General features: G+C 54.0%; 1 protein-coding gene across 1 annotated transcript; it reads right to left on the bottom strand.

The window, feature by feature from the left end:
- Nucleotides 1-42,331: 42,331 nt before the first annotated feature.
- On the bottom strand, nucleotides 42,332-51,792 carry COPS8 (COP9 signalosome subunit 8). The gene is made up of 8 exons (XM_075529555.1): nucleotides 51,633-51,792; nucleotides 49,481-49,551; nucleotides 48,192-48,240; nucleotides 46,946-47,078; nucleotides 45,873-45,980; nucleotides 44,420-44,482; nucleotides 43,419-43,466; nucleotides 42,332-43,065 (listed from the first exon to the last, which is right to left on the bottom strand). The coding sequence occupies exons 1-8, from the start codon at nucleotides 51,708-51,710 to the stop codon at nucleotides 42,986-42,988; spliced, it is 630 nt and encodes a 209-aa protein (XP_075385670.1). The 5' UTR covers nucleotides 51,711-51,792; the 3' UTR covers nucleotides 42,332-42,985.
- Nucleotides 51,793-70,776: the final 18,984 nt, after the last annotated feature.

Below are 70,776 nucleotides of genomic sequence, written 5' to 3' on the forward strand. Positions count from 1 at the left end.
TGAGCTCTTGTGCGTCATCCTTTCTTCCACGTGCTTTATCGACTGTATTCAAGGGCAAGTTTCAGTGTCTCCTCTGGCATCCACGCTGGTCCTTTCTTTCCTCTTTCGAGTGATCTTTTGCTTTTTTCATGTATGATGTCCTTGGTATCAGTCCTCAGATCTTCTGGTCTTTGTTCATTAGTGTTCAGTGTGTAAGATTTACTCTTGAGATGGTCTCTAAATCCATGAGGGATCTACTCCAGATCTTACGTTGGCAGTTAGGAACTTCTTTTAATTCTCCTCAGATTCAACCATGGCTTACAAAGGAGTACCTCATGAGCTTTCCCAAAGTTGGCCTCTGGCCTTGTTTTGGCTGATGCTGTTGAGATTGTCCATTGTCTCTTCCCACAATTATAATCAATTGACTACTATATATTCCATCTGGTGGCGTCCATGTGAATGATCTCCACTTCTGTTGTTGAAAGAGATGTTTGCGACGAAGAAGTCATTGGTCTTGCAAAATTCTACCGTTTTATCTCCAGCTGCATTTCTATCACCAGGGCCATCAACTGTTCTTTCTTTCTCTACGGTCTCAACTTTTGCATCCAATCACAGATAATTATCCTTGTATTTTGATCGCATATTTGATGAATTCCAGGCTGACGAAGTCGGTAGAATGCTTCAATTGCTTCATCACTAACTTTAATGGCTGGTGTGAAACTTGAATAATAGTTGCATTGACTGGACTTTCACAAGTTTTCTTATGTTTCAGCCCCTTGTTGCAGCTACTCTGTCAATCCATCTTCTTGCGGGTCTTCCCCTTTCTCACTCTCCAACTTTCCCAGGCATGTGGCTCAAGCACGTTGTGGGTGTGTAGCTAGTATCCTGTCACAGGCAGCATCGCACTTCAAGATAGATCTTCAAAGGTTCTTTTTGATGATAAAGTCAAAGCCAATTCTCTTGAATGTTCCATTCCTGGCATAGTGCCTTGTAAGATGTTTGACTGCATCTGCTCCAGCCAATACCAGTCCATTTCAGTTCCATGGGAAAAAATGACATTTTCTTCCCCAGAAAGATCGACAGCCTCAGAACCCCAAAGAGGCAGGTCCGCTCTGTTTTATAGGGTCTCCACGAGCTGGAATCAACTTGCTGGAAGTGTGCTTTTTAGACTTTAATGTCTAGAATATCGATCTTTATATGTTCCGTTTCATTCTTATTACTTCCAGTTTTCTATATACTTTGAACATTCTCTGTTCTGAGTCCACAATATTTCACTTGTCTTCCCGAGCTGCCCTTTGAGGTTTTTTGTTCACCTCTTTGGCTTCATCCTTTATTCCATCTACATTAGCTACTCTGTGATAAAGAGCACGTTTCAGAATCTTTACTGACATCTACTTTGATCTTTTCTCTCTTTCCTGTCTTTGTAAGGACCTTGGACCTTCCTCCCCCCACAGTTGATCGAGTCTCCTGTCGTTAGTAATCAGAGCGTCCAATGTGTTCTTGAGGTGGTCTCAGAGTTCAGGTGGGATAGGCTCAAGGTCACACGGTGACTCTTGTGGACGTGTTTCCATTTTCTTCCACTTCAAGCTGAACTTCCCTATGCGTGGTAACTTACCTGTGAGCGAATTTACTAGTGGGCCGCTCCTCAGTCAGCTCCCGGTCTGCTTTTCGCTGCTAATATTGAGCTTCTCCATCGACTCTTCCGGCAGATTTGCTCCACTTGATTTGTGTGCATTCCACCTGGAGGATTCCACATGGAGCACCACCTTTAGTGCTGTGGACACAAGGAGAGGCCAGTCCCTGGAGGAGGACATCCTGCTTGAGGAAGTAGGACAGTGGAAAAGAGGAAGGCCTTCGCCAAGATGGACGGACCTAGTAGCTGCAGCAATGGGCTCAGACCCAAGAAGCATCGTGAGACATAGGACCAGGTGGTGGCTGGCTCTGGTGTACACAGAATGCCTGTGAGTCACAACAGACTTGACAGCACCCATCAACAGCAACGCTCTGCTTATCACCAGATGTTTGCAGATGGTTCTTCTCTGTTGAGGCGTGCCCTGTCAGCAGATGAGGGGCCACAAAGCTTCACTCCACCCAAGTCATTGTGATTGACTCTCCTTTGAGAAGGCAGCTCTTCCTCAATCATATTTTCGTGTCTTCTGACCCGAGGGACGCATCTGCTGGCACTGTGTCAGGCAGTGGTCTGCAGCTATTCATAAGTGCTGCTATTCTCAGGGACTACTCCCTCAGGAGTCAACAGCCCGTTCCTTCTTCATAGTCTCTGAGTCTGGATGCTCCACTGGAAACTGTTCATCACACACAACCCTGGAAACATGTGAAAACCCAGTGCATCTCTTCCAGTACCAAAGCAACACCCAGGCTAGTGCCAGATGGCAAAGTGCAGGTGAAGGCTGGTTCCAGAAGGTAACCGATGTCAATCCTATGGCTCTCAACCCGATATTATCTGGCACCGCGCTGGAAGATGAGGCCCCTGGACTGGGAGCCTCTCAATATATACAATGGCCACCACAACGGACTTGGGCATGCCGGTGGTGATGAAGATGGTGCCGGGCTGGTGACATTCTTGTTCTGTGGTACACGGGGCCGCCATGTTTCCAGCTGGCTGGACAACCAAGCCAAGGACAACCACAGCGGGCTTATGGTAGTGAATCAACCAACCGCCCTTGGATGATAAGGAGATTCAGTTCATCAAAACCACTTCCAGAGAGAGGTAACCTTGGCTCACTGTAGTCATCATCTATTAGTAAACTCACATTCACCTGCAGATGTTTGCCCATATTGGATTATATGTAAGTTCATTTCATGACAAGGATTTTTTCTTCAAGCCAAACTTCAAACTTCTATTCAGATACTAGAAAATTGCTAAATAAGGCCATCCAATCTCTGAGTGTTTTTCATTTTTCAAAGAAGGGGATATAGTGTTCTCATTAACTCACAGATCTGTGGGAGGAAAGAGACAAGAAAATCCTCCCGTCTATGGTGTGCAGCCGGATATTAAAGGCATCTCATCCTGCTATTGCTGCGCTTCCGCAGAGGCCCCAGAGCCAAGCACAGCACGGCAGCTGCCAAGCACCTTACAGCCTGAGCCACATGCTAAACCACCTCCAAAGGGCAAGCAAGACAATCCAAAGCCACTTCCGCCCATGCTGGCCCACTCTCCATTCTCAGGCGATGCATAAGAAAGTCCGAGATCTGCTGGACACATGCGCAGGGTGATAAGGAGAGCAGCTGGCAGGCACCAGCCGCCATTCTGATGACAAAGGTGGGTCTGACCCAGGCCATGGCTCTTTGCAATTGCCTCATAGACGTGGGCGATTTGGAAAAGACAGAGGAGTTGATGTGTTTGAAGGATGGTGTTGGTGAAGACTACTGGACGGACTGAGGAGGCCTTCCAAGAGAATGCATGGCTCGGTCTTCGAAGAAGCATAGCCGGAGTATTCCCTAGAAGTGAAGATGGCCAGACTTCAGCTTGCCTGCTTTGGGCCTGTCAGCAGGAAAGACAGACGGCTCGTGAGGACACCGTGCTGGTAAAGTAGAGGGTGATCCAAAGCAAGGGTACCGTCAATAGCTGCAACAATGGACCCAAACGTACCCACAGTCGTGAAGCAATTTGTGGTGGGTGGATTTTATGGCTTCCTGGTGGTACCTGAGTGGAGGTCGGAGTGGAGCCTGGTGATGCCTCCTTGGGGCTGTGACCTTTTTGTAAGAGTGACCCTGGGAATCTTTCTTTCTCACTTGCCCTTCACCTTCCTCCTTGATTGGATTCTGTGTCTCCTTCCAGCGGCAGCCCTATGTGGGTCACTGTCTCTGGGAGCTGTCAGCACTCTGCCACGTTCCTCCCAACCTCGGGCCCCCATGACTCTGCAGCCACCAGCGGGGACCTCCTGCTCCTGGACTCACCAAAGGGGCAACAGACGGAGACACTGGCCGTTCCTGCGCCATTCTCCCAGGGCTTCCTTGGCCTGAGCCCAATATTGCAGCCACTGTGTCCGTCCATCTCATTAAGGGCTTTCCTCTTTTTCACTGCCCCTCTGCTTTACTGAGCATGATGTCCTCCTCCAGGGACTGGCCTCTCCTGACAACTTGTCAAAGTATGTAACACGAATCCCTGCCATCTTTCCCTCTAAGGAGCTCTCTGGCCATCCGTCTTCCTTCTGGCTGTCCATGGTCCTTTCAAAATTCTTCTCATCATCACACTTTTTGATGTACCCTCTGTGTGTGTGTGTGTGTGTGTGTGTATGTGTAGAAAATATGATTGCCTGTATAGTCAATACTTTCTCCCCACCCCCCAGAAGGACAATGAACCCCCCTCCCTCTTCACCTGACCTCAAACGCTGGATCCTCAGAACTTGCCACTGGAGTGTGAAGAACGCTGAGACTGGGTGTCACCACATCCGCACCCTGCTGGCTGACCCGAGTCTGCACTGGTGTACTCTGTGGACAAACGGGCGGGACGTGTCCTATGACGGGAGCCTCTAGCCACCCTCCCCCTCTTCTCCTGCTCCAGTCCTGGAAGAGACACATTTCATCCAGGGGCTGCAAAAAAATGAAACTAAAATAAAATTAACCTCTCCGCATCTGTGCCTTGTGGGCTTCCAAGCCCAAGGCTTGTCTGAGAGAAAGAAAAAAAACAAAAACCAAACCATTGTCATTGCGTTGATTTTGACGTTTATGGACCATATAAGACAGGGTAGAACTTTCCTTGTGGGTTTCTGAGACTCTAATTATTTACAGGAGTAGAGAGTCCCACCTTTCCCTGGAGAAGCGGTTGGTGGTTTCAAACTGCTGACCTTGCTGTAGCAGCCCACCGCATAACCACGATGCTGTCAGGGCTCCCCTGAGAGAAAGCAAGGGCGTGAACGAAAGTCCCAGCAGACACCATATTCAAAGGCTTCCTGCCATCCCCGGCACGGTTGGTCACGTGGCTGGAAATCCCAGGTAAGGGCAGTGAACAAGCAACACAATGAAACAGCGGCCAGACAACTGGGAAAGAGGCAAGCCAACTCCTCCTTGGTAGATGAGGCGACTGTTCACAAACGAAATGAAAGGCTCTTCCAAAGAATGCTTAGCAACAGAATTCGGCACAACGTTGGTTACAAGATAGATAGACCAATCTAAACTAAACAGAGCAGCTTCCCTCCATGCTAGGAAGAGGAAATCGGAGAATATAACATTAAATACCGATCTCGCTCAGGACGGCGCACAATCATGAAGCAGCCGGGAAGAGGTAAAAACAGACACTGTTTGGAAAGAAAACAAGGTGGCTTGGCTCGAGGGCCTGGGACCCAGCTTGAACAACTGGAGGGAGAACAAGGGACAGACAGACAGAGAGGGCAATTATATCCTAGAGGAGAAGACACGCTCCACCTAAATTACGTGGAAATTTAATGCTCGGCCAATGAAAGTCCTAATAGGGTTTTTAATGATGTAACGGGCTGATTGAAAAGTGCAACAAGTGGCCCCGATTAGCCAAGTCATTTAACCCTTTTATGACCCCATAAGACATATAGGCTGCCTACCTGTATTTTTCACCTCTAGGCTCTAGTGGGAAGCTGCTATCCCACTGTAAGTGCATGCTGCCATCTGGTGGGGATCTGTGTCTCTGTAAATCTGAAGACAACAGGCCTCCTCCTCCTTTCTGCCCTAGCACCAGCCCCAAGGTTAGGCTGCCATCTTGTCCGTAAAGCCCCCCTATCTTGTTATACGTATGACTTCCTGTCACACGTATGCCTACTGTGCAACCCCTTCCTGTTACACATGTGGTTACCTAGGGGAACGGAACCCCTGGGGTGTATATAAGCCTTGATTGGAAATAAATTTGCTCTCTCTGCACAGATATGGCTCCTGAAGTCATGATGGTCCCAGAGGTGAGCGCTTGCATGCTTTATCTTGTCTGGTGTCTGTTTAATTTTATCTCACAATTAAACAACTGCCCCTTGGACCCATTTGATTGTGGAGGCTGAGACCCCACAGGAGGCGGTACCTGTGCACTTCACATTGATGTGGTCATCCTCCTCCAGGTCAGATGGATGGCCTCCCAGGTAGCATGGGGACCTACTTCTACAGGGATCCCAGGGACCTCGTTCAAGGAAGTATCTGCAATGAGGAGTCCGGATTCTGGGACAGTCCAGTGAGCAGACATCTGGAGGGCAGATGAATCTCTGAGAACACCTCCCCCACCCCCACCGCACCCCGCCCAGCCGTGTGCCTAAGCCAAGGGCTATCACTGACCAGCTGCCTTCGATATCACACAATGTCCAGTCCGGGCTGCATTTTTTAATCACCTCCTGTCCTATTGAGTAAGAACCTCCAGGGATTCCCCGCCCACCGTTTCCTCTCCAAAGCTATCCCACTGCCCCGTGAGAAGACAGCTTCCCCTTTGCATGCTTTCCCGCCTGGGTCAGCTCTCCCCCAGGGCACGTGATGCCTTTCCGCCAGTGCTGAGCCTTTGGGGAGGGACTGGAGCCAAGAAGAGCTTCCAGGCTGAAACGATGGAACCCGGAGGCTGGGTCTTGGGGTGGAAGTTAGAGCTTGCATTTCTTGCTTCCCTCTAAGGACTGCTCATGTGATGTTGGCTGGGTCCTCGCACTTCTCTGGTCCAAGTTTCTGCACGAAACTATTGAGGTCATTTCTCAATTTTAAAAAGAGGAGCCGCGTGGCATGCCTTTCTTCCTTTTCCTTCCTTCAGTTCAGATGGATAACCCAGGGGGAGGGGGAAACTGGTCAGGCAAGTCTTTGTGAGACTTTGTGCAGAACCTTCCTGGACAACTCCACATTCCTTCCTTTCTATTTGCTCATTTGTAACATTGTCTCGGCACTGTATCCACGTAGCATTCAATTCCAGGAGTTTAATCCAATCAGTGTTAGAACATTGCCATCTGCTCTGTACTTGTTATTATTGTAATTGTTATTTTCTAAATTGTGGCACAAATATACAATGAAACGTTCTCCAGTTTGACACCGTCTGCATGTCTAATTCAGTGCCATTGATTAAACGCTTGATGCTGTGCGCCATTGTCGATAGCCTCCTCCAAATTATTCCACCACCAGTCACGTAAACTCAAGACCCCGCTAAGTAAAACCTCTTCCTCCTTCACCAAGTATTCCTTCTGTTCCACACCACTTTCTGCTCCCAACAGATGACTCTGTGTGGCAGTTACATCATCTCCTGTCAACTTGAGCAAAGGGGTGGAGTCTGGCCTGTCAATCAGGTTGCAGCTTGATGATCTCATTTGGAGGACTGACAGACATAAATGGCTCACTGGACGCCAGACCCACTCTCTCTGCCTTCCTTTTCCTGCTGTGGAGACACTCAGAGAGCTGGAGGAGACACATGGAAACCTGCGCCAGTGTTGAGATGCTTCCGTTGCCACTGGATCCACAAGACCTTCCACCACTTGCCTGTGATCTTCCTGCATTCGGCATCATTGCATGTGCTGCATGAGTCTGACGAGGACTTCATGGACTAGTATCAGACATATGGGCTAATATCGGACTTATGGACTTATCTGGACTGGGTGGGATGTTTTCTCAATATTTAACTGCTCTTTTATATAAAGCTCATTCTTAGACACATCTGAGTGCCTACAAATATATTTCTCTAGTCATCCCAGACTAACACACTCTGGTTCATCCCGATTCAGGCTCCAGCCTCTCCACCCTGCCCCAGCTTTTGTTTCCTGCTTTTGTGAATGCTGCATTCACTGCTGGCGTGAGCTGGTGGCTCAGGGTTGTCTTGATTGGCATCTCTCACCTGGCTGAGGATCCCCAGGGTTCCTTCCTCATTTCTTCCATTGGCATCAGCTGCTCCATGTTCAAGAGCAAGTTTTAGAGTCTCTCCTGGCCTCCCACTTGGCCTTTTCCTTCTTGTCTGTTTAATGACTCTTTCTTTACATTCTCCCATGGCTCCTCTGGCCAGCGGTCCCTAGTGTTTGATGGGGCAGAGTGACGTGTCGTCTTCTTCAGATGGCTGAGGAACTCAGGTGGGATATACTCAAGGGTGTATTTTGGTCCCTCTACTCGCTGCCCGAGTCTGTGCTGACTCATGATGGCATTATGATAGGGTTTCTGAGCCGACCCACCTCACTCAGAGAAGCTGCCCACCTGTGATTGGCCGCCCAGCACCTAACCCCTGGCACCACCAAGGCTGCTTTGGGCTCTCACGGACTTGTTTTCATTTTCTTGAGCCTCAACTTGAATTTGCATCTGAGCCATCGATGGGGCTGTTCCACTGTCAGCCCCTGGCCTGGCTCTAACTCAGTGGTTCTCCACCTTCCTCATGCCGAGGCCCTTTCAGACAGCTCCTCATGTTGTGGTGACTCCCCCAGCCATAACATTGTTTTCGTTGCTACTTCATCAATGTCATTTTGCTACTGTGATGACTCGGGCGACCCCTGTGAAAGCATTTTTTAAATATTCAGGAGCATTTCCCTTTTACGCATATCTAAAGACTGCGTCACAGACAAACTTCAGCAGCCTGCGCGCTCTGCCACCACCACGTGATCAGCATTTTCCTGCTCTCTCATGCAGTCTTCAGAAACTTGAGTTTTCACACTGACGAGGACACATCAGCTGCCCTTGACGACGGGAAATGGAATTACGGACTGTTTTCGTGACCGAAAATGCTAACACAATCGGCACTCAGGTCGGGCTCGTGTCTTCATTGTCACTTCTTGGAGCACCAAACACTGTACCGTCAAGTCGATCCTGACTGCCAGCAACCTCGTAAGATGGGCCAGAACTGCCCCGGTGGGTTTCTGAGGTGATCGCTCTTGATGGGACTGGTCAGCTTCGTCTTTCTCCCCCCTTGAAGCTGGTGGTTTTCAACCGCTGACCTCACATTAGCAGCCCAACGAGTAGCCACAACTTCACTGGGTCAAAGGCTTGTTTATTCTCGTGGGGCAGGGGCTGTCACAGGGCCTGGGAGGTGGGTGGAGCTAAGGAACCATCCCATCAGCTGGTGGAGAAGAACACCTGAGCAGACCAGAATTGGTTAATGTTTGCCAATGTTATCTTCTGGGCCTAAGGACTCACCACGTAACAGCCTCTTGTCCATCAGGCTCCCCTGGATTCCCTACTGACCTGGACCCTGTGGTGCCACTGGCCAGAACCTCTGATTCATGCCTTGATGTGCCTCCCTCTGGTCCTTGCCAATGCTTGACCCAAAGTTTACTTAACATCCTGAGCCAGCCAATCCTGGAGCTCTTGATTCCACAGACAGGCTTCAGGGACACCGAGGCTGAAGTTCCAGACGATCCCAGTCCAGCGATCGTCACAATGAAGTAAGCCACGAGAAAAATCACATCAACACTAGTGTGTCAGGTGAGCAACCATATTACGGAAAAGTCCAAGCATATCTAAAACGCTCCAAATGTGGCAGAGACAGGAAATCAGCATCAGCACGCACCGTTGGGCAAAGGGCGTCTGTGGGTACCATGAAGGGAGGTGACGAAAAGCGAGGATGGAGAGGTAAGGGGAGAGAACTGAATCGCCTCCCAAGCAATGAAGACGCATTCCTACAGAACTTGACTTTTCAGAACAGGGACACTGAGCATCGTGTTCATGGAAGGACTGACTTTCCAGCCTGCACAGCCGAGACTTCTTCTGACGTTATTAGCACCCTCTGAATTCAGAGGACCAAATGAGATAGATGAGATTTTGAAAGTATTGTTATTTTATTTTTTCTTTTTTGCAAACACGGATCACAATTCATAACTGATAATCAAATAATGAGTCATCCTAAGATTCATCCAGTCTAATTTAAAGAATTATATTGTAGTAAAATTCTGCTGGTGGGCTGGAAACAGGCTCCACACAGGGTGGCCACAAACCTTCAATTTGTCGATCTCTCTCTCTCTCTCTCTCTCTCTTGCACCACTGTGAATCCCAAAGAAATGACCTTGCTTCGCCCTTCCTTCTAGCCTATCGTAAGGAACTCTGTCCCAGGCAAGTGGCTTGGAGGGCCTTGTAACCATGACCTGCAAGCTTTCCTTCCAGCCTGGGACAGAGACCCCACATCAAACTCTCCCTGACCTCCAGGGACCCCAGTGGTCAAGGCACTCGTATGCTGACCAGATCTGGCTCCAACAGCTCCCACACTGAAGAAGCTGAGAATGACGTTCATTCAGGTCCCTGTGGAGCCATCTCTGCACCCCTCCCCCACCCCCGCCAACACAGTCCTTGGCACTGTGAGATGAACAGCTGAGCACCATCCTCCATCCCATCCTGTGGGGCCCCTTTGCCTTACTGGGCAGAGGATTGAAGCCACCTGGGCCTAGACAATGAGGCTTTGTTCAAGTTTGCTTTTTCTGAAGACACTAAGGACTAGAAAGAAGGGCCCATGAGGACTTCTTGGCCAGCACCAAGCACCTGGAGCGAATGCTCCCCTGGGCACAGGGACATCGGGACCAGTTGTTGGGTGCCATCGAGTCCATTCTGACTCTCTCCACGACGGAACAAAGCACCGCCGCGTCCTGCAGCATCCTCACAAGGACACCTGTGCTTGAGCCCATGCTTGCAGCCCATCTCCCCGAAGGCCTTCCTCTTTGTACTTAACCAAACACGATGTCCTTCTCCCGGACTGCCCTCTCTGACAGCATGTCCGGAAGCACAGAAGCCAGAGTCTCGCCATCTGTGCCTCTGAGGAGCACCCTGGTACTACTTCCCCGAGACGGTTGCTCACCCTCCGGCAGCCGGGGTACTTTCACTGTCCTTCTCATCGATTCTTCTCCAGCTCAAAGGCATCGACTTGTCTCCCGTCTCCTTATTCAGTGCCCCACTCCCACACGCACATGAGGAAGTGGAAAATACCAGGGCTTGTGTCAAGTCCACCTTAGTCCTCAGAGTAACCTCCTGGCTTTTCAATACTCTAAAGAGGCCTTTCGGCAGCAGATTGACCCAAGGTGATGCACCTTTTGATCTCTTGAATGCGACCGATTGGCCTCGGTAAATGTGGTGTGGCCTACTTTGAGGAGTGGCCACGAGGGTCGTAGAAGCTTGTGAACTGCCAACGACGATACAACTGTTGGGCTTTCCTGGTCCAGAACAAAGAACAGCAACGGAAATCAGAGACGGAGGAAATCATTCATCCCCAAGAACTAAAGGACCGCATGACTCTAGCCCCCCTTCCCTGGAGACCAGAGGAGCTGGATGGCGCCCACTTCTCCCACCCCTCGCTCTGATCAGGGCCACAACAGGAAGTCCTGGACAGGGGGAGGAGAAGGGTAGAATGCAAGTCAACACAAAAACACAGAGCAGACTTGCCGGTCTACGAGAGGCTAGTGGGGCCTCTAAGCCTATGGCACTGAGACCCCCATCTGAACAGACCCCCGGGGACCAACGTTCAGTCACGTGACAGCGAGGCCTGTAAAACGGATAGCAACACCAGGGAGACCTATACACCTTCATGCGGCCAGCCATACCGGCAGCATTTGCCGCCCCCGAAGGGCAACATTGGGCCCCCGAACAGAGCTCAGAGGGCAGGAAGGGGCAGGGAGTAAGAACGGACGGAAACAGGGAGCCCAGGGAGGAAGGGGGAGCAAGATCTGAGAGTGTGTGTGAATTGTATGAATTGTGTGTCAATTGTTGGACAGAGAGCGGTGTGCTTGGGGAACTGTCACCCAAAGTACAATTAAGAAAGAAAGAAAGAAAGAAAGAAAGAAAGAAAGAAAGAAAGAAAGAAAGAAAGAAAGAAAGAAAGAAAGAAAGAGGGAGGGAGGATGGGAGGAAGGAGAGACAGGAAAGAGGAGGGGAGGCAGGAAGGAAGCATGGAAAGAGACAGGAAGGAGAGGGAGAAGGTAGGAGAGAAAGGAAAGAGAGAAAGAGAGGCGTGCTGGGAAAACGCCTGCCCTGTCTGTCGGGCTTCTCCCTCTGAGCGGACCAGCCCTCCGCTCGGATCCAGAGCCCAGGAGCCTCATCCATCATCGTTCTCGCAGAAATGTCTTCATCGCTTTCCCCCTGCCTCCTGTGCCCAGTTTCCACTGACTGGTGTGTCTTGTGACTGGGCCCCTGTGGTGTCCGGAGCGGTGGCTCTGTGGGTGGTGCCACAGAAAAATCATGTGTCATTTCCTGTGGGAGCGCCTCAGCAGCTCGTCCACCCCTGGCCCGTGAACGGAAGGGAAGGCTGCTCAGGCCTCCAGGGAGGCCGCCTGGGCTGGGAGAGGGGCTGTGAGCAGCACAGCCAGATGGGCCAGATGCCGGAGCACGCGGTCTCCGTCTGAGCTCGGCTGCAGCGCTGGTGTGGAGATTGTGTCCTTGCTCCATCTTCAGCAATCATTCTTCACTCTCTCATTTGAACTTCCCAAAGCGGTCCTGGACGTGAGCCCCTCTCCCTGCCCACGAAAGCCCTGTGTACCTGTTGGGACTCCACGCAGGTGTTGTCTTCCGGGAGGGGGGGTTCCTCACACGGCCTCTGGCCCCCTTGTCTGGGACTCTCAGAGCAGCTGGATCAGGGCTCGTGTCCAGGGGGTGGGAGGCATGGGGGGCTCAGGCCGGTGGCCACCCGCAGGGTTTCTCCCTTCAGGAGCCACTCTTTGAGGCCACCCTGAGGGCCACACATGCCCCTGTTTTTCGCCAAAGAACCCAGGGCCACAGGGAGCTGCTCCTCTGGTGGGAGAGACTGGATCGTGACCATCTGGACCTCTGGTTAGAAGATCCTCCAAAGAAGACCCTGGAGCAGCGGTTCTCAACCTTCCTCATGCCGCCACCCTTGAATACAGTGCCTCATGTGGTGGTGACCCCCCAACTATAAAATTACTCTCATTGCTACTTCATAACTTTCATTTTGCTACTGTGATGAATCGGGCGACCCCTGTGAAAGGGTCATTCAACCCTCAGAGGGGTTGAGACCCACAGGTTGAGAAACGCCCCCCTAGCTCTTTATTAGCTGAAGTAGGTACCCCCAGGGACTATAAACACCCTAGTACTACCACCCAGCCACCTTCCAGGACAGGGCAGGACTGTATTCTAGGGTCCCTGAGTGGGTGGCTGAGTCTTTCTTTATCTGAGCAACGACTGGTGGGTTTGAACCACTGACCATGGGGTTAGCAGCCTGGCACTTAATCCACTGAGCCACTAGGACAGCTCCGAAGAAAAAAACCCTCATTGTACTCCTTTAGAGAAGTGGGTGGTTTCAAACCCCTGACCTATGGGTAGCAGCCCAACGTGTCACCACCACTCCTTTTTCTCCCGCCACAGTGGGCCACCCAAGGCCGCCTCCCTGTGTGACAAGGGTGCCATCTTGTGGAAGAAAGCAGCAGCGGCAAGTACCTAAAAAGCTTGAATCCCAAAACTAAAGCTCAAAGCCCTCTAGTCAATTCTGACTCTTTAGAGATCCCGTCCAAACGAGATTTTGTGTTGCCTGGATCCATAATCAATGCTCATAGGAGCAACAGTCACCAGATCGATCAGATGACACACTGCACTGGGTAAATCTGCATGAGGCCTCTGTTGATAAGCAGGGAGGTTACTTTGAGGACTAGACCCCAAACAGGGTATTTCCCACTGCCTCATCGGCATGTGACAGTTGACCGCTGAATAAAGAAGACTGAAGAAGAATCCTGAATTTGAATGATGGGCCTAAACGAGACCATGGACTGCCCAAAGACAAAACACGATCTGTCTTGGGAGAAGTACAGCCAGAAGGTTCCTTAGCACCCAAAATGGGGACTTCATCTCACGTACTTTGGTCATGCTGTCAGGAGAGGCCAGTCCCTGGAGAAGGATATCATGCTTGGTAAAGCGGAGGGGCAGCCAAAGAGAGGAAGACCCTTGATGAGATGGACAGACACCGTGGCTGTGGCGGTGGGCTCAGTGTTTCATCCTGCTGTGCACGAACCCGCTATGAACCGGAACCGACCGCACAGCAGCTCACAGCAACAACTGTCTACAGGAGCAGAAAGCCTCCTCTTTCACCCAGGAGCGGCTGCTGGTTTCAAACTGCTGGCCTTGCAGCAAGCCACCCAATGCACAGCACACCAGGGCAGTGGGACCAAACGCAAACCCAACCCACTGCCATCGATCGAGTCAGTTCAGACTCACAGCCGCTCTACAGAACAGAGTAGAACTGCGGTGTTCGTCTGGATAGACTAGAGAAACAAAATTCATAGACACTCGTGTGTATAAGAAAGAGCTTTACAGACAAGAGCAATTGAATATTGTAAAAACAGCCCAGCCTAGTCCAGATCAAGTCCATAAGCCCGGTATTAGCCCACCTGTCCGACACCAATCTATAAATTCCTCTTCAGACTCAGGAAACACATGCAATGATGCTGAATGCAGGATGACCACCGGCCAGTGGGTGGGAAGTCTTGCGGATCCAGAGGTGGTGAAAGCATCTCAGCGTTGGCAGGGGTCTCCACGTGGCTTCTCCAGCTCCGAGGCTCTGGCTGCCATCAGCCTGTCTCCACATAGCTTGTCGAAAAGAACGTTTCACAGAGAGTGAGTGTGTGTCTCACCTCCAGTGGGCAATTTATTTCCTTGGCACCTCCAAATGAGGCCATCAAGCTGTGACCTGATTGACAGGCTAACCTCCACCCCTTCGCTCTGAAGTCTCAAGTTGACAACAGAAGATGTAACAGCCACCCATGCTCTTGTGGATTTCCAAGCCTGTAACGATGTATGCTGCAGACAGCCTCAACTCTCCCCAAAGGAGCGACTGGTAAGTTCAAACCACTGACCTTGTGTTTAGCAGCTCAGCTGGTCATCTTTCTCTGCGAGTGGAGTCAGTGTCTCTTGACCACCTGCACACTCACTCACAGCGGCCCCGCCTGCTGAGCAGAAGCGACCACATGCTTCTGGCGCACGTTTCTGGAAGGAGACTGTGGCGCCATGGCTCAGGCACCCAGCTGTAAACTGGTTGTTGTCGGCAGGTGCAGTCGAATCCCTTTGGACTTGTGACAACCCCGTGGAATGAAGCAGAACTGCCACGTGGCCAATTCCGGGGACTTCTTTCTTCCTCTGCACTCCTGGAGGGGTTCCCTCGGCCAACCCATCACTGGGCCCTCCCCCCAAACAAGTCTCTGTTTGAAAGAGGTGGGCATGGAGGGCAGAGTGTCCAGGTGGGAAGGGGGCTTATTATGCTCTTCCAGGTAGGACAGATACGAGGGGTCGGGGGAGGGTCTGCCGTTCCCTGGCGGGGGGAGGGCTCCTGCAAGTCCCTCCTCCTTTCTGGGGCTCAGCTTCCACGTCCATCGTCCATCAGATGGGGACTCTAACCACCACCAGCCAGCTGGCTGTGAGCCTCTAGTACGCTGTTCTGAGAGGGCTATCAGAAGACAGGCCCGGTGATGTGCTTATGACATCCACCAAAATAACGACTCTCCCTGACATGGAGCCAATGCCCACTCACTCAGTGCCCCCATAGGGCAGGGCAGAACTGGCCCTGTGAGTTTCCAAGACTGTAGCTTTGTATGGGAGTAGAAGACCCCATCTTTCTCCCAAGGAGCAGACAGTGGTTTTGAACCGCTGACCTTGGGATTAGTGGCCCCACTGGGAACCACTTAAGCCACTGAAAGCCCCATGGGGCATAGCTCTCATTGGGCACACTGGGCTGGACTATACAGCATCTGTTTTCCTTTGCTTTGCTTCTCCCCTGCTGGGAGGCCTGGTGGTCTGGTGGGTACCCACTGGGCTGTTGTATGCAAAAGTTCAAAGCCACCAGCCACTCCAAGGGGGGAAACAGGACTAGCTACTCCAGCAGAGTGAGCGTCCCGGAAACCCATGGGAGCAATTCGACCCTGTCCTGTAGTGTCGCTGCGAGTCAGCATTGACTCAAGGGTAGTGGGTTTAGGGGTTTTGGGGGGGGGTTAGATCCCTGGTGACATTGTGGGTTATGTGTTGGGAGAAATATGAGACTTCTTGCACCTGTAAAGACTTATGATCTTACAACTGCCTCTGTGGGTTTCTGAGACTGTGGCTCCACAGTCCTACTCTGTCCTACAGGGTGGTTATGAGCCAGAACTGGCTCTATGGTGGCATATTGGGGGTGGGAGGTGGGGGAGGAGCAAGAAGACTCTTCTGACTCCCCCAAAGGCCAGGGGCCAGCATTCCCGGGGCCTGTAACAGAGTAGCAGGCAGCAGCACCTGTCCATCACCTGCCAGTCCATTTTTATTTATTCTGAAGCCTCCTTAGGAGGCTGGCACCTATCAGATAGCCACTCTGCTTAACCAATGAGCAAATGCGAAGACTCGCTGGGCTAGAAATAGCCTCCATAGGGGACTAGACGGCTTCCTGGGCTCTATGTCAGATGGGATCCTGCACCTGCCCTGCTCCCTGACTCTGAGACCTGGAAGTGGGGTGGGTGGAGCAGGAGGGAGTGCTGGGATGGGGGACAGTGATTCCCCAGAGGAGAAGAGGGAGGTTGTTACTATAGGAACAGGGGTAGCACACAGACACCAACAAGGCAAACCTCTCCCTACCCTGGGAAGACTGGTCCCCCATTTCATAAGCGGGAAGTAAATGGGGGCTAGCTTGCTCTGCTCCCCCTCCCTGGACAGTGTGGCCCCTTGGAGAGAAGGAGCACTGAGGTGACGGCTGGTGGAGCCAGCCTGCCCCACCCCTACCTAGGTACATCTCAGGACACAGCTATCACACCCTTGAGCTGTCACAAGGCCTGGCTTCATCGACATCAGCTCCTGTGCGGGCAGCATGTCCACCCTGTGGACGCTCGCTGGTTTCCAGAGACCCCGTGGCTAGCCTTAGATTCATAGTCCATCTGGTGGGGGCAAAGGTTTAAAGAGATGGGTGGAGGGGAACCAAGCCTGTGGAAGGCGGGGGATTGGCTGCCACCTGGGACCCGTGGGGCAAGTGGAGAGGGGTCTCCGAGCAGAAGGAACAACTGACCAAGGGACGGAGAAGGGCTATGGACAAAGCTCAGAGCCAGGACACCCTGTGAAAAGCTGGCTCCCCCCTCAGAGGGACAAGTGTGCAGGACCCAGGCTCTGAGCTGGACGACCACCCCCATCCTGCTCAGGATCCAGACAGCGGGCCACAGCCGCCGCTCCTGTGTGCTGAGCTCCTCGTCAAGGTGTATGCCCTTTTATGCTATTGATTTTTTAAATTGTGGTGAGACCATTTTGTGTGTAGCCAAGCATGTAGCTCAGTGGCAGGAAGCACCGTCTTCAGGCGCTGTCACCATCACCACTCTCTTGTTCCAGGACTTCTTCATCCCTCCCTCTCCCCCCCTCCCGCCACCCGCACCCTTTCAGCAATCGCCCCCACCCTGCTGGTCACTGCTGTCCTGCTCTCTGTCTCTGCCAATCTGCCCTAGCTATTGCCCGGTGCTGGGGAGACTGTGGAATGTTCCACAGATGGCCCACAGAGCAGACCACTCTGTCTTGAGAGAGTGACAACCAGAATGCCCCGTAACAGCCCGGCTGTGATCGCGGGTATTCTTCTGAGGCGCCCCTGGGTGGGTGCAGACGACCAACTTTGAGCACTAAATGGTTTACACCCACCCCCACCCCCCAGGAATTCAGATTGCATCTATTTCTATTTAAAATGCTAAATAGCATCCAGATGAACATCCCAAAGCATGAAACATCTGGGAACCCATTTAACAACACATCTATAAAACCTGCACATGGAAGACCTCAAGATGTTGTTGGAAAGGGGGCGGGGCGGATTAAGAACGATGGAAATGGAAGAATGTAGCGAGGTCCTGAATGGCAAGATTCAAAATGGTTACAGGTCGCTTCTCTCCAGATGGATTCAAAGATGCAGCATAATCCCCAGAGAAACCCCAGCGGAATTTTCTTATAAGCGTTGACAAGCTTACTCTAATATATATGGAACTACAAACAATCCTAAAAACAAAACCAAAAAAATAGTTGTGAAAAACCAAGCCAAGTTGAAGAAGGACAGGAGAGTGGAAGGTTTCCAGGCCTCAGATCAATCTCAGCCCCCCCGGAGTCAGTTCCAATCACAGCGACCCTGAGGAGCAGGTAGAACCGCCCTGTGGGTTTCCAGACTGTCACTCTTTACCGGAGGATGAAGCCTCATCTTCTTCCCCCAGGGTGTGTTAGAGATGCTCCTACGTGTATAAGAAAGAATGTACAGATGTGCTTCACACAATTGATGTATGTATGGATTGTGATAAGAGTTGTATGAGCACCTAATAAAATGTTTTTTAAAGGGGGCTCAATAGAAAACAGATGTCTAGAAAATAAAGATGGCAACCTATGTACAAAAGTGCTTGATACAATTGACGTATGGATTGTTACAAGAGCTGTAAGAGCCCTTAATAAAATGTTTCAAAATAAAAAAGAAAGAGCTTCACATAAAAAGAGCAATTGTATAAATTGAGAAAACATCCCAGCCCAGTCCAGATCAAGCCCTTAAGTCCGATATTAGGTCATATGTCCGATACAAGTCCGTAAATTCCTCTTCAGACTCATGCAGCACATGCAATGATGTCGAATGCAGGAAGATCACAGGCCAGTGGGTAGAAGGTCTCGTGGATCCAGTGGCAGTGGAAATATCTCAGCTCTGGTGCCGGTCTCCCATGGCTCCTCCAGCTCTCTGAGTGTCTCCACAGCAGGAAAGGGAAGGCAGAGAGAGTGGGTCTGGCCTCCAGTGAGCTATTTATGTCTGTCAGGCCTCCAAATGAGGTCATCAAGCTGTAACTTGATTGACAGGCTAGATTCCACCCCTTCACTCAAGTTGATGGGAGATGATGTGACTGCCACCAGGTGGTTGGTGGTTTTGAACTGCTGACTTCTAGTTAGCAGCCCAATGTGTTCCTGCTACACCACCTTATATAATATTGTAGAGAGAGTCATCTTCACAGAGAGTAGACACAGATCAGTGGAGCCAAACAAGGAGTCCAGAGATAGGCTGACACATCTATGACCCATTCGTTGGTGACAAAAGTGCTTCAAGGAGAAAAGCATCGTTTCCTTTTGTTGTTTCCCAAGAAACAGTGCTGTAACCAGTAGATTTCCAAGTGTGGGAGGGAGACAAGGAGAAGGGAGCTCACTGCCACGGAGTGGATTCCGACTCATGGTGACGCTAAAGGACAGGGTAGGACTGTGGGGTTCTGAGACGGTCACTTCTTATAGGAGCAGACAGCCTCTTCTTTCTCCCTTCTAGTTTCCCACTTCTGACCTTGACGCCACGGGTCCAACATGGATTAGAGGAGGGTGGAGGTAGAGAGGGGGGACCGATCACAAGGATCAACCTAGAGCTCCCTCCCAGGGATGAATAATGGAAAAGTGGGTGAGAGGTGACGGAGGACGATGTACGATATGGAAAAATTAATCTATAACTTATCAAGGGTTTGTGAGAGAGGGCAGGCATGGGAGGGAGGGGGAAGAAATGGGGAGCTGATATCAGGGGCTCACGTGGGAAGAGAAAGCTTTGAAAATGATGATGGAGACTTATGTGCAAATGTGCTTGACACACTGGAGGAATGTAGGGACTGTGATAGGAGATGGAAGAGCCCCCAATAAAAGTATTTAAAAAGAAAAAAAAGTACCACGGACTGTCAGAAGAACAAACAAATCTGTCTGGTCAAAGTACAGCCGGGATGTTCCTGAAAGGCAAGGGTGGCAGAGACTTTGTCTCCGTACTTGGAACCTGCTGTTCGGAGTGACCAGTCTCAGGAGGACGTCAGTGAAGAAGAGGAAGACCCTGGATGAGATGGATGGACACAGGGGCTCAGACGTGGCAGTGAGGCTGGCGTGGGGCCAGGGAGTGTCCTTCCAGTGCTCGTGAAGATAGACGCAAGACTCAAATCAACCCTCTGGTTCACGGGGACAAAGAGATCGACTCCACATGACTCACCTGCAGGCTGTGGACGAGGAGGGAGTGAGACTGGAGACACGGGGACAGGAGGAGAGGACATTGGTGGAGAAGTTTACCTGGGAGGGCAGCGGGGAGGGAGATGGGCGTATCCACAGGGCGTGCGTTGGGGGTGTGGTTTGATTGATGGGGTGGGATGGGGTTTTGTGCCCTTGTCAAGATGCGCATGGCAGGAGCATAATGAGAAGTGGACACGGGACACGTGTGGGGTGAGGACGGGCCTTGGGGGAGCGGGTGGGCCTGAGAGTGGGCAGCAGAGCAGGCAGGGTGGGGCTGGCAAAGGGAAGATAGAGGGCAACACGGGATGGCAGAGACTTGGGGCACAAGGAGGGGGAGCTTCTGTGCGGCCTCGTTTCCTCTGTGACAAGCCAGGGCAGGGAGGAGAAGCCGGACGCTAAGCTTAGGCCTTGAAGGGGCCAGAGGGTGGGACGCAGTGGAGGCCATCAATCTGGGTGGAGGTCCTCTGCAGCTACTCCTCAGAGACTGAGCGTCCTTGGCTCCTCCCAGCCCCACCACCCACCCCAGCCGCCTGGATGTGGGGAAGGGCTGGGGATTTTGCAATATGAAATACATGCAATGAAATCTTTCAGAATTGTTCCTTGTTGATCTGTTTTTCATACTTTCTCACCAACCCAGCCAAAACGCTCCCTAACTTTTTTCTTTCCTCGGCAGTCTCCAGCAAAGTGGGAGCTGGGTAAGGGACGTCCCTGCCCTGCGGCTATATAAGGGCAGGCAGACTAACCTCTAGCTCCAGGAACCGGGGACAGAGGTGTGTTGTAAGCCTCCCTCTTGTTTTCCAATTTAACAAATGTGGTAGGTGTGATAGGGGTTTTTTGTGCTAACATGGCTCCCGTAGGAACATGTGGGCAGAGTTTAACCTGTCAATCCTCTCAGCTGGATCGGAGGGTGACAGAGATAAGTGGCTCGCTGGAGGTGGGCCACTCTCTCTCTCTTGTTGGTGAGTCACATGGCTGAGGCCTGCAGACCCTGTGGTGCTTCCACCACCATTGGATCCACAAGACTCTGCACCCACCGGCCTGTGATCTTCCTACATTCTGCATCATGGCATGTGGCTCTGAGAGTCTGAAGAGGGATTTATGAACTAGTATCGGACTTACAGAGTTGATCTAGACTGGGCTGGGAGGTTTTCCTGATACACAATTTCTCCTTGATATAAAGCTCTGTCTTACACATCTAGGCATGTCCCTGGATGTGTTTCTCTGGTCAGCCCGGCCTCACACAGCAGGTAAGACGTACATGCCTCTATATGCTTACAGCCCTCTGCAGACTCTTCCTACAGTCTACTGGGAGCCCCGCCCTGAGAGGTGGGTGTCCCGCGCCCCTCCCTCCTCTCTGAGCAGCATCTGTGACTGCCGGCCAGTGGAGTGGGCAGACATGTGATGATATGTGCATGCTGAAAACAGCAGAGCTTCCTCCCCTTCTCTCTCTCCCCGTCACTGTCCTCACCTTGGGGACCGGACCCCATTATAGGAGGAAGCCCAAGCCACACAGAGAAGTACCTGGGGAGACCGCCGGGCTGTCTGCCCTCTGGCCCCAGGAGAGCTTTCCGATGGTGCAGTCCTGACTGACCTCTGACCTCTGACAGTGACCACCTTGGGGAACCCCAGGAAGAACCCCCAGCCAGGCTGCCCCCACCTCCCTGCCTCAAAGGAACGGTGGGAGGGGGGAGGGGGCTACAGGTTGTTGTGGTCCTGCAGTATCAGATGAGTAAAACAAATGACATCACCGTGAAACAAGAATAAGTTCTACCCATTCTACCCCCATCTTAGCAGAGTCCTCCTGAGAGACAGAACAGGCAAGGTGTTGGGGGGACACCGGACATGTGTCCAGGTGCGGGGTACATAGTGAGTGGTTCAAACTCACCAACTGTTCTGTCGGGGGAAAGATGAGGCTGTCTACTCCCATAAACATTCACAACCTCCAAAGTCTATATAGATAGGGTCACTGGCAGTTACATCATCTCTTGTCAACTTGCGAAGGGATGGAGTCTAGCCTGTCAATCAGGTCATAGCCAATGAGGCCTCTGTGTGGGTGTGGCCTCCTCCTGAGGATTCTGGGAACTCCTGTCTTCCTCGCTGGAGGTGGGACACACATTCTCCCTGGGAGACATTCCTGTTGACAAACCACCTGGAGCTATGCTGATGAAGTTGGAGCCCTGGAGCTGAAGGAGCCATGTGGAGACCCACGTCGGTGCTGAGATGCTTCCACCCAGAAGAGATGCACATCTGACTTTGTGTGGTGGCCAGACCCCCAGGGTGCCCACCTTGGGTCAAATACTCAAGTGTGTGAACTGCATCTTGAAGCTCTTTCCCAAAGTCTCCCTGGGGGTGTGGTGGTTAGGCATTAGACTGGGATCCTCGGAGTCAGCAGTTCGAAACCACCAGTCACTCCCCTCCTTGGGAGAACGAAAGGGCTTTCAACCCCTGTAACCAGTGACGGTCTCAGACATTCACAGGGGCAGGTGAACCCTATCCTGTAGGATCAACAGCAGTGAGGTGGGGTTTTTGTTCCTTTGTGTGTGGAGCTCAACCCTCCCTGCTTCCCGGCATGAATCCTGTCCTCAGAACGATTCCTAGTCAGTTGTCCCTGGTGGAGTTGTGGGGAGAGAAGAATTCAATGCATGGGCGTAAAGCACCAGGCTGAATGGCAGTGGGAAGACGATTCACTGTAAAAGCCTCTCCTCTGTGGGGAGGGTCAACTCCAGATGGAGTGCCGGGCACGGGGCAGCCCCTGTCCCCAGCCTTGTGGACCTGACACCATTTTTGCCATTTGGCCACCAAGGAGCTGGACTCTCCAGAGACCAAGACCTCAAGGTGAGCGGTCAGCTGAGTCCTTGTAGTTGGAAGGACTCAGGATGGCCCTGGCTCTCCGGATGGCCTGAGCCTTCTCATTAGGCTGCCGAGCAAGGTCTTCAGGGAAGTGTTACAGAGCATTATGTGTCTGGAAATGCAATTTCCCACCACAGAGAACGGGTCAGCAGCAATTCCCACAGCCTAAGGGACAAGATGGCCATGAGGGGAGCAGGGACCCCAAGTTTCCAGCTAGGATCCCTCTGTTTGCTCCCCTCCCACCTGAATCCCATGGAAACACGGGCCCAAGACACAGTCTTTATGGGTCAGCCCAGGAGGCTCTCAGAAACTGGTCTGATGTTCTGGGCTGCTTTATGAAGGTCCAGTCCCAATGAAGTCAAGGTCTCAGGCTCAGAAACCACAGGGGCCAAGCCACTGTCCCCGGATCCATGACCTGAGGCAGGACGTCCACCCCTACACTCACGCTCGGTGGGTCTAGTCACTTTCTCCCACCGTCCTCCACCTCCTATGTGGTCCTGTCAACCACTGGCAGAGCCAGGGTAAGGGGGACAGGGGACAGGGGACAGGCCCCAGGAGTCCCGTGTCTCAGTGGAAGTTAGACTCCCTGTGGGACTCAGCATGGCCAGTTTGGGGGTTTTGTTGTGGTTGCAGTTGTGTGACTTTGTGGGATAGTCAGCTGTCCCCGTTCCTCCAAGTTGACTGTGCACAGGTGTTGAGACGTTGTGACAGGTGCCCAGGTCACCAAGGTAGAGAGAGCTTGCTTGGTGGCTCCTCAACGTCTTAGACATTTTCTACGCCTAATAATTTGAGGACTCAGGTGTGCCTGAGCCAAGCCATGGTATTTTCCATCAGCCCCTCTGCACGTGAGAGCTGGACGAGCAGATCCACCTGCCTTATGGTGCTGCCAAAAAGGATTGCAAGCAGCACAGTCCGCCCAAAGAACAAACGGCTCCATCTCAGCGGAAGTACAGCCAGAGCGTGCCTTCCAGGTAAGGATCGGTAGCCCTCGGCGTAGGTCCTTTGCACATGTTGTCAGGAGGGAGCAGGCCCTGGAGAGGGACAGCATGCTTGATCACGTGGAGGGTCCTCGACACGATGGATGGGCTCGGCCGTAAGAACAATGGTGAGGACGGCACCGGACCCAGCAGCGTCTGGTTCTGTTGTGCATGGGCCTGGCATGAGTTGAAACCAACCCACTCCCGCTGCCGCCGTCATGTAATTGATTGGAAAGTCTGTTGACGGGACTCATAATATTATATCAAACGTCCTTGCAATGCTGTTTAAACTTGCCTCTTCCTCACTCTACCATCGCACTGAATGCGACTCATCGCAGCCCTACAGGACGAGGTCAAGCTGCCCCGGGGGGCAGGAGGGGGGGGGAGGTTCTGAGCCTTTGGCTCTTTACTGGAGTAGAGCGCTTCATCCTTGTCCCTAACCTTCCTAGGACGGACTGAACATGTCAGAAGGGTTTTTTGTGTGCAATTTTACAATTATATATTTTAAATGCTGGAACAAAACTCTGCCTAATATTTTCCACATTTTGGTGTCCTCCTTAGAATGGGTTCCCCAGAGAGGGGATTCATGAGTAAAGGACACAAGCATTTTTGAGTCTCAAATGTGTTGCAAAATTCCTTTCCATTAAAGGGGGGTGGAGGGGGAAGATTTATAATCTCGCCAACCAGGTTTGAAAATGCTTATTTTCTCACATCCCTTTTAGTTTTGTACAATCTCACTTAAGTCTAGAAAATACCCCCCCCCCAAAAAAAAATACTGCTAATTTCAAACAACTGCACACCATGCAGGCATCCTGTGGGAGGACTCCCCATACTTCAGCGGGGTCTCTTCCCAATCCGTTCACAGAGGTTGAGCGTCGATCAGTCAGGCACAGGACTTGGATCTGGGTAGGAAATGCAGGTTGAAGTGCTACTTGAAATGGCCTAACTCCTGTGGCGACGCCGGAGTTCTCAGGAGCGTTACTCACCTCTTTCCTTCCTAAGATCTGAACTATAACCATAAAGGCCAATGGCCACTTGTTGGGCTCCCAAAGCTGGACCTGAGACCAAATGAGATTGCCAACCTGTGGGCCGGCCAACTTCTAAGGCTGAACCCCTTAGAAACCATATTCAGGTATGTCAAGACACATTCTGCTCTCTTGATAAATAGGTGCAGGGACAGGGACAGGGACGGGGCCCCAGTAGTCCTGTGGCTCAATGGAAGTTAGGCTCCCTGTGGGACTCGGCGTGGTCAGTTGGTGGGTTTGGTGGTGGTGGTGGTTGCAGTTGTGTGACTTTGTTGGGTAATCAGCGGCTCCTTTTCCTCCAAGTTGATTGTAGGTGTTGAGACATCGTAGCAGGTGCCTGATCACCAAGGTAGGAGCTTGCTTGGTGGTGCTTCATCCTCATTTCATCTTCTGAACAACCGTGAGTGGACACGGTGTGGGGTGGACCTTAGGACTTTCACACTGGCAGCTCTGTCCTGGCAGCTTCTACTTCTGCGGTTTCCGCCTCCTCTGAGAATTTGTGGATTTCCTGGAGTTTCCGAGGGGCAGGCTCCTTGAAGCTCCCTCCATGGGAGTGCTTGTGAATTATTTAAGGTGGCCCTTCTAGCCAGGTCTTTGAGATTTGGTGAGATGGCGGGGATCTGGTAAGAAGGTGGGCGAAGATACTGATAGGAGTCACCTGTGAGCAATTGTGAACAGACGCCCCGGAGTGCTACCCTGCTGTGTGTACAGTGAGCTCTCTGAGAAGCAGGACCAGAGAGTTCATTACCAGCAGGAACGAGGCCTGGAGCTTGTCCTCACAGTGACGCTCCTGATACAGAGGGCGCCACAGTGACATCAGAGGAGCAGTGGCCGAACCAGGAGCCAGAGCACGGAACAGTGGGGACGTCCCACCCCCCCAGACCCCCAGGCAAGGAAAGCTTAGTGCTTTTGTGCAGGAAGCTGGCTTGTGGGAGTGGGGTGCTGCTGGGCATTTAACTGGGGAAGCTGGGCCTACTGACACAGGGAGCTTGAGCTGAGGCTTCTGGTGAAGGGGTATGCCCTTTGGGCATGGGTCCAGACCTGGAAGAACTTTGTAACATGCCCTGACGAACAACTCTCTCCTGCGCATTTCTCACTCACTTTATAAGATGTCGACTTCCTTAACGCGCCCTTTCATCATGGACTTTGCCTGTGAGTTCTGGGTAGGCATGACAGTGGGTTTTAGAACCTAACAAGGGGAAAGAGACCGCCGAGGAGGAAAACACGATAGTAACAGGGACTGCAAGAAAGAGGGCGAAGAAGGTGCTAACATGCAATCTGGCTTCCAGTGGGTAACAGTGAAGTGGAGACGATCTCACTGTTTTTCATTAGCAGCATGGGGTGGGGGGGGCGCTAAAAGAGAATCGAAACTACGAGACTGAGCTGAACCCCGTTACACACACGAGAGCTGAGACGTAGTGACAGCCCAGTAGCAGTGAGCACACCTGGTTCCTGGATTTTGGTTCCTAAGTAACGCTCCCCAGAGGAAGGAACCAGGACTCCTTGGAGAGATCGCGGACACCAGGGTCGGGACAGGGAATGCACAAGAGGAGCCAGAAAACACTTGTGGAGTAGGACATGCTCCAGATGCGACGGGGTCATTGCCAGAACGGGAGCCGATGTGTAGGCTCTCCTAATGGCTCCCTCTGGGAGAAACAGAAGCTGGGTTCATAATCGATGGTGATCCCCGATAGTAATGTACTATCGCTCACAGAAGAAAATAAATGCCCACAATTCCTAAGGAATCAATAAGAGGTCAAGGGCAGCTCTTCCTTACAGTGGAATTCAAGTTTTAAAAAATCTAGAGGGAAATAAGACATGGTTATTTTGGTTACAGGCAAAGTTCATTCCTGGATGCTAAGCGTCCTGGGAGAAGAGCAGGTTACTTGTTAGGCTGCTAAACCGAGGGTCAGCAGTTCAAATCTACCAGCCGCTCCATAAGTGAAAGAGAGGCTTTCTACTTCCATAAACAGGTACCACTTGGAAAACTTCAGGGGAAGTTCTTTCCAGCCTTTCTCTCCCTTTTATTTTAAATATAAATTTCTAATTTTAAGTGTAATTACAATTTTCAAAAAAACATTAGCCATATACAGGCTCTCTCTGGTAATATTTATTAGATTCTGCCTTTTTAATATTTAATTCATACAGATTTTAATATAAAGGATTACAAATACAACTAACGTCCAACTCATCTCTCCAGAGTATCAGGTAACACTTTTCAGACTTTGATATAATTCCCATGTGTCATCATTACCCCCTGGCATCTGACTTTGGTACACCCTTTGAACTGCCATACATCTTAATTTAATAGAAAGATGGATGTAGATGATCTGTCTGTCCTATACTCCTCTCTGTCAATTCCCTCCATTTAAGGATATGCTTTAAAAAACAAAACAGCTTAGGATGTCCCCAGATGTCTTTCAGGTAGAGAAACAACCTTTTAAAAACATTTTAAAGATAGGAATAATTATTTTAAAGTCTAATATTATGCTTTTTAGCACGTATATATCCATCTTACTGTTATTCAATTTGTTTTATGTTATCTTTTTAAAAATCATTTTATCAGGGGCTCATACAACTTTTTATCACAATCCATACATACATCAATTGTGTAAAGCACATCTGTACATTCATTGCCCTCATCATTCTCAAAACATTTGCTCTCCACTTAAGCCCCTGGCATCAGGTCTTCATTTTCCCCTCCCTCCTCGCTACCCGCTCCCTCATGAGCCCTTGACAATTTAGAAATTATTATTTTGTCCTACCTTTCCCTGTTCGACATCTCCCTTCACCCACTTCTGTGTTGTGAGGTCCCTTCAGCACCTCATGATCACACAGACTGGTGGGCTTCTGCCATGTGGGCTTTGTTCCTTCTGAGCTAGATGGCTGCTTTAAGACCCCAGACACTATATCTTTTGATAGCCGAGCACCATCAGTTTTCTTCACCACCACTTTTGCTTGTTCACCCTCTTTGTCTTCAGTGATTGTGTCAGGAAGGTAAGCATCATAGAATGCCAATTTAATAGAACAAAGTATTCTTGCATTGAGGGAGTACTTGAGTGGAGGACCAATATCCTTCTGCTACCTTAATACTAATCTATAAATATATGCACATAGATCTATCTCCCCATCCTCATAGCCTTGCTGTGTGTTGGAATGGACTGGACAGCAGTGAGCTGAGCAAGTTTAACTTCCGTGAGGTGCCCCACAACAGGAGTGAGAAACAGGAGGCTCACACTGCATGGACGACCCACTGTGGTTATCTGCCACTGAATGGCCTCAGCTCAGGGCCACCCCATGCACCATGGAGCGGAATGCGCCTCTGTGTTGTACCATCTTCTCAGCCATTGATGGGCGTGCTTGAGACAGGAGAGACCAATCCCCAGAGAAGGACATCGTGCTTGGTAAAGTGGAGGGGCAGCGACACAGAGGAAGACCCTCGATGAGATGGATGGACGAAGTGGCTGCCACCACGGGCTCAAACCTACGAACTGCTGTGAGGGCGGCAGGACCGCGCGATGTTTTCTTGTGCTGTGCACATGGCAGCTGTGGGTCGGAACGACACCATGGCCCGACAGCAACCACCTCGCTGCAGCCACTGTGAATGGGGGTGCCCTCCAGCCCTGGGGCGCATCGGTAGTGACCCACCCTGTTTTCATCGGCACATTTTCAAAAGTAGGCTGCTGCGCCTTTCTCCCTAGTTTGTTTAGTCTGGAAGCCCCGGGGAGACCTGGTCCCCACATGGGGCCCCGCTGGTGCAGAGCACCCTGGAAACACACAGACCTCCGCAGAACAGCACACCGACAGGTTGTGACCTGGGATGCAGTGCTCAGTCATTACAGAGGGACAAACGGTCACTTCTCAGTGAGTGAATCAGGTGACCCCCCGCAGGGCCGGCAACCAGAGTTACTGTTACTGGTCCTAAGACGTACGGACGTCAGGCACCCATCGCACGGATGTGTTGAGAATGGCATAGTGTTACTTCCGGGGTGTCCCCAGAGAAGGAAAAATGGGTCACCTCAATCTCCTCAGAAGAGACTACCAGGAGACTCCAAGCTGAGAGGCGGTGCACAAAAGGACTGGGCGGGGTCCCTTCTTTGCCATCAAGAGCATGAAAGGCAAAGGAAGACCTGCCCCAGATGGAGGCCGTGACCACTCAGTGACATGCTCGCTTCTGGACTCGACCCCTGGCCAGAAACAGGACAACTGTGGGGCGACGCTGGTACTTGAGTAACATCCGGAGGCGGGCTTACAGGGTCATTCTTTGTGGCCCTCTCTTGGAGTTGAGAATGGCGCAATCGTTACTTTAGATGATTGACACCTGGGGAAGCAGAAGGAAGTGTCTACTCAAATTCCAAAGGTGTTTTTGCATCTGTATTTGTTGTGAGGGTCTGGAATTATTTCAAAATGCAAGAAGGGTGGAGGGGCGTGGAAAGAAAGAACAGAGGTGCGGGGGGGGGGGTGCTATCAGCAGAGATCACTTCTCGGCTCAAGGTTCCTCTTCCCTTCCCTTCGCGCCCCAAACACTCATTTCCCAGCGCATTCTGTATCGCAGACACTATAGCATCCCAAAGCACCCACGACACAGCCATCCTTACAAACCTGCAGCCTACATAGACGGAGTTTCCCTGTGGTTTATCCCTGTGTCAGAAGATGAGCAAACCCAGCTCCGTTCAATTCCAAGTCCCGGTGACCCTGTGGGACAGGGTGCAACTGCCCGTATGGGTTTCTGAGACCGTGACTCTCTACGGGAGTAGAAAACGCCATCTTTCTCCCTCGGAGCGGCTGCTGGTTTCAGGTTGTAGCCGTGCAGACTGCAGCCCAATGGGCAACCCACGTCCATTGCGCTTAGGAAGGCTCACGCGTCCCCAGCACGGTGACAGCTAGCTGACGTCTCTGGGAGCCAAGCTCTTTTGCGCAGTTCCAGGAAGGATGTATTATTTTCTTTTAAGCTTTATTGAACACACACACACACCCACACCCACACACACACACACACACACACACACACACACACACACACACACTGAACCTTTCTCCACTTATCAAAGCACTGAGCCCTCCCCATCCTTCTTTGTTTTAGAAGTACCGAATATACTTGAGGCTCAGTCACCCCAAGTATCAGCCAAGGCACCTACTTTTACCACAGACACGGCATTAAAACATGTGCTGAACAACTTGGCTTATACACCAGTATATCTCTCTTCATGCGTTCCGTTCTTTTCTTGCCGCAAGACCTTAGCGTGCTACCTGCCTGCAAACACGGCCCTTTTCTCCCTTCCGGGCAGCACGCGCGTTCTCTGAGTGCTCTCCCGGAGCAGACCTGCACTGAGCAGGAAGAGCGTTAGCGGAGGGGCTGAGTGCATGTGTGTGCTGGGCACGGGGGGGGGGGGGAGGCGGGGGCGGGGTGTGATAATTGGAATGTATGTGTGTGCTGGGGGGATAATTGGAATGTATATGTGTGCTGGGGGGAGGGGGGGATAATTGGAATGTATGTGTGTGCGGGGGGGGTGATAATTGGAATGTATGTGTGTGCGGGGGGGTGATAATTGGAATGTATATGTGTGCTGGGGGAGGGGGGATAATTGGAATGTATGTGTGTGCGGGGGGGGGAATAATTGGAATGTATGTGTGTGCGGGGGGAGGGGGGGATAATTGGAATGTATGTGTGTGCTGGGGGGGATAATTGGAATGTATGTGTGTGCGGGGGGAGGGGGGGATAATTGGAATGTATGTGTGTGCTGGGGGGGTGATAATTGGAATGTATGTGTGTGCTGGGGGGGATAATTGGAATGTATGTGTGTGCTGGGGGGAGGGGGGGATAATTGGAATGTATGTGTGCGCTGGGGGAGGGGGTGATAATTGGAATGTATGTGTGTGCTGGAGGAGGGGGGGATAATTGGAATGTATGTGAGTGCTGGGGGGGGTGATAATTGGAATGTATGTGTGTGCTGGGGGGAGGGGGGATAATTGGAATGTATGTGAGTGCTGGGGGGAGGGGGTGATAATTGGAATGTATATGTGTGCTGGGGGTGATAATTGGAATGTATGTGAGTGCTGGGGGGGATAATTGGAATGTATGTGTGTGCTGGGGGGGTGATAATTGGAATGTATGTGTGTGCTGGGGGAGGGGGGGATAATTGGAATGTATGTGAGTGCTGGGGGGAGGGGGTGATAATTGGAATGTATGTGTGTGCTGGGGGGAGGGGTGATAATTGGAATGTATGTGAGTGCTGGGGGGGGTGATAATTGGAATGTATGTGTGTGCTGGGGGGGTGATAATTGGAATGTATGTGTGTGCTGGGGGAGGGGGGGATAATTGGAATGTATGTGTGTGCTGGGGGAGGGGGGATAATTGGAATGTATGTGTGTGCGGGGGGAGGTGATAATCGGAATGTATGTGAGTGCTGGGGGGGTGATAATTGGGGAAGGGGACGAGATACGCCCTTCCCCCCACCTCGCCCATGAACAAGCTGGGGTGGCTGAGTCAGTCATAGAAATGGTTGAGTCTGTGGAAGTTTCCGGTGCATGCTCCCCCACAGCAACTAAGAAGATTGGAACCACATGGAGGGCCGCCCACAGAGACAGCCACATGACAACCACGCGCTTGCGAATGTTCGCCATCGTCCTCCGTCCGAAATGGCTGCCGATTTCCACACTCCGTAGGTCAGCCAAACCGGTTTAGCCAACCCCTGCGGCCGGAGATTCAAACGGCAGGCAACCCTTCCCTACCATAGACCACACCATAAGACAAGCATGCCTCGTTTCATCTCTGCTCGTTTGGATAATGCTCTAGGTTGCATTGCTGGATTCTTTTTACTGCCTTTCCTCCACTCCAAGTTCTCTGTTGCCTTTCAGAAAACAGTTTGAACTAAGCCTGCGCTCAGCAGTGTCTGAGCCTGGAGTCTTGGCACATTCAACCCAGGGTTTAATGACTGCTCTCAAGTCAATGCCAACGTCCCTGGAGCTGAGGCACAGGGTTTGAAGTCCAACGTTGCGAATGCTCGGGGGTGGGGGATGGTGGCACCGTGGGTTAAGTACTGGGCCGGAAACCCAAAGGGCAGCAGCTGCTCTATGTGACAAAGAAGAGAGTCTGCCTCAGTAAGGTGTCCCTCCCTGGAAGCCCCCTGAGCTGTCCTTCTCCGACCTGGAGGGCTGTTTCCCCTGAGTTGGAAGTGAGCAGTGTTTCTGGTTGTTGGTTACTTCGCACTCAGGCAAGGGCACAATTCACCCAGCCCCCTCCATCGAATCAGCATGGCTGCTATCGTATCCTCCGTGTACAAGACACCCGCGTGCATGCCTCTGATCCTGGGCGGGCAGGTCTTTTCATCTTGCGGGGAATACGTGTGTGAGTGTGTGTGTGTGTGTGTGTGTGTGTGTGTGTTGAGTGTGTGTTTGTGTGAGTGTGTGCGCTTGCCAGCACAATGTTTCATTCTACTATTCAGCGGGAATGTCAATGCCCCATCAGAATCCCTAAAACATAGATTTCTTTCACGATTTTTACCTTTTAAAGATCAAATTTGTGTTTTTTAACGGTTCAGGGTGTTTCAGGGGGACTTTGGTTACGTGGCACTCAATTTAATAATTACTTTAGGAAAACTTGATCATCTTAACCATACTGGGCCTTTCATCGGTCACATGGCTTGGCCTCTACCTTAACAAGGATCAAACTGGAATGAAAGATTTAAGTGTTTGGGGAAGGGACTGTGTTTTGGTGGCAAGCACCAGAGCTAATAATAGTGAGCCAACATCAGCCCTGTTGGCTGGCGTGCAGTCATACTGAACTAATTACACAAATCCCCAACAGACTGTCTTGATTAAAACAGAACTCAAACCAGCATTTATAGGAACATTTAGCAAAGATTAGTCGAAAATCCCACAAATGTATTTATGCAATCAAGGCATTTTCCAGGGGAGTGGGAGATAGGAGTTAGGGAGCCCTGGTGGCATAGCGATTAAGGAGTTGGCTGCTAACCAAAAGGTTGGTAGTTCAAACCCACCAGCCACCCCACGGCAGAAAGGTGTGGCACTGTACTTCTGTGAAGACTTATGGCTTCAGAATCCCCGTGGAGGAAGCTCTGCCTTGTCCTGTAAGATTGCTAGGAGTCCAGATTTGTGGGGTGAGGGGGTCCTCACAGTTGAACAGGTCCTCAGGAGCAGCTTTGCAATTGTGGAAAATATTAGTGACAGACAGCAGGGCACAGGGGTGCCTTGTCCCAATGTCAGGACTGAGGGAGGGAATGTATTTCTCAGTGGGTATATATAGTGGGGCTTACAGCTCCTTCAAAAGACGTAACATATGTGGGCAGTATCATAAGCAGGTACCTAATGAGCAGGCAATGAAATGACTCATGGTCTTGACCTAGTGCTCCTTGAGTTCTCCCCAGGGGAACAATCTATGATCCTTCCAAGAAGAGGACACCAGAACAGAGTTTTCTACGCTTTACAGTGGGTCAAGTTATGGGGCCTGACTGGTCTTATCTACAGATGCCTGCGGGCACAGTGACAGGGAGACACAATTCCTCTATGGTGGTAGCTCCTCAGACACGTGGGAACACGTCTATCTCAGGACGATGGAGAGCTTTCTCCAAACAGGACTCGTTTTCCACGCTCATGGTTATCAACATAAATATAAGGCCCAATACACTCGACCAGGCCCTCGGTGTACCACACGGATTGACTCAATGGCCGACGGCAAGCATCAGGCAGGAGTCCTGGTGGTGCAGGGGTGAGGGCTACTCAGCTGCTAACCAGAAGGGATGGTGGTTGGAGCCCATCCAACGCTCCATGGGAGAAGCGCGGGACCACCTGCTTCAGTAAAGAGTTACAGTCTTGGAAAACCTGCCAGGGCAGGTGGGCTCTGGCCCTTACTGTGGCTGAGTCAGAATCGACTTGACTGCTGTGGGTTGGGTTGGGTTTGGCCTTGAGTTCCTGTAGCTGCATTCAGATGTAGGTCCACTCGGTCTCCTACCTGAAGGCAGCTTCAGATCATTAAGCCAGGGACGTTGGGTCTCTCCTGTGAGATAAAAGTCTTCGGTGATTCCAGAAGAAGCTAGCCTAGGGAGGGAGACCCCAGCTGCCTGTGGTTGTCCTCAGAACTGGAAGCAAGAGTCTGCAGCTGGAGCATCAAGTTCCATCCCATATAATTCCTTGTCTCTGAATTCGCTGCACTGCAGACGGCAGATAACTTTTGTCAGAGATCTCCCACTACAGCTAGTGGCCATGGCTGGCCTCTTGGACTTTCGTATGTTTTACAAGCATCACTCTACCAAGCCCCTGCCCCTCCCCCCTATTCCAAAGGCACCTAATAGAATTATGAGAAATTCTCCATCATCCTAGGAGCTGGACATCGACACTGACAGTGGCAAATAAGAAATGGTGCTATGCCAAAGTGTGGTGAAGAAAACAGACGGTGCCGGGCTGTCAGAAGGAACAGTGTTTGGGGTCTTGGAGGCTTGTCTTAAGACAGGCAGTCATCTGCATGAGAAGCCAGCTACGTCCACATGGAAGAAGCACACCAGTCAGTGTGATCCAAGGATGGTATAGAATAAAATCCAAGACAGGAGGAGGAAGCTGTATTAGAGCTTAAGTTCTGAGCTTCTGAGCACCTAATTTGCAGAGGACTATGGACGAGAGTGAAAGCCCCCAATCCATTTGCAGGGCCCCCATGTGAACGAGGCCTCTGGTGAATCCCCTCTGGCCGTCGACAGGGATGTGGATAGCCTTGCTTTCAGACGGCGTGCATTGGAAACTGGATTAATGCCATTGTAGTTAGGCTAAAATTGAACACCTTACCTTTGGCTCTCCCTTTTTATTGACCTGTTGTTTTAAATTACTTATAGTTTTTATTATTTTCTGCTTACCTTTCGATGGAAGTTTGCCTTCTGTTCTATTTTGTCATGATTTTTGGTATTTCAAAATATGAAATCCAGGAGAGCTGTATCTATAGAGACAGGGACTGGATTAGTAGTTGTTTTTGTTTTTAAGATCATTTCACAGCTCTTAGAACAACCCACACATCAATCGTATCAAGCGTATTAGTATATAGGTTTCATCATTATTTTCTAAACATTTACATTCTGGTTGAGCCCTTGGTATCCACTCCTCCTTTTTCCCCACCCTTGTGACGCCTTGATAAATTGGGAAACCCGCAGGGGCAGTTTTACCCTGGCTTATAGGGTCGCTACGGGGCAGCATAACTCGCCGGCAGGTTGTACGGGTTTGGGTCTCTGCCCTGGTGGCTGTCCTATGTCTTGTTGGGATGTCCAACAGCACCCTTGGCCTAAAGGCCAGTAACCACCCACCCACCCACCAGTTCTGACCATAAGAGAGGTAGTTTCAAGTGTCTCCAGTGAGTGAAATGGCCCTCCAGGTGAGAACCTCTGATTGGAGGCAATCAAATGCAGGTGCCATCTCTCCTGACTACCTGGTCCCACATGTGCAGAGGAGAGCTGCACTTCCTTGGGGTTTCCATGGCTGGGGCCCCTCACATTTGGATCGGCTAGTGGGTCTTCTGAGGTGGATCTGGGTGTGCTGGTGACCTGGACTTGCCAACCTTCTGGGTCCAGTGCTATGCTGTTTGCTTCCCCTGGGGCGCCCGTGCTTTGGGCGCACAGAGAGAGGAAAGGCTTGGGACAAAGATGCTGTATTTCCGACGGCCACTCACACGAGTGGGTCTGCTGGGGTGTGAGGTCCAGCTGAGCTGCAGGGAACCAGGCAAGGGCAGGGCTCAAACCCAACCCTTCACAGAACCGCCTCCATCTCTTGGCTGCTCCTGCTATGTACACTGCAGGTTCTGACCCAGCTCCAGAGCCTTTGAATTTTCTGTCAAACAGACAAAAAAGATAACGCTTATGCCTTCCTCGTACCCTTGTAAGATCCTGGAGCCGTCAGATTCCGAGGAAGGAGGACCGACTACAGCCTGATGGAGATGGGGGCTGCGTGAGGCCAACGGCTAACCCTCCTGAGATGGGTTCCCGTGACATCCCTCACTGGGGATCTCTCCGGGAGGAAAGGGCAGGGCATGTGAAGCACTCTATCAGGCCGTGGGCTCCTGCGACACTGGACTCCAGTGGAAGTCCACTGGGCTCTGGACTTCCTGGGCCCCCTGCTGCTTGGAGGCCCGCCTGGGACCCTGCTCTGGAGCAGGAAGGGTGGGATTATCTCTGCTCATGGCCAGGGCGGAGCTGAGAGCCCAGCTTCACTGGCTGGAAATAGAACATGCCACTTTTAGCCACATCACCTCCCTCCGCACAGGTTAAGCCCCAAACGAGCAAACAGGTTGGCACACTGAGAAAGACAGCCTTGTGGCCTCCGGGTCTATGCAGGCTGGACTGGCCGGGGGGGTCCCGCTGAGGTAAGGATGGAAGGTGGTGGACAGGGGCCAGGTGGACAGCCGATTTGTCAGAGCTGATGTACACCAGGCACTGGTTGAAAGATCCTTGTTTCAGAGCCTGTCCCCTTGAAAGCACACTTGATGAGTGTGCAGGAGCCCTGGTGCACAGGGGGCTGCTGGCAGCAAGGTGGGTGGTTCAGAGCTGCCCGCTGCTCCTCTGGAGAAAGATGAGGCTGTCTGCTTCCGTAAGGCGTGACAGCCTCAGAAACCCTGGGGGGCAGTTAAACTCTGTCCCCAGGGTCCTGTGAGTTGTTATGGGCTCCATGGTGGTCAGGGGGCTCCGAGGGATGAGGAGGGTGGAGGATGTGTGTGCATGATCATATTCACATACACGCAGACACATGTACTCACACATACTTGCACTCACACAGTGATCACACGCAGACTTCAGACAATCATGCACAAGACTCTCACAGACTCACACCCAGATTCACACTTACTCAGAGGCACACGCAGATGGCCTGACACAAATGCACACCCACCTACTCTCTCACACCCACTGTGCCCACACAATCTCAGACTCTCATACATCACCCATCACCCACCCTCTCACCTACAGGCTCCCACTCATTCCCACTGACTCACACCAGCTCACACTCACTCTCGTGCCCTCAGTCATGGACTCATCTCCCTCACACCCCTCACACACACTCACCCCTCCCTCACACACTGCTCCCCAGTCTCCATCCTGAAGAAGCATGTAATGTGACACCCTCATTCCCCAATGACTCAGAGCTCCCAGGAGGCTGCGGCACCCCCACGAGTTGGGCACCCAGTCCCTCTTGAGTCTCCCAGCCGCCTGCCTAGCCCCTGGTGACTCACCACCTTTTGCTTATTTAACCACCTCAGGGACCTGGACTTCCCCCAGCTGCTGTCCTGGCAGCAGGGGAGGCCGTGGGTGGGTGGGTGGGTGGGTGGGAGCAGAGACGGCTTCTGGTCAGAGGGTGTGGGCCTGGGAGGACATGGCCACCAGGGGCCAGCACGCTCCTGCCCGCTCCTCCACCCTAGAGGGCAGTCCAGTCCTGGGACTCCAGTTGGAAACCCAAGGCTTTCGTGAGAAACCCCCTCCCCTCCTCCAGCGCCCCAAGGGGGCAGTGGCGAGGGTGGAGTTGGCCCAGCTGTGGCCTGGTGGGCTCTGCAGGGCCACAGAACCTCCTACAGAGGCATCTGCCAGGGTTGGGTCATCCTGCCCTTAAAGGAAATAAGATCCCCCGACGTCCACCCTACTTGCCCTGAAACACATTCTGACTGAGTCCCTGAAGGTGGCACAGCTGCTTCACGGGGTCCATCCCCAAGGTGGTTACCTTAGGGAGCAACACCCCCCCCCCACCATCTTGGTCTTTTCACCCAATGCTTGGGACCACCCACCTTTGGGCCAGCAGCTGAGTGCCCAAAGCACTGCGCCACCAGACCAGGCAGCAAGCCCTCCTGCCTCTATAATGTTCTAGAGCAGTGATTCTCAACCTGTGGGTCATGACCCCTTTAGGGGTCGAACGACCCTTTCACAGGGGTCACCTGATTCATAAAAGTAGCAAAATTACAGTGATGAAGTAAGTAGCCACGGAAATAATTTTAAGGTTGGGGGTGACCACAGCATGAGGAACTATGAAGGGGTGGCGGCATCAGGAAGGTTGAGAACCACAGCTCGTGGGTTCCCGAGACTGTCAATCTTCACCAGGGAGGAGGGCAGGGGGGAACAGGCAGGCAACCTCATCGCTCCCCCTCAGAGGGGCGGGTGGATTTGAACTGCTGGTCTGAGGAGAAGCAGCCCAACACCAAGTTCCAGAAACTAAGAACCCCGTGCAAGCCCCACTGGCTAAGGCAGCTGCCCCTACCCCCTCAAGGACAACACAGAGGTGGATGTTGTGCAAACAGAGGAGGGCTGGGTAAATCTCCTCCTGGCAGCTGTTGGTTGGGGCAGTGGGGAGGGTGAAATGTTTTCTGCATTTTTTTCTCACGGTCCTTGTTGTTTATTTGAAATAATAAATTAAGGCAAAGGGGGAAATGGGACATTCCAGCTGTCAGAGAGTGTATGAACTACGAGATTTATTCTAGCTGCCTCTCCAAACAGCTTGGGCCTGGAGATCCTCAGAGACCTTTGGGACAGCTGCCTTTACAAGACCCTTCTCGCCAGACCAGGGGTCCCCCAGGTGCCATTTCTCTGAATGAAGTCAGCGTCTTCTTGTCCTTAATGCTCACGAGTTATGGGGGCAACCTCCCTATGCCCCAACCTCCCACGGAGGAAACCACCAGGCCGGGGGGCAGTGGGTAGGTGGCCAGGTGTGGGTGCAGTCCTGGTGCAGTCAGGGCTGGGCTAACCCACTTAGGGGCTGCCCAGCTGCCTGATTTGGTTTGCAAGCAGAGGCCGGCCTCGGGGACACCGCCGGCATGGTTCCAGGCCACTAAGGAAGCCAGTCTCGTCCTTCTGTAGGTTCCCGTGTATAGCAAGGATACACACACCCACTACTGTAGCCCGGGAGGGGCCTGCACAACTCTCCACTCACTGCCCTCAAGGCGATCCTGACTCAGAGCACCCTCCAGGGGAGGGTGGCACATCCCTTGGGTTTCTTTTTGTGGCGCTTCACAGGAGCAGAGAGTGGTCCTACAGGGGCACACTGCCAACTCTTTGCAGAAGCAGAAAGCCTCCTCTTTCTCCCTCAGCACAGCTGGTGGTTTTGAACTGCCAACCTTGTGGCTCACAGACCAACGTGTAACCACTGTCCCCAGCAATCCTTTGGTGGCCCCCGTGGCTTGTCTTCTATTCAGCCTGGTGCGCGGTGGCCAAGGTCGTCTGTGCACTGGGTCAACCCTGCTCCACGTGGCCCTCTGAGGAAGTAGACATACCTGAGTGTCTGGATTGCGGGACCATTATCAGCTTTCTCATTCTCAGAGCCTTTCTAGGAAAATTGGGAGGCTTTCTGGCCCAAGCTCAGACAGGGAGCGATGGCCAGTTCTAGTCAGCCCGTGGACGGTTCCGGGGTTCTGCAGGGGGAAGGTCGCATTGCCCTCACAGAGCTGTGGGGCAGCTGGCCCCTTGTGGATGGGCCATCACGCACAGTCTGACCCGCAGAGCCTAGAGGGTCAGTTCTCACAGCCGGAGCTGAAAGGCAGAGACCCCAGGGAGTTCCTGTCTGAGTCGGGTCTCAGCCACCGCAGACTGGGCATCCTGTTGGCTGTTGACGCAGAATGAATCCACTTCCTGAAGGGAGTCCCTAACCTACCATGGTTGTCTCCCAGCTGGCCGCTCAGCTGAGCCTTTTCAGCCACCTGTGGGCTGGACACTGGTGGGTCATGAGATGCATGACCACGTCCACGGGGCTCCTCTTGTGCATGAGACGGGCCTGTGGACCACACACGGGGCCCCAACAATCCATCCCATCTAGCACTGGCAGGAGGGGAGGGCAAGCCCACACATGTAGCCTAAGCTGTGTCTGTCCAGTGAGGGAGATACTGCCCCCCTAGGGTCGGGGAGGGACCTGCAGGCCACATCTGATTGTCCTCGGGGCCAGTGTGGTGGTCAGGGCACAGCGCCCTGCTCTGTGCTGGCTCAACAGTGGGGAGGGGAGAACAACTCCCAGGCCCTCTGCCAGCCCCTGGTCAGGAGGACATCCTGTCTGCTGAGTGGTGGGTACCCTCTAGTGGGCACAAGAATGAAGTGCACTCACTCCACCCGCCATCTCCCCCACCTCTGTCCTAGCTGTCCCAAAGGGCGAATCTTTGCAGGTCCGAGCCACCCCGCAGGTTCTTCCCTGTCTCTTGCATGTGAACGCTGGGAGCATGGCCCCTGGCAGCCACTAAGAGTGTCTGCGATGGGGCCATGGCACGGTTACCACCTGAGTCAGCGGGCCCAGTCTCCCCTAATGAAGGTGTGTGTGGAGACAAGCAGAGCAGCTGTGTGGTCTCCATGCCCTCTGGGGGTCCTGCTGCCGCCAGCTTGGCATCCCCTCCACTCCCCCTCCTCAGGGGACCCAGTGGGCCCACACACCCTCCAAGCCAGTCCTCTGTCCCTGTGTCTCGTCATTACCACGCCATCAGACTGGGGGTTCTGTGGGTGGTGAGGGAGTTCCAACAACCTATGGAGACACCCCATACCTCACCTCAACCCCCAATTCCTGCAGCCCTTCTGGCTAGCTGCAGGTGCTTCCCCAGTCAGGGGAGGGCTTTCTGCCCTAGCTCTGGGTTGAACCTCCTCTCCCCTGTGCGTCCTCCTGTCTCTGTCCTGCCCGGAGGACACTCCCTGTGCAGGGCACTGGGGGTGGAGCCGCTCGATGGCAGTGAGGGTTTCTTTGTGGGGGGTGGGACTGGCATGACAGTGCAGTATCAGTAGGTGGAGACCCCTGGCTAGCTGCTACTGTACAGATTATGGGGGGGGCACACTGACCAGAGGGCCCCTCAAACACCAAGTGCAAGAGTTACCAGCGAGGTGTTCCCTGTGCAGCTTCCACTTCGGGTACATTGGAGCGCCCCCGCTCCCGGGCCCTGCAGCTCCCAACAGCCCGGTGTCCAGTGGGAGTGGGTGTGGAAGCAGCAGACAGGACTTCAGGGGCCAAAGGGGTGGGGGGGGGTGACTGTCAGCATGGTTGGTGGAGGTGATGCCAACACTCCTGGCTAGGGGTGGAGTCAAACCTGCCAATCAGGTGGTAGCTGAATGAAACCTCCCTAGGGGCATGGCCTCCTCACTGGGACATCACTGAACTGTGTCTGCTACTAGGGGTGGCCCCGTGTGGGCCACACTCTCACCAACCACGGATCCCTGGGACTTCACTTCTCCAGTCACTGTCCTGCGTCCCCGCATGTGCTGTGGTCCAGCATCGCACCTGTGGCCTGGGGCACACATTTACCTCCGATGGAGCGCTGTCTTGTACACGTGTCACTGGGGCCATCCTGGGGCTGCAGTGAGCAGTGGCAGGAGGGATGACTGGACGTCGGTGTCCTCTGGGAGAAGAGCTGGCGCAGGCTTGCCCTCTGGGCCCCAGAGGGAGTGGGTGAGCCCTGGGGTAGCATCAGGAGCCAGAGGCCTGGGCGCAAAGCCCAGAGGGAGGGACAGCCGTGGGCTGGGCTGGGCGCTCTCTTGAGGAGCGGGCACCTGCAGGCCCTGGATCGGGGAGCTGGGTGTGCTGACCCGTGTACTGGAGCCGATGGCCCTGGTGGACCACAGCCACCAAGAACCAAGCCAGGAGATAACAGATAGTGTGCTGTCCTCCCTCCCCGCAGACAAGCTGGCCTTAGGTCACCAGTGGGAACCAGACCGGGAAGTGTCTGCGGACAAACTCTCAACATTCCCGGAGGCCAAGCCTCCCGTGGAGGAAACCTTCACGTCCTCCTAAGTGATTCCTATGGTGGGTTGGAAAGGGGGAACCGATTACAAAGATCTGCATGTGACCTCCTCCCTGGGGGACAGACAACAGAAAAGTGGGTAATGGGAGATAACGGACAGGGAAAGATATGACAAAATAATAATTTATAAATTATCAAGGGTTCATGAGGGAGAGGGGAGCGGGGGAAGAGGGAAAAAATGAGGAGCTGATGCCAGGGGCTTACGTGGAGAACAAATGTTTTGAGAATGATGAGGGCAATGAATGTACAAATGTACTTTACACAATTGATGTACGGATTATGATGAGTTGTAGGAGCCCCTAATAAAATTTTTTAAAAAGTGATTCCCCACGATGGACCCCCATAATGCCAAACCCAAGGTGCTGTTTTCAAACGCATGGTCACTGACTAGACACTCGGAGGTCAACTGTTGAAGGTTACCTACCTGGATGGAGGTTGTCAGTCATCTAAGGCCATCAGACCCCCACCCTCTTCTGATAAGGATAATGAGCCTTTGCCCTGGAGAAGTGCTCATACACCTAAGGCCAAGCCAACTCAGAGGACCAGGGTTAGGCTGCCATCTTGTTCCTTATGTGCCTTCCTGTCATATGTGCCCCTAGGGCCTCCCCTTCCTGTTACACATGTGGTTACCTATCATGAGGGGGTCGTTATATCCATGCCCCTGGGTGTACACAAGCCGTGGTTGGAAATCTATTCTCTCTCTGAAGTCATGGCTGTCCCGGAGCTGAACACATGCATGCTCCAACTTGTCTGATGTCTCCTTAACTTCCCCCTCTATTATACAACCGCCTCTTGGGCCTGTTCAATTATGAGGCTGGTACCCCACCCGTGGGAGACAGAGGGCTTTCTACTCCCACAAAGAGCTAGGGGCAGCTCTGTCCTACAGGGTGGCTGGAGTCAGCATTGACTGGGATCCGGCAGTGAGATTTCTGAGTACATGATCCCCCCTACCCCCCTGGTACAGAGAGGCCCCTGGTGCCCACACGTTTATTGAATGATGCAGAATCGATGCACGGGGTGGGCGTGAACCTACAGGTACAAAGGACACGTCCCCACAGGAGGGCCAGACTCGCAGTGAGACTCTGCGAGGTGGGGGGTGGGCGGCATCCTGCAGGCAGCTTGTCCTTGCGAGGTCTTCCTGGCACTGTGCCCCCTCGCTGCTCTCTGCCTGCAGGGAGGTGTCACCAGGGAGCGCTGCTCAGGGCCCATCTGCATCTGTTCCGCAGCCGTCTCACAAGGGGTCCAGGGTGCAGCCTCTTCCTTAGTGGCCCGTGTCCCACGCGGGAGTCTCAGATGGGAGGGAAAGCACGTTCTCCAAAGGTGGTGAGTCTCCCCGGTCCTGGGCGTGTCACCCCCGAAGGTGCCCGTGCTGCCCAGTGAGCACTGAGGCCCTCACACGAGGGGAAGGGTCCCAAGGAGGACTGGCTGGTGGTCGGGTCAGGTCAGGCGGAGGGCACAGGGGAACGTCCTTCTTTCTAAGCTGGAGGTGTCAACCGCCTGCTCAGTGAGGGGTTGGGCCCTGCCCCCAGGGCACCTGCTGAGCGAGCACACAGATGGACAGACAGACGCCCTGGCAGCTCTCAGCCTGTCAGCAGACAGGGCCAGGCTCAGTTTTCCAGGAAGGCCACGTAGTCCGTCAGCCGGGCTAACTGCTGCTCGTTGGGGACCGGTGGGACAGGGGTTGGCGCTGGGGTTTGGAGCGAGAAATGCGAGGTCAGAGGTCAGCAAAATGCAGCTTGGCACCATCCCATCCCCTACCCGCCCCCCTTGCGGGAATGTGCAGCAGGGAGTGGTCAAAGGTGTGAGAGTCCCAGGTCTCCTAGAAACCCTCGGAGCATTGGGACAGGCAGAAAATGCCCGCAAGTCTTGTTCTGTGCCCAACACGTCCCCCCTGGCCAGGTGGGCTGTGCTTCTCAGAGGCACAAGTGAGATAGCACTGCGCTGGCACCAACTCGCCAGGTTTCCGTTAAGGGTCCCGAACCACAGCCCGCTGCCTCTGCCCTTGGCTCCTGACACGCGTGATGAGCGGTGGACACGTACCTGTCAAGGGGCTAAATCTGCTGGAGGGGGCGTCCAGGACTCCTGCAACTGAGTACACAGAGATCAGAACATGAGTGCCTGCCCAGCTCAGCCGCACCCCGTCATGTCTATGCCCCAGGCCCTGGGGTTCTGGCCAGTTCACCCAGAGCTTGGGGACCCCTCTTCACGCCCACCATCTTGATACAGGCCCTCGGGGCTGTGGCAGGGCCCTGCTCCTCCATGGGCGTTTGCTCCCCTGTCTACACTGGGTGGGGGTCTCCCAGGGATGGGGTGATGCAGGCAAGCCTGAGGGGTGGGGCTGGGTAGATATGGAGGTGGGCACGCAGCACGGGCAGGGCATGGCAGGGCAGAGCATCCTGGTCAGCAGCAGGTGCAGCAGCAGCTCTGGGTCTGTGGGGACCAGCAGGAGGATGGGGCCAGCCCACAAGGTCTGAGGCAGGAAGGCGTCCCCAGAGCTGGCTGTGCACGTGTCTGTGCCGGGGGAGGGGTGCCTAGGAGGCGGAAGCCCCAGGTGGCAGGTTATCACTAAGCCCCCAGCTGTCATCACAAGCAGGGCACTGGAAGCCGGGGAGTTCAAGCTCCCAAAGCTTTCCAGAAGCAGATGGCCATGGCCGAGCGCTTCCCCACTGCCCAGGGCTCAGGAGACAGGGAGGGGTGAATGAACAGCGCTCAGGAGACAGGGAGGGGTGAATGAACAGGGCTCAGGAGACAGGGAGGGGCGAATGAACAGGGCTCAGGAGACAGGGAGGGGTGAATGAACAGGGCTCAGGAGACTGGGGGGGGGGCGTAAATGAACAGGGCTCAGGAGATGGGGAGGGGTGAACGGACAGGGCTCAGGAGATGGGGTTGCCAGAGTTGTGGGCAGGTCGCCTTTAGGGCCCTCCCTTGCTTGGCGAGGCCCGTTCGTTCTCCTTCTGGCTCAGACATGACCCGGAACCTGGGTCAGGGCTGCACACCTGGCCTCAGCCACTCCAGCTGAGCGGGGAGAGGGTGCCACCTACCAGGCTTCTTGGGCATGACCATCCTGGTGGTGGAGTCGGCCTGCCAGCCCTGCTCCAGCACACCTGTGAGGACACAGCTGTCAGCAGCAAGAAGAGGCCCGGCCCAGTGTCCATGCACAGCGGTCCCAGGTGCTCACGCCTTGGTCAGCAGGGGCCGCTCTCTTCCCCAGCCAGAACCAACCCCCAGCCAGAACCCCCCCCCACCCCCAGCCATAATCCTTCAGCAGGGACCCATCGTCTCCCCAGGGCCCCACTAGCAAGCATCGAGAAGAGAGCCCTGCAGGCAGCCGGGATTCGTAAAAACCCAGGGTAGGGTGCGCTTGCAGGGGCTCCAGGCACATGTGGGGAACCACTGCCCCTTTTTATGAAACTCCACTTGCCGGGACTTCCAGAAGACACCACCCCCCACACGAGTCACGCAGAGGGTGACAAGTGAATGCCCACTCATGTCATATCACAACTCATCCCGGCATCTTCCAGAGGGCTCTGGGAGGTGGGTGTCTGGGGTGTGGGTGTGGTAGGGGACAGCACAGGCGTGACCCAGGCTCTGTGACCCTCTCCCCACAGGGCCTGCGGTTCGGCCCCGATGGAGAAGGGTAGAGAGCACGGGTGTGAGGAGGACCCAACGCGGGTTGAGCAGGGCTCCTGAGTGGGCAGCGGGAGGGGTCAGACAGACAGGGGACAGTGGCTGGGAGGGACATGCATGGTGCAGGGCCGGCGCGGGGGGGGGGGGGGGGTGGTGTCTACCAGTGAGCCAGGGAGGGGAGGTTTATTTTCTCTCACACACAGCACCCCCAGCAGACAGGTCACTCGAGAAAAAGGCCTGGGTCCGAGGCGTGACTGTCCCCACTTTCCTGCAGGGTGGGGTAGTCTGGGGCCGTCCCCACTTTCCTGTAGGGTGGGGCAGTCTGGGGCCGTGCCCACTTTCCTGCAGGGTGGGGCAGTCTGGGGTCGTGCCTACTTTCCTGCAGGGTGGGGCAGTCTGGGGCCGTGCCCACTTTCCTGCAGGGTGGGGCAGTCTGGGGCCGTGCCCACTTTCCTGCAGGGTGGGCCAGTCTGGGGCTGTCCCCACTTTCCTGCAGGGTGGGGCAGTCTGGGGCCAGTGCTGAGCTTTGCTCTCCCCCGACAGGGACGCCCCTGCCACTAGCTCCCTCTCTGCTTTCGTACCCCTGGTGGGCAGCTCTCCCCAGAGTGTGGGTCACTCTGGCTGTGCTGTGGTGCGGGCCTAAGGCTGGGGGCTCCCTGTCCCATGGGGTGGGGGTGGGCTGACATCGAGTGGTCCCGAGGACTGGCCCTCAGGAAGCTGGCAGCAGCACGCCCACACACCCTCACCTCCCTTCCCCTACCAGCAAACAGCCTCGCGTTTGACCACCACGCCACATAGGCTCCTTCAAAGGACTGGGACTCGGGGCCCCACCCCACGCTTCATAAGTCGAAGGTCAGACTAAACCACCTTTCACGGCCTCTTCCACTGGGAGCCCAACGCAGGCAGCAAAATCATCGGCGACGATGGAGGTGTAGGCCTGGGAGACCAGGGCAAAGGCGCGTCTCCGGGTAGCGTCTGGGTTGGGGCGGGGGGAGCAGAGCAGACGGTTAAAACATGTGGCCGCCCTGCTTCCCAGCCGCTCAGTCCAGGGCATCCCTCTGGGGAGCGGCTCTGGCTCTCCCAGATGCCTGACACGGCATGCTAACAACACCTGGGGGAAGGCTAACAACACCTGGCTGACACTCAGGCATCCGTCAGGGCTGGAGGTGGCACTCCTTGAACATCTCCGAGGAACGGAGCGCAGCCACCAAGCACATGGCCAGCAATGAGGTGGCGGTGGCCTTACAGTGCAGAGTCCACCTGGGGCCAGGGTGCGCCGCCTGCAGCCCTCTTCCCAGCCCCCACCAGGGTCAAACCTGGCCCCTCCCACAGACGGAGTCTCTGGGACTGGGGATCCTGGGAAGAGATTCCTGGAAGGAGTTCAGCAGGAGACAGTGGCCCTGGGCTTGGCGGAGGGCCAGATCTGTTCAGCTGCCCACCCGACTGTCCATCCCCCAGCATGGACGTCGGTCCCACTGCCCACCTGCCTATCCCCATGAAAGAGGCAGTGGATGTGGAGATGGAGGAAGGCCAAACATAGCCTCTCAACCACCAGCAGGCACACTGATCCCCCATCTCAGGAAGGAGTACCCCATCAGCCTTGCCAGGACCAAAAGGACATGGGAAAAGAAGCTTCCGGAGCTCGAGTGCTCTGAAGGGAAGAGGAATGCTCCGGAGATGTCGGAGAGCAAAAGGGCCAGCTTCAGCAGCACCCCTGCTGAGCCCCCTCAACCCCCCCCCACCGCCCCCATGAGCCTGGCGGGCTCCAGTCTCAGGTAGGTTGGCAGGCATGGGAGGAGGACACATGGGTTCCCAGGGCCCACTCTGTCCATCCCAAGGTGGCCACTACCTTCTACGTCTGCCCAATAGCCAGACAGCACCCCCAGTTCCCTTCTGGCTGGCAGATGCCCTCCCCAGCCCCGCACTGGCCAGCCCCATACCTCTCAACGCATCCATGATGGGCTGCACAGCCTCTGACCACTGGTGGGCGCTGATGGTGGCGTAGATCCCCGGGAAGTCGCGCTGCCAGATTCTCTGGCCGACCGACCAGATGCCCCCCAGCTCGGCGTTGGCCTGCGGCAGAGGGAAGGGGTGCACCGAGGGCAGGCACTGCAGGTGACCTCCAGAAAAGGCAGGCAGCATGCTAGCCGGTCAAGAAAGCCACGTCCGTGCCGGAGAGCGAGCTTTGCCCCTAACCACAACCCAGGAGGTTGTGAGCCTGTGAGAAGTCCCCAGAGGACTTCACCAACGCACTCCCCAAACAGCTCCCCCCGAGCCTGCGAACTCCTTTTCCTCAACAGCCTCGCACGGAAAACAGCGGCGGAACACATACAGGAGGAACAGCACACGGGGCCTTTAACAAGCCTGTGAGTCTCTGAGACGCCCTGGAATATGGATGTGCAACAGCCCTGGGTGTCAAGTTCACACTGAGAAAAGTCACACAGCACGGTGCCCACTGCAGATCTCAGATTCCAAACAGCACACACCCCGCAGCCCCTGCTCACACGGCGGGAACGTGTGCAGAATCGGCCTGGCTGGAGGCCAATCTTACAGACGCCTGAGACCGAGTCCACTGCCCTCATTGGTGCCGCCGAGTCAGTTCAGACTCACAGCAACCCAGCGCACAGTAGGACAAAAGAGCGAAACAGAAACGAGTACACAGGGGGCTCCCACAAGCCTGTGGAGAAATGGAATAACGGGGCTTTCCCTGAACTCTTGAGACGCCCTAAAGGCCCGGCCATGGACCTCCTGAACACAGGCCAAGTGCTGCCAGGCGTCCACACACAGGAGCCGGTCCGACGGACCACCACCTACAATTCATGAGCCTCATTCCACTCTGGAGAGGAGCTCTCTCCTAGCCCCCCCACCCCCCAAGAAGCAGGGGTGCTACCCCCTCCCTGGGAAGAGCACCTCAGCACTGAGAGCAGCAGCACCAGCTGGCTCATGAAAGAAGCTCCCAATGAAGCAGCGTCTCAGCAGAAGCCACCAAGCCCCCTCAGCCGGCTCGGGGCTGACTCCCTTGTGGGGCGCTTTCCCTGGAAGGACTTCCAGACGGCTGAGAGGTCGGAGGGGATGACAGGTTATCTGCTCCAACCACAAGGAAATGGCAGGCAGAAGAGGTTGAGCCGCACAGACAGCTGAGGGGTGGGGGTGCTCAGGGCTGGAAGGGAACACAAGGGTACTTACAGATTTGATAGCAGGCGGAATTCTTTTCCAAAGATATCTTGCATTATTCCTGCAAAACACACCCCCACCAAGAGAAAAACAATGATCAGTGACCAAAAACAACCATCTGGATACATGTTTACATTTTCTAGGGTCGATACAAGTATGAGGGAGCTTAACAAAAGTCTGTGGGGAAATTCGGTTTTCCTAAGAGTTTGATGCTGTTCACAGCAGGAGATGTTAAAGCACCCCAGCTCAGTGCTTCCCAAAGCAGATGAGCCCCCTGGGGGCAGTGCTCGGGTGATCGGGGGCTGCAAGAACAGGGCACCACACTTTGTGCCGGGATGGAGGGAGAGCACACAGGTTGTCACACGGAGCAATTCCCGTTTCTGGAAAGGGGCAGGTCGTCCAGCCAGTGTGGACCTGGAGGTTTCTGTGATCATGTGCGCAGTGGAAACAGAAGTGGTCTCAGGAAGTCTTCGAGCTGGGCCTCAGTTGACGGCAGAGGCCAACTCAGAGGGCGGCACGGAGAGATGACCAGTCGCTGCCAAGGATTCCAGCATCAGTCATCCACCCCTGCTCTGCTGAGGCCGGGCTACTTCCCGCAAGGGGCAGGGACATGACGTGTCTCCCGTCCTGTCCCATCTACTTGGGCACAGAGCCCCTGACCGCTGGATGGGTGGTCTGAGGGTTTGACAGGCGGGCGGGCGGTAGGGAACACAAGGACTGAGCCACCACAAGTTAAGACAGGGTTTAGGGACAATCTGTGTAACAGGCGCCCGGGCTGGCAGTGGGCATTACAGAGCAGGGAGACAGGACTCTCGGGCTGGCCCTGGGCAGGGGGCTTGCCCAGCTCTGCTTCAGTGCAGGGAGCCAGAGGAGACACCAAGGCACCCTGGTGGCAAAGCCCCTCAGCTTCCTCAACAAGGCTCCCTGCAGATCCTCTGGGATTCACTGTGCAACCCCGTGGCAGGAAGAAACAGTCGGCTCCTCTCACCGCCAAGGGCTCCGTGCAGGGGGCACCAGAGCACGCAGCCCCAGTGGCACAGTGGGCCAAGCGAGGGCCACTAACTAGCTGCTCTCTCCCATAACATTCAGTCTCAGAGACCCCGGGGAGCGGTCAGACTCTGTCCTGTGCAGGGACCGAGTTAGAACAGACTTGTTAGCAGTGGGTTTGGTCCTGGCTAACCATAACCCAGGAGGCTCTGCTACTATGACCAGCAGGGTGCTACAAAGGCAGCTTAGCTGGGTGGGGTGGGGGTGGGGGGGCGCTCGGCATTGTGCTGCAGAGGGAGTGGGTGCGTACGTACATGTCGTTGTGCAGCAGGTAGAGGGCCAGGAGCTGTCCATACACTGGGGCGGTGGCGATACCTCCAGGAGCCTAGAAGGCAGAAAGTTAAGAGAAGGGCCTCATTCAGGCTCATTTTCCCTTTGGCACAGGCACATGTGCTCTCAAGGTCTCTGTGTTAAGAACACGAGGACACCCCCTTGCAGAGTAGCCACAGCCGGTGCCACCCCCCGCCCCCCCCCAACTCCCCGTGTTAAAAGCCCGAGCCACACACAGTGAGTGGCTTGTAACACAGTAGGACAAGGGCATGGGTGCCTTCTTTTCCCGGCGGCTGGGAGCGCTGTGTGGCTCGGGAGGGCACTGCCACACACCCTGGCCTTGACACTGAGTGCTTGGCCTGAACATGCCTGAATCGCGCTGGCACAGGACAGATGCAGCGCAGTGTGAGCGATGCGGCGGAGGAAGAAGGGGGCTGAATGAACACGAGGGGCACGAAGAAAGTGGGAATGACGGGCAGAGCCAGCGTGGATGCCAGCGCCCGCCACAGACTTGACTGCCGTCCCCCAGGGATCCAAGGGAAAACCATCCAGGAGGAAGCAAGAATGAGAGAGCCTGGGTAGTGGATTCATAAGAGGCCGTGGGTCAAGGGAAATCATTGCTGGGGTCAGACAGAGCTTGGCTGAGAAGAGAATGCTTGAGATGTTGACTGGGTTTTACTGAGTACACAAAGAATGGGACTTTCTGAAAGAATAGGTAACTGTGCTGATGTGGAACCTGTACACTGACCAGGAGGCAGCCAGTGGACCAGAACAAGGGACACTGCCTGGTGCCAAAGCAGGAAAGGTGTGCTCAGTAATTCACCACCTGATTCAATCTGTATTCCGAACCAATGACCAGAGAAGCCCAACCACGAGGAAGAACGCATCCGGAGACTGGAGGGAGACTTATTAACAAGCTGCCGTCCGCAGATGTTTCAACCTTGCCTTTCAGTGGGTTCTGCCGTACTTGAAGTGTTCGAGTATTCTACGTGCAGAGACATGTAAAATGCATACGACATATGAAGGCAAATATCTCACTGACTGATGCTAAATAAGAGCCGTATTTTCTGTACCTACTCACATCTAAACTTAACCTACAGTCAGACATAGGGATGTGTTCCTTTGTTAATACAATGTGTATTTTATAGCCCTGGTACAGACCAAAGCACAGCTGGGAGAAGTAGCAGTAACACTGAAGACCCCTGAAGTAAGATGACATCTGTCATCGGCTGTGATTTATCTCCCTCTGGGCTTTAGTTTTGGTTACAAACACTGGCTCTGAAATCGGGGTCCCCTTCTAAGCTTCCAAATTCCAATGTATTATAAGACTCAAATCTTTTCAACCAATCCTTGAAGGATTACGGCTCTGCCCACTATGTGGGGCTTGTGGAGCTCTGTAAATGGGCACGGAACAGGGAAACATCTGATTCCCCATGTTAACTTGAGAAACAGCTGTTAAGCGCTGATTCTGGTGAACTACGGGCTCCGGTGGTGCAGTGGTGTAGTGGCTCCCTGTTGGGGTGCTAACCACAAGGTGCGCGGTTTGAACCCACCAGCTGCTCTGCAGGGCACACACGAGGATTTCTGCTCCCATGGTGGGTCTCAAGAGAAGTTCTATCCTGTCCTAGCGGGCCCTAAAGGTCGGACTTGACTTCATGGGACTGAGTTTGACTGCTGCTTTTTAATTTTCTTTTGGAGGAAGATGGTGCTGGCACAGTTGTTTCAGCGCTGGGCGGCTAACGGTCAGCGGCTTAAACCCACCAGCTGCTCCGTGGTGGAAAGCCGAGGCTGTCTGCTGTCGCAAAGCTTTGCTGCCTAGGACACCCACAGGGTCGGCTCTACTCCGTTCTGTAGGGTGGCTAGGTGTGGGAGTGCACTGGTGGCAGTGGGTTTAAGCCCACTCAAAGGAGGCCACCTGCGGCGGGCGAGGGGGCGTGGCTGCCAGGTGGGGAGGGCGGGGGGTGGCTGGGACCAGGTGTGCAGGCCGCTGCCCCCGCTGTCCGGGCCCAAGCCCTGCATCAGCATCGGCGGCGGCCCAGGCTCCACTCGCCCAGCGTCCCTACTCGACCGCCACTGGGCCGGTTACCCTGGCGACCGGTGACCCCATGCTGCTCTCGGCCCGACCCGGATCCCTACCTCGAGCTCCTGGTTCTCGCACTGGTCCAGCAACTTTTTGAAACTGAAGGCGCTTTCCGCCATCACCGCCACTGGCATCTTCCCCGCCCGTCTTGCCGCCGCACCTTCCAGCAAGCCAGACCCCAGACTGTCCCTAACGGAGTCGCGCCGGCGATGACGTCATGCCCTTGCTTGCGGCCTCGCTAGCCAACGAGCACTCCTGCGCAGGCGCGTCGCAGGGGTCGGCGCGTCATCCACGTCAAAGCATCCGGAAGCGGCGGCGTCGCTCTGGCCCGGCCCTCAGTGCTCTGGAGGACCGTTCCGGGCCTCGCCGGAATTCGGTGTCAGGATTCAAGGTCAAGTCCAGAAAGGGAGGAATTTTGCTCCTGTAGCTTAGGGTCAAGGTAAGAAGCCAACCCATGAAAAATTATGAATCAGACAATAAAACATTAAAAAATAATAGTAAAATGTGCTCGACACAATGGATGTATGTATGTATGGATTGCGATAAGAATTGTATGAGCCCCCAATAAAATCATTAAAAAAATAGTAAACTTTCGATAATAAAAATTTCTCTAGAAGCACTGGACCGTATTTCTGTAGGAACAACAAGAGTCTGCTGTACTGATCAATGCAATGTATTGCATGATGGACAATGCCCCGGAACTTAGTAGCTACTCCATAAGCCTGCAGGCCACAACCCTGTGTGTTCATTCATCTGCCTGCTTCGTGTGTGTCCACTCTGAGGGCCAATGGCATGTGAACTTGGGTTCAACGCCAGCTGAGCCCCTTCCCCAACCTCTTTCTCTTCTGCAGACCATTTAGCTGAGAAAACAGCCAAACTCGGCCAATCAGTGCCGCATTACCTTCATTTGTAGTGTGTCCCACACCAATCGCATCTCCAGCCTGCACCCTGAAAGAGGCCACCTTCCATGCCCGCCTCCTTCCAGCCTACTAGCTACACAGCACTCACGGATTTTATTTTATTTTTCTGCAAAGCAAATAAATTCTCATTATTCCTCTATTCAAAACCCTAAAACCCCTAAGTCCTGGGCTGATTTCTGACGCTGCTCCAGGTCCAGAGCTAGCCCGTGATAGATCATGGAAGGATTCATTCGCCACTTGGTTGGTTTACAGATGGGGCCACTTTGGAATTCCATCGGTCATATAAAGAGGATGGAAGCTAATTCTTCACAGACTAATCAAAAAGAAGAAAAGGAACACTGCCCACGTGTCTTATGAGGCTAGTATTGTCCTAATGCCAAAACCAGACAAAGACATCCCAAGGAAATAAAACGACAGACTAGAATCTCTTATTAATAGGTCCAACATAGAGGCAGACTGAAAGCAACTATAGGCCAAGGACTGATTATACAGTGACCAGGTGGGATTTAGCCTAGAAATGTAAGGTGGGGTTCATATCCCCAAACCACTCATAGAACACACCCTGCCAGTCATGCTGGTGTGAGTGAGGGTCGGGCTGCCAAGCACAAAGTCATTGGTTCACAACCACCAGGTGCTGTACGGGAGATAGCAGAGGCTATCTGGTTCTGTGCAGAATTCCAGTCTGAGAAGCCCCAGGGGCGGTTCAACTAGGCCAGGATAGAGGATTGCTATGGGTCCCAATCAACTAGACAGTCTTGCCTTTATCAACAGGATAAAGCAGCACACCCAGACGTTTATCTTTATTGTTGTGGTTAGATGCCATCCAGTTGGTTCCCATGCATAGTGACTCCGTGCTGCCCAGACCTGTCCCATTCTCACCTCGATTGCTGTGCGAGCCCATGGTTGCAGCTGCTGTGCCAATCTCATCTCCACTGACCTTCTACTTTACCAAGCTTGGAATCCCTTTCCCAAGACGGATGCCCTCTGACCACATGTTCAGAGCATACAAAATGAAGTCTTGCCACCCTCACGGCTCTCGAACATTCTGGCTGTACTTCTTCCAGACCAGATGTGTTGGCTCTTCTGGCAGTGTGCGGGGCATCCAAGTATGCTTTGCTGGCACCAGCCTTCTGAGACCGTGAATCTTCACAGAAGCGAATGAAGAGCAGCTGGTGCGTTTGAACCCCTGGCCTTTGTGTTATAAACCAAGCACTTTAAACACTGTCCCGCTGGGGCCCCTTCTTATGACATGCTGCTGCTGCAGCTAGGTGCTAGTCAGTTCCAGCCCACAGGGATCCGATGTACAACAGAACCAAACACTGTCCAGTCCTGGCCATTCTCACCACTGTTCTTACGTTGGAGCCGATGGTTGCAGCCATGGTATCAGTCCATTCCATGGAAGGTCTTTTTCGTTGTCACTTTCCCTCCACTGTCCCAAGCGTGGTGTCCTTTGAGCCCGCAAGTCACCCGACAGAAAGAAACTTGGCCTTTGTCCTTGATTACGGGGAGAGATCATCTTTGGAATTTCACAATGATTGGGGACCTTTTGTTATCTCAGGAGTCCTGCTGCTGGTGGTTAAAGAACTCAGCTACTCTCCAAAATGCCAGGTTGATGGTTCAAATCCACCAGCCAGCTTCTCGGAGGGAGAAAGTTGTGGCAGTCTGATTTGGCAGAGACAGCCTTGGAAACTCTGAGAGGTCGTTCTGCCCTGCTCTGTGGGGTTACTGTGAGTCATAATCAACTCCACAGCAGGGGGCCTGTTATCTTAGCCTAAAGGCTACACCGTAACATGTGTGTTAACTAATGGACAGCTACCCAGGTAAGCAGGACTGCATCATGACCCAGTATCAGCTGACCTCAGGGGGAGTAGGGCGCATGATTCCTCATTGTGCACATGCAATGAGGCTCCATCCAAGCATAGTTAATGACGCCAAGAAAGGCTTTGGACACATAAGCCCAAGGAGCTTCCTGGTTGGTGAAAGACCTCGGGACATGTGGGAGGGTAGGGAGATGGGGGGGTGGGGAGCAGGGGGAATTTTATCAAAAGTTGTCATTGAAAGGGCCCCAAGCCTTTACTCAAACATTATTTTCTTTATTCTGATTGCAGTTTGTTTCCAAGGGCTCTAGTAAATCTGTCGCCCTAAATGTGTTAGTCTGGGTAGAAACAAATTCATAAACACACAAATGTGTATAAGAGAGAGTTTTATATAAAGGGTAATTGTACATTAAGAAAGCATCCCAACCCAGTCCAGTCCAAGCCTATACGTCTGATAGCTATAAAGTCCTCCTCAGACTCACAAAACACATTCAATGGTGCTGAGTGCAGGATGATCACAGGTCAGTGGGTAGAAAGTCTTTGGATCCAGTGGCATTGTAAGCATCTCAGCACTGACAGAGGTCTCTACGTGGCTTCTCCAGGTCCATGGTTCTGGCTGCATCAGGGAAGGTCCATGTGGCTTCTCAGGGATGCCTCGCAGGGAGTCAGCCTTGTGTCTTGTCACTACAGCATCTTCAAGGGAATGAGGAGAGAGAGAGGATGTCTCCCGTCTCCAAAGAGGAAAATACAGGAGTGCCCAGAATCCTCAGAGGAAGGCCATGCCCACCCAGAGGCCTCATTGGCTATGACCTGATTGACAGACTAGACTCCACCCCTTCACTCGTAATCCTCTCAAGTCCCACATTGACACCAGATGATGTAACGAACTGCCACACTAAGTACGGGGCTTCCGGTGCATTCTGTGGGGTCTCCTAATGGATGACCAAACCCAGAGGGAGAGTGGGAGTCAGCAGGTGGCAGTGGGGACACAGAACTTGAGACCGGCGCCCCAAACAGGTCATGAGGAAAGCCCATGTCTGTGCCCAGGTTGGTGTGTGAACTCCCCTTGTGATGGACATCTACCTCTTTGTCGATCTGAAGGATGGGGTCCTTTCAGCCTGCGAGCGCTGACTGGCCCCTGGCGGCTAAGGTCCGAAGGAGAAAGCGCAGGTTGGGAAGTGGGGATTTGATGAATGCTCATGCTTGGGGGAATTGTGTAAACTTCATCAACGCAGATGATTGTCCAGAGTCAAGGAGGAGGGGAAGGCGTTCACTGCCGCCACCTCTTCTAGTCAACATTAGACTGCGGGGTCCAGCCAGTCTGCATTTGGGGGTGCTGTGGTGGCCAGACATAGGCTGGCAGGTTCCCCAGACCCTTTCCCTGCACCACTGACTTTGAGGGGCATCTGTGGATCTGATGGGTGGAATTTTGATGTGAATCCTCGGGGCACCGCCCGTGGGTGGCCCTGGGGTACGTGTTGCCATTCTGGACAGTGGGATGGCGACACACAGGGAGAGGTGTGCGTGTGGGTCCGACGGTTTCAGAAGGTGGAGCAGCTGCGGAGGAAATGCGGTTCATGACCACCAAATGCAAGCGCCGGGCCACGGGAGGGCCTCACTGGCAGATGGGGATGCCTGGCCCAGTCTGTGCCTCATTCTCCGGTCTTCCGTTCAGCAATGCCATGTGGGGGTAGCTTCTAAGAACAGACGTTTGCTGTCTCACAGTTTGGGAGGCTGGGTGGCCAAATGAGGGTCTCAGCCACGTCGCTCCTCCTGGGGACAGTGGGAGAGGGCTGGTGCAGGTCTCCCTCAGTGCTGGAGGGGGGGGAGTGTCTGAAGAGTCCTGGAGCTGCTGAGATGAGGGCAAGTCAGGAAGCATTGCTCTCACCATCCCAGTTCTCACCCGTGCATGGGTTCAGCCCAAGCGAAACATGCTTGGACATGTCTCGGCCATCTGTGGAGGGTGGCAGACAGGCTCTCTCAGGAATCTCCATATTGGGCCTTTAAGAAAAAGGTCCAATCTTTACTCAGGGTGTCTACCAGGCCAGTTAAATGTGAGGCAGAGAGGTCCACTAAGAGGCCCACGGCCTTTTGGTATCCCAAAGGCCACAGGGTAGTCACAGGGCTCACTGTGAAGTTGGACGGAGACGGAAAACCGCACTGGGGAGGAAAAGGCCAGGGGTGTGGCACCGAGGGATCCCCGCCACCCCCGTCACAATGCACTTGCTCCTTCTTTTAGGGTGGCACCGAGGGACCCCCCCATCACAATGCACAGGTGGCAAGAGGGACCCCATAAGAATGTCCTGGGACTGCTGTCCCATCACCCCGCGCCCCGCTCTTTTTGCCTGTGCAGATTTCCTTTTGTCCTCAAGCTCAGAGAACACTGGAGAGGAGCTGGGTTGGCCCGGGCTGACTAGAGAAACACATCCAGAGACACTCCTATGTGTGTAAGAGAGAGCTTCATATCTAGAAGTAACGATGCATCAATCAGACTCCCAGCCCAGTCTGGATCAAGTCCATAGTTCGATATTAGCCCCAAAGTCCGATATCAGTCCATGAGTTCCTCTTCAGACTCAGGCACGCAGCACCTGCAATGATGCTGAATGCAGGAAGATCACAACCAAGTGGGTGGAAAGTCCTGTGGGTCCAATGGCGGTGGACGCATCTCCAGGGCTTTGGCTGCCATCAGCGTGGCTCCCTGTTGCTTGTCCACAGGAAGGTGAAGCAGAAAGAGAGAATGTGTGTCCCGCCTCCAGGGAGGAAGTTCCCAGAATCCTCATGAGAAGGCCATGCCCACAAGGAGGGGCCTTCAGGCTGTGACCTGATTGGCAGGCGAGATTCCACCTCTTCATTCTTACTTATCAAGTTCACATGAGATTGTGTAACCACCGCAGGAGCACAGGAGTGGAGCCACTGGTGGCTCCCCAAATGTCTGCTGAGCCATGGCACCCCTGAAGAGCACGGAAGGGGGAGAGGGACGCAGCCCTGGCCTCAGAAATGTCTAGGCCTTGCTGTGGGCTGTGTGGAGACAGGAGGGTTTGCATGTGGATGTTTTTGTTTAAGCAAGCTTTCTTTGATCTGACAGCAATGCGTTTGAATCCCCCCTCTGGATGCATCTGTTTACCCCTCTTCCCGTGGGACCCCTTTTCCATGACCGCTCGAGCCCTCCTGAGAGAGGTGTGTGGCTGGGGCCCACCCTCTCCTGGCAGGGCTTCATTAGTGTTTATGAGCGCGTGGATGGCTAGGGACCGCAAAAACGATTTTAAGATGAAGGGGGATAGCAGACGGGTGGAAAACATTGTCTTTTAAGATTCTCTTTACTATTGTAACTATATTCTTTCACCCCCCCCAACCTCATCCCCAGTCTCCAAATCTTACACAACTCCCAAAATCCAAACTTTAAAAATAGGACAGATTTCTTTCTTTCATTTCCCCCTCCCTCTTTTTACACACGCCGACATGCACAGGTGAAGAACAAAAGGGAACATTTTTGCAAAACTTCAGAAAGGCCCTGGAGCGGAGGGCAGAGCAATGTGAGGGGAAGTTTGGAGGAAAAAGGGAAGCTGTGAAAATTGATGGCCGGGCTGGAAGCAAAGGGATTATAAATAAAGGCCGGAAGGAAGGCCGGCTTCAGGGGCCAGGTGCCACCTGGTGAGGAGGGAGCTGTTGGCTCACGGCACTGACGCTCACAGCCTCCTCGCCGCTCATTACGTTTGGCCTCTGCAGAGCCGGTTCTCTGGGCTGGATGCACCAGTGGGGATAACGAACAATTCATTGTGCTTGTGCCTGGTGAAGAAGGGGTGCACAGCCACCTGGCCCCCGCCCCCAACAAGGGCTACACAGATTGTTCAACGGTGGGAGCCACATGCTCACTAGGTGAGGGTGTCTCCCTGTTTCTGTCCTGATTGCTCCGTTTTCCTCCATCGAGTCCCCCTCTCGATACATAAAATAAATAAACAAACAAATAAATATAAATATATATTTTTTATTTTTACTCGATAAGTTCTAGGAGGCATTGTCTTCTCTGCTGGTTGTCGGGTGAGAACTTGACAGGAGATTGGACCTCGTAGGGGCTCACTGTTTTGTTTTACGTTTTGAGTGGGTGATGTTTTGAGCCAATGTCCTTGGGGTCTCTCATTTTTTCCTGATGATGTCACCCTGGCTTCCTCTTCCTCTTTGCACTCAACAGCTCCGTCATTTCCTTGAGACTCTAAGGAGCCCTGGGAGCGCAGTGCTCATGTGCTCACGTGTCGGGCTCCTGACCACAGACCAGCAATGGGAAACCACCAGCGCTCAGCGCCAGAAGGAGGCGCCTTTCTACCCCTGTAGAGAGCAAGTCGGAAACCCACAGGGGCCGGTCCACCCTGTCTCAGAGTCTCTGTGACTCGAATCGACCTGACAGCAGTGAGTTTGGTTTGGTGGCCTGGAGGTTACGTGTTGGGATGCCAGTCACAAAGTCGGCGGTTCAAAACCACCCACCGCTCCTTGGGAGAAAGACGAGGCTTTCTGAGCCCCCCTAAACCGTTGCAGTCTCAGAAACCCACAGGGGTAGTTCTAGGCTGTCCTATAGGGTCTCTCTGAGTCAGCATCCACTTGATGGCACTGAGTTGGTTTGACCACAGCTCCTGGTGGCAGTGCCTACTGGTGTGTCCAGGTCTTCAGCCAGTGCTGGCAGGGAGGATCCTTCTCAAGACCTGGCTGGAAGCTGCTGTCCCCTCCCCACCAGAGGGAACCGTCTCCATTTGTGCTCCCTGCTCTTGTGCAGGGCCAGCCAGGTCTGAGAGCATAGCAAAGGCAGCCATATTGAATTCCCAGAATGCCCCACTGCCCTCTCAGTCCTCACCTTCTCCGATTGTGCCCCATATGTCTGTCTGTGTCCAAAGCTCCCCGTCACATATGCTGATGATGTCTGCTTTTCTCTCTCTTCCAAGTGGTTCAGGTAGATGAGCTATAGGGTGAGCATTGGGCTGCTCACTGCAAGGCTGGCAGTTCAAACCCACCCGCTGCTCCAGGTGAGACAGATGAGGCTGTCTTCTCCTTTAAATACATGTCGTTTTACTGTACTCATATATTAGACAAAACATACACTTTTGAGATGGTGGAGAGGTGTTGGCCAGGGTTATTAAACATTAAAAAATAATTTTGTTAATTATATCGATTTTATCAGATTGCGTTCACTGCTCATGTGGCCGTGATTTCATTTTGGGCAAGAAAACTATGCGTAATAAATGCACTTTTGAAAGACAGGAAAGAAATAGGGCCAGTCTCCGCAGCCCCATGGAGCACCTCTGCTCTGCCCTGGAGGGTGCCTGCGGACCAGACAGACCCACTGCACCGAGTGTGGATGGTTTTCTCTTTCCGGGCTCAAGAACCCTTCCAGTCCCCTTGGTTGGGACACTCGTGCACTATTTGATTCTCTCGATGCTTCTGCCCTTGTGTGAGGGCACCTCCTGCATACAAAGCCGTGGGCAGAGACTCCTTGGGTGCAGCTCCCCCAAAACAAACCAGAGCCCCCAAAGCAAACCCACTGCTGTGGAGTCCGTGCTCACCCACAGCGGCCCCCAATAGGATGGGGCAGAACTGCCCCCCCGGGGGGGTGTTCTGAGACTGTCACTCCACACGGGGGTAGAAAGCTGCCTCTTTCAACGGCTAACCTTGAAGGTAGCAGCCAGGCATATAGCCATTACCCGACCAGGGCTCCGAAGAACAGACTGGGGAGAAGGAACAGGCAGTTTCCTTCTGAGAGCTGAGCCATCGCCCCTTCCAAATGGCAGCAGAACTCTGTCCAATCTAGCGTCGGAAGATAAGCCCCGTCTGTGAGTTTTAGTGTTTGTGGGTTGTGTGTACCCTGGGTGTGCTGTTTCTCTGGGGGAAGAGAAAGAAGCCCGGGTCCAGAAGGTCGGAAGGCTGACCACTGACAAAAACAGAGAGCCGTGTCTGTGCCCTTCCCATAGGAGGGTGACCCAGCAGAATTCAGAAGTTATTGAGTGAGACTCACTGTCACATGTGAGTAAATTTTTGCTGAAGACGGTTCACAAAGAGATGCAGCACACGCAGGCAGAGAGAGATGGGAATTCAGGCTGGATTCTGAGGAGGACGCTGGGCAAAGGATATTGCTGTGGGCATCAGATGGGTCTTGGCTGAAAGCAGAGACGGCCAGCGTTGTCTTGCACTTTGCTGACTGTGCAAATGCTTCTGACTGTGTGGTCATACACGGTGACTCATGTTGAGAGGAATGGGAATCCCAGGAGGCTTCCTTGTGCAATGAGTTGGCATTGAGTCAAAGGCAGTGGGGTTGTTTGTTTTAATTTTTGAGCTTCCTTGTGTACGCGTGGAAGCTGCAAGACAGCCCTCCCAACAAAATGGGAGAGTCTGAGTGGTGAGAGATTGGGAAAGCTATGATCCAGGGTCCATTGGGGTGCTGAGCAAATCATCCTGGAAGCAGCAGGATTCTGCAAAGAAGGAGGTGACACCAGGATCACAGGAAGGCTCGCCTGTGATTTGCAGATGACCCAGCCAGGCTTGCTGAAAGGGAGGAGGGCTTGAAGCACTGCTTGCTGATGGAGACCTGAGATAGCTTCCTTCAGGACTGATCAGGACTCGACATGAAAATCACAAAACCGAAATCTCGTAAGTTGACTAACAGAGACCTCCTCCTGCGACAGGGGGAGAGGATCAAGGTCTCCAAGGAGTCCAGGACTTGTGTCCACAGCTGGAAGCTGCCGTTCAGAAATTAACAGGGGGAGGGTGTTGCTTTGGCTGACGTCGCTCCCCAAGACTCTTTTAGGAGATAGAGAGCAGTGATGACATCCTCAAGACCAAGGGGGCCCCAAACCCAAGCTCCCCACCGTGCACGTGCACATAAAAGTTGGACGGTGAGCAGGCAGATCAGAGAGGAGTGGACGCCTTGAGCGATGGTGTTGGCCGGGGCATTGACAGCGCTGTGGACGGCCAGAGGAATGAAGGACATCTGTTTGGGAGGCGGTGCAGCCGACTGCTCCCTAGAAACCGGAGGGTCAGGCTTCGTCACATGCCCTTGGCACAGCCTGTCAGCAGGGTCCGGCCCTGGAGAAGGATGCCATGCGTGGCACACTGGAGGGCAGTGGAGAGGAGGAAGGCCACACACCGTGGATGCAGTCGTGGCCTGAAACCTAACCCAGGAGTGGCAGCGTTCTGCTTCATCGTGACCAGGGTCCTGGTGAGTTAGAACCGACTTGAGGACACACGACAAGAAACTGGAAAGGATCCTGGGATTGCGGACTGCTCCTCCTGGGATGTGCCATGGAGGGGACTATGCCCATCGGTTGTGCCACCTCACCTCTGCCTGTAGTCACGTGTTAGTCGACGTGTTAGTCATTGCACGAACGAAGCGGGAATTGTGTGGGGACTGTGGGGGCCCTCTCTCTGCAGGGCGCTGGGAAAGGGACTGATGTGCTAAGTGAGCGCAGCTGAGATGACAACGGGGGTTGGGTGGTGAGGTGCCATCCAGCCAGACCCAACTCATAGTGACCCATCCTCACTGTGGCTCCTGCGTTGGAGCCCATGGGTGCAGCTGCGGTGTCCATCCATCTCGTCCAGGGCCTTCCTCTCCTTGGCCGCCTCTCCACTTGACCCAGCATGATGTCCTTCTCAGGGGACTGGGCTCTCCTGACCACACATCCAGAGTACATGAGACGAACTCTCCCCATCCTCTGTGGGATCCTGGCCACTCTTCGTCTAAGACCTGGGAGAAAGAGATGTCAAGAAGCCTGACAATCACCCGGAAATAAGCTCACAGAGCCCAGGACCTTTCCCCAGAGCTGAGAGACCCTTTCACAGGGGTCGCCCAATTCATCACAGTAGCAAAATTGCAGTGATGAAGTAGCAACAAAAATAATGTTATGGTTGAGGGTCACCACAACTTGTGGAACTGTATGAAAGGGTTGCAGCATTAGGAAGGTTGAGACCCACTGCTTTCGAGGCTGTGGGTTTGAACTGCTGATCTTGCAGGACGCACGGGCTCCACCACAGGCAGGAGATACTCAGCGGGGTGGGAAAGGTAGGGATTTTTTGAAACTGGCAGACTTCCTGGCGTATTGTGGGAAATAAAAGCAGGCAGCATTCTGTGATGTCAAGGCAGGTTGGGAGGGCAGCCTGGACCCCAGTTGCTGGCCAGGCGCCCCCAGACCTCTCAGAGGCTCCATCGGTCTCTGTGAGTGTTGGGACTTCGCTGCTGGGCAGGTTGGAGATTGGCCTGGATGTCCCTTAGCCCCGGGGCTGGACTGAAAACATGATTGTGAATACTAGGTTGGGGTGTCCCACCAACCTCATTCCCACAGGGCTCTCCGGCCGGTCTCTTTAAACACCTGATGCGGGGACGCAGGTCTGTGGGAGTCATCTCCACTTTCCACTACACACACACACACACACACACACACACACACACACACACACACCTGTCAACCTGATAGCCACAAAGCCAGCGGTTCAAACCCATCAGCCGCTCCCAGGGAGGGAGAAAGATGAGGCTGTCTGTCCAGAGAGTTTATAGCCTTGAGGACCACCGACCTGTGGGACAGACAGCGATGACTTCATATCATTTTTCTCCGTTGGTGTTATACTCCACAAATAAAAGAGAAGACATCAAAAAGAGTAAATTAAAACTTGTATGTGTGTGAGGGAGGGGGTGGGGAGAGCACAGCCTTACCCACCTGTCCACGTTCCGTACTTGTCAGACCTAAACACTGGCCCTAATGGCCATCAGAGGAGTAGAAGCAGCATGGAAGCAGACGAGCCCTTTGGTGACACTCCAGTTTCAGCCGCGGAAACCCACAGGGCAGTGCTCTGCTCGGTCCTGTGGGCTCGCTCTGAGCAGGGGTGCCTGGACAGCAGTGAGTGACAGGGCGAAGGAGGGTGCATTCTCAGGCCTGCCCACAGGGTGGCACTGTGGCACCATGCGGGACCTTGAACTCCCTGCCCGGAGTGAGGAGCCTTGCCGGGAAGCTGTCACCAGTGGTCTCCTTCCACCGCTCTTTACTCCCGAGCTGGCAAGCGCCCCCTCCCGGGAAGGACTTCGTGACTGGAAATGAGGGGCCCTATATGAACCAACATCACCAAACCTGCTGCCATGGAATCGATGCCCACTGGAGAGGACCTGGCAGGACGGTAGAACTGCCCCTGTGGGTTTCTGAGACCATCCCTCTCTACAGGAGCAGAGTCCTGTCCTCTCCCTGCACCCTGTACTGTCTGCGAGACAGGAAGTCCCTCGGGGACATGCATCACATGGACAGTGTGGCTGCAACCAGGGGCTGACGTGAGGGCGGGGCGGGGCCGGGCGGGGCCGTACACGGCTCGCTGCTGTGACCCCACTTGAAGATGCTAACGAACAACGGCAGCAACCACATCATCCATAGACGAATGTGTGCGCCCCCGAGGGTGGCAAAGTGGTCGGGCGCTGGGCTCCTACTGCAAGGCTGGCTGTTTGAGAACAGCAGCGGGAGAAAGATGAGGCGTTCTCCGCCTGTAAAGAGCCGTGGCAGCCCGCAGGGGCAGCTCTAGTCCCTCCTAGTCAGCTCGGTAGCGGTGAGACGGAGCATGTGTGTGTTCCCTCACAGGCACAGAACTGAAGCCCACCGCCTCCCCGTGGACTCTGACTCGGGCTGACCCTGCAGGGCGGGACTGAACGGCCTCTCTGGGTTTCAGACTGTCCACCTGCACAGGACCTGGTAGCCCCATCTTTCTCCCTCGGGGCTGCTGGTGGGTTTGAGATGCCGACCTTGCAGGTAACAACCCAATGCTTAACTTGCTGTGCCACCAGGGCTACACACACACACACACACACACACGCTTTGCTCTGGGAGACACAGGGTTCCTGTGCGTCAGAACTGGCCCATCTCACCTAGCAACTATTGCCACACACCCTGTTTGTATTTGTCTCTGTTATCTCAGACCTGGGGCCTGATGTTTCCCCTCTTGGGCCCCAGAGGAGGGACGTTTCCCTGGGAGCAGAGCAGACAGAGGCTGGGACGTGGACAGGAGCTGGAAGAAGCCCAGTGCTGCCCTTCGGGAACGCGCCGCCTGAAGCAAGCTTCTTATTGCAGCTTCCTGGGCAAAGAGGCTCTTGGTTCTGCAACATCCAGTTTCCCCGCCTGCCCGAATGGGCGCAGGGGCCCCCAGGGGTCCTGAGGCTGCCATCAGAGGAGAATTTTCCTCCTGGCTTTTTGAATGTTGATGGGGGTCTTTGCCTTGCTACACATTATTTGTATTTTTGTCTTTAAACTATTGTTACTTTAGCCTTACCACGTTAGTGCAATTTTGGTTTTTTATTGTTTTCTGTTGGGTCTCCCATCTGTGAAGCACAGTGGCTGCATCGTGACACTAACTGGTACTGGGGTTCAGAGGGGATGCCGGGGGCAGGCGTGGGCGGTAGGGCAGCAAAGGGGGATACCCTAAGATTGATGCGACAGTGACCGTCCACTGCCCCTTGGTATGCCTGAGCGATTGAACTATTTGATCGCATGATATGTAAATGATGTGCCCGTGAAACTGTTGGGGAAAATAAAAGAGGCACGGGCGAGATCCGGCAGGAGGACGGGTGGATTTCGGCACGCCTGCCTGCCTCCCGGGATGCTTCTCCGAGAGCTCTGAGAATCCCTTCCCGAATCTCACTGGCTGGAAGGACTCTGTCTGAAGCCAGGCACTTCTGTAGTGCCCTGCAGTCCTCACCACCTTTAGAGAAGTGGGGTCACCCCTGCCAGGCCGTGAGACTGGCCATAGTTAGAGGCCCTCGAGCCAGTCCTGCCTGGCCCCGGCCGTCCTCACACCTGGTGACTCGTTTGCACTCGTGGCCGAAGCCCTGCCACTCCTCCCTTCCTTCTTCCTGATCTGGCTTCACCGGAAGTTCTGCTGAGAGCTGTCCACCGTGGGCGACCCTGGGGGTCTGGGAAGCAGTGGCGGCCTAGCTCTGGGAATCACCGCAGCCCACAGCACCGTGCAAATGTTGAGGAGCCCTGGGATGGCAGCCGGGAGAATCCCCGACCTCATCACTGTAGGGCAAGATGTGCAGAAAGCCCGGGACAGCTCCCCGCCCCACGTCCGACTGGGTTTCTGAGGCCACTGGCCAATCCACACACTTGTGCCATTACAAATCCTCACCAGCATCCACTCTGCCTCCTGCCCTGTCCGTGAGAATCTGCTGATCCCTACCCCTGTCCGCTCTCCTGCCAGAGCTCAATGGCTGGATTCCTCCTTCGTCCACGTCTCTCACCGCCTCAGGGGCCTTAGGAGCACGGACAGCACTCGGGCACTTGGCTTGGGGGCCGCCTGAAAGAGCAGTCACCCACAAAACACCTGCATGTCGACGGGCTGGCACGGGGGGCCGGCGAGGAGGACGCTCGCCCGTCCACGCTAGAAGCGCTGAGAGGCCGACCGTGGCGTGCCCGCCCCCACCTCGGCAGGGACACAGGCTCGGGGCACCAGCACCGCTCACTGCCAAGAAAGACCAAGAATGTTCCTGCCGAGTCGGCCAATGCGCAGGCATGGCACCCGTGAGTGACACGCCCTCTGTCTACCGACCAAGAGCCCCAGGCCACAGGACACAGCACCGCTTCCTGTCACGGCAGAACGATTCACCTGGGTGTCGGAGCGGAAGCATGTGTTGGGCCCTGAGGTCCCAATGTTGGGCCTGTAGGGAGGCAGAGGGACTTCCTTCACACTGGGTGCTGCGGGGTGGATTCGAACCACCGGCCTTTGGGTGAGACGCTGAGCATATGAGCTGTGTCCAGCTCTCTATGAGGAATTGGGGCTCTTAGGTTTTGTGTCAACTTGCACTTGAGCAGGTACAGAAGGGGTCCGATCTGTCAACCAGGTGATAGCCGAAGGTCCTCTCCCTGGGAGAGTGGTCTTTTAGGAGAGATGCCGCAGAGAATGTCTCTCCCTCGTGCCCCACTCCTCCCTGCTGGACTGAGTCCTGTGTCATCACCACGGGGGCTGGGGTCACCCTGCCCTCGTCCTGGGCACCTGGGATGCGTATCTACCTGAGATCCCTGAGCTGCCCGTGATGCCCCAGCAATCTGCTTCTCCTTCCGGCGGCATCCGCTGGCAGCGACGTACATCTGGGAGGGTCTCCCACTCGCATCTGACCTGTGCACTAGAGTCACACTGGGCTGGGCCACTTCCTTGATATAAAGTTCCTGTGTGTGTGTGTGTGTGTGTGTGTGTGTGTGTGTCCATCCTGGTTTTGTTTCTCTAGAGACCTTAGCCTAGCACACAAGTCTAGTCAAACAAAAACAAACTACCTGTTCAAACTCATCGCCCCCAGAGTCGATTCCAACTCTTGAAGAGCCCACGTGTCACAGAGGTGCCCTGGGTGCCCTTGGGGTTTCTTCAGCCATAATCTTTAAGGGTAAGGAGCCCTGGCGGCCCAGTGGGCTAAGCACTGACCAGCGAACCACAAGGGCAGCAGTTTGAGCCCACCAGCCAACAAGAGAGGGAAAGAAGAGGCTCTTTGTGCCCGTGAAGAGTGACCGCCTAGGCAGCCCGCAGGGGCAGTTCTGCTCTGTCCTGTGGGCTCGCTGTGAGCCAGTGTGGACTTGGTGGCGGGCAGATCTGTGGAGGAAGATCCTCGGCCTTCCTTCCTTGACACTGCTGCTGGGTAAGTGCAAAGCGCCGGCCTCTGCACGAGTCGCCAGATACAAACCCTCTGTGTGGATGTTACAAGCTCCCGTCCCTCCTGAGGTCGGGACCGAACCCACTCCTGTGCGGTGGGAAGGGGCAGCATTTACCAGGGACGGAGCACTAGAGGAGGAGGGTCAGCAACAGGAAGCAGGAGGAAGTGGGGCGCAAGATGCTACTGGGGTGGGGTGTCTGACAGCAAACTATCAACTCTTGAATGTCAAACTCATGATCTGCCCTGTACCCCTTCCCCTAAGTCACAACCCACCACCCTTCAAAAGGTGCAGTTTCCCCTCATCCCATGAACCGGATTCTCTTAGGAGCAAACTCACAGCTGCTCTTAACTTGGAAATCCTTTCCAACCACATGGATGCTTTTAAGAAACCAGTGGGCGGTTCAAACCCTCCCCTGACTCAGTGGGAGGAAGGTGAGGCTGTCTGCACCTGGCCGACTGACGGACTCAGCAGGCTTATCCACAGTCACTCTGCCTCTGGGTCTGCATGGCAGGGAGCCTGCTTGGGTTGGGTTTGTTCTGAGCGTTCTAACAGCCAGGAAAGGTTCATGTGCAAAGCTTTGCCGAACTTACAAGGAGGGAGGCATTGCCCCGCCGAGAGAGCGAGATTCCATGAATCATGGAGATCTGGATTAATTCCCAAATTAAGTTGTTAGCCTAAGAATTTATGGACAGAGGGATAAGAGAACTTGAGCCGAGTCCCCGGAGGCTGGCATGAACCGAGGACGTCAAACTTGGCCTCTCTCTGAGTGTTATTTATCACGTCGCCTCGTGCTTTGTGGTCCAGGGCCGGGCGCCCCAGGCCTGCCATCACCGTGTCCTAAATAGCCCGGGCTGTAAGCCGCTGCTCCCACTGGGAGGTGGGATAAATGGGGCGCACAGGAGACTCCGGGCGCCCAGCCTGTGAGCGCGGGCTGTGGGAGGCAGTCCACTGATCCAGAGCTAGTTCTGTGCTTAGTGTGTTTTCCTGGAAGCATCACATAAGGACTCAGCCATGGAGCAAACCCCGAGGTTGCGGGGCAGAAACGGGAGCACCCTTCAGGCTCCTCATTCCCTTGGAGCCCAGGACTGAGGGCTAGTGCATGGCTTAAGGGGGATGAGACTTCAGCTCCACCCATCCAGCAGGGTCCACCCAAATCCCAGGAGGACCCTCCAGCCCAACAGAGTGGGGGTGTCCCATCCAACGTGACTGTCCACTGGAATCCAGCTGGGGTCAGCGTGTGCCTCCTCTCTCAGCATGGGGCTTCGGAGAGACCCCAGATACCATATGGTGATCCAATGGGGGGGGGGCGGTTGCCTACTGTTCAGGGGACCTGGGTGCCACTCCCAGGCAAAGCACCTGCGGCAGTTATTTCATCAGTCAACTTGCACAGAGGTGGAGTCTAGCCTGTCAACCAGGTCGTAGGCAATGAGGCCCCGGTGGGGGTATCTCCTTCTCCTGAGCATTCTGGGAAATCGCGTTTTCTTCCCTGGAAGCAGGACACACACTCTGCTTGACATTTCTTTCAGCAAGCCACATGGAGCTATGCTGATGGAGCCAGAGCCAGAGCCCTGGAGCTGGAGGAGCTACGTGGAGACCCACACCAGCGCTGAGATGCTTCCACCACCACTGGATCCACAAGACTTTCCACTCACTGGTCTGTGATCTTCCTGCATTTGGCATCCTTGCATGTGTTGCATGAGTCTGAAGAGAAATTTACAAACTGTTATTGGACATATAGGGTAATAGCAGACTTATGGACTTGACCTGGACTGGGCCGGGATGTTTTCTCAACATACAATTGCTATTGATATAAAGTTCTCTCCTATACACATATGAGTCTCTCTGGATTTGTTTCTCTCGTCTTCCCAGACTCACACAGCACCTCATTCATGCGCACACAGTCACCCGCCCTCCATGGGTGGACACTGAGTGGTGCTGATGTGATGCTGAAGAAACGCCTAGAAATCTACTTCCAAGCCCAGCCTATGAGAATCCACCCAGGGCTGAGGTGGGATGGCCAAGGGCGGGCCCACTCCATTTCCTAGTACATGGGGCCACCATCCCACTTGATGGCTCCTCAAAGTGACAATTCCTTCCAGCAGGTCTGTGCCCCCTGGACCCCTTCAGAACCAGAATCAGTCCCTAGAGAAGTGAGGACCAAGGCCACCATTGAGCAGGGGGACCACCCGGCTGCTCTCCATTAGCAGAACCTTCCAGAAGACAGGCTCCCACTTATCCTCAAGGCGGAGGTGGAGCTTGAGTGAGAGACTTGCCTCTGATGGATCTAACACCAGGAACTTGCCCAGGACAGTCCGCAGATATACACAGCAGACCCCAGCCCCCTTCACCAGAGCACACAGGGACCTTGAGAGGGCTCAGGGCCCCTGGTATGATACCCTCTGGCTTGGACCCTCTCTAAGCTGACAGTGGTCTGGAAGTACCTCAGACACCTGCCTTGCTGCCCACACCTCCGCCAGCAGGTTTCTTCCATGGGAGGAATCCTTTAGAAATGAATTCATCATCCGAGAAACGCACTGCTCCAGCTGGCCTGAGCTGTATTGGGTTTTGACTCGCAGTGACCCCATGTGGATGGGACCGAGGCGCTGCCCAGTCCTGTACTAGCCTCTCCATGGGGTTAGCATCGCCTTCTCCAGGAGCTGACCCTCCTGTTCAGTGCCCAATGTAGTTGAGAGACTCATGCTGCCCGCGTCCATGGAGCCGCTGCCTGCAATATTTCCCAAGACGGAGCTCCTCCTTCAGGCAGGTCATGGACTTTCAGTAGCCTGGGTCAGCCCCAAAGTCAAATGCTCCCACGCGCCTCCACGCGGCCTTCCTCTTCCTCTAGCTCCTGCAGGCAGGTGTGGGAGGCCACGGAGCCTGCCATGGCCTCAGTCATGCACCTCAGGCCTCCAAGTGGCATTTTTGCCTGTGATGCTTTAAAGGGGTCTTTGGCGGCTAAGCTGTCAGAGCATATGCCGTCATCGTCAGCTGCATGGTGACGCCCACTGCCTGTCCCCTCTCTCCTGCTCTGCCGGCTGGCTTCCTCGCACTGCCACGGAGTCGATGCGGACTCGTGGCGACCCCCTGTGGGTTTCTGAGACGGTCATTGTCTGTGGGAGTAGAAAGCCCGTCTTCCTCCCGAGGAGCTGCTGGTGGTTTCCAATGACCGACCGTGTGGATCATGGCTCGACGTGTAACCACGACTCCACTGGGGCTTCCTGGCCGAACCCCACATGACGATGACATTGGCTTTCTTCAGCTCTGTCTCCGTTTGCTTCAGGCTTCCCCCAGAGCCCCCTGAAGCTTCCCGACCCATCACTCTGGTGCCCAACCCAGAGGCAGGGAGCCCTAGTGGCGTCGTGGTCTCGGAAAGTCCCTGCCTGTGCAGGGGAGGCTCGCAGCCAGCTGGAAGGAGGGGAAGGTCCCAGGTGCGTGTGGAGGCTGGGAGGGAGCCAAGTGGCACGCAGGCTCAGGCACACTGCTTGGGCTTCACTTTAGGTGATATTTTGGGGTGGGGGATGTGGGGGAGATGCAGAGACTGAACTTTTTAACAAACAGATGGACTGTGGCCCAACTGCACAGAACAAGTCCAGCGGCACCATGTTCCTAACAGCTGTGGTCACTGTGTGTCTCCGTGGGGTCACTGTGTGTCTCTGCGTCCTGCCTTGCACCATCCACTCCTTTCCATCATGCACTGCTCGGTAGACTGTAGGGCCCAAACTCACTGCCATGGAGTCCCTTCCGACTCACAGCAACCCTGCAGGACAGGGTAGAACTGCCCTGTGGGTCCCCGAGATAGTCACTGTTCACAGAAGT

The sequence above is a fragment of the Tenrec ecaudatus genome, chromosome 13, assembly GCF_050624435.1.
Source record: "Tenrec ecaudatus isolate mTenEca1 chromosome 13, mTenEca1.hap1, whole genome shotgun sequence".
Lineage (NCBI taxonomy): Eukaryota > Metazoa > Chordata > Mammalia > Afrosoricida > Tenrecidae > Tenrec > Tenrec ecaudatus.

Excerpts from the sequence above, each read along its gene's own strand:
- COPS8 (XM_075529555.1), bottom strand. The coding sequence starts at position 51,710 with ATGCCAGTGGCGGTGATGGCGGAAAGCGCCTTCAGTTTCAAAAAGTTG. Across the intron at positions 45,981-46,945 it reads CATCATGGATGCGTTGAGAG|ACGCTACCCGGAGACGCGCC; the intron begins GTATGGGGCTGG and ends GCCCCAACCCAG. Across the intron at positions 43,066-43,418 it reads CAGATTTAGCCCCTTGACAG|CGCCAACCCCTGTCCCACCG; the intron begins GTACGTGTCCAC and ends TCCAAACCCCAG.